This window comes from Crassostrea angulata, chromosome 5 (genome assembly GCF_025612915.1).
Source record: "Crassostrea angulata isolate pt1a10 chromosome 5, ASM2561291v2, whole genome shotgun sequence".
NCBI lineage: Eukaryota > Metazoa > Mollusca > Bivalvia > Ostreida > Ostreidae > Magallana > Magallana angulata.
Genome location: NC_069115.1, coordinates 61,848,806 through 61,920,894, shown reverse-complemented (window position 1 = coordinate 61,920,894; position 72,089 = coordinate 61,848,806). Strand labels below are relative to the sequence as shown.

Sequence of the window (72,089 nt, the reverse complement as noted above, 5' to 3'; positions counted from 1 at the left end):
TATATCTAGTTTTTATTAAGTATAATGTTAAAGAAAATAATCAAAATACTACTTTTTTATATTTAAGATAAAATTTGTATGGATCAGTTTTGATTATCTCCTTTTTCTTACGCGAAAGAGAATGGGCTTTTTTTCTTTCAAGTCTTTATTACATGCACAGATCTAGGATCAGAAACTTTTCCCAGGGGATGGGGTCCGAAGTATATCTATGTTGTCCAGATGGGGAGAGTCTAAAACCTATTTTCGATATTTAGACTTAAATAAATTTTAGCAATTTAATTATCCCGCCCGTTCTTTCTTAGATACGCTCATGTATTGAAAAAATCTAGGTCCAATTAGCATAAATATAATAACAGCTTATTTAATTAAAACAACATATATATATCGATTTTAAAATTGAATTTTAAGTGCATTTTTAGTTTTGAAGAATAAATTCAATTTAATCAATATATATGTGGTTGATTTTATTTTCAACAAAATGAAAATATTTCTCAACATAATGGTTATTCGAAATAGAGAAGGAGGATAGCAGGACAGGACATCAAAATGTCTTTTAAGTTTTACTTCACAAGAGGATCAGTGGGGCAGTATCTGTATATAGTAAACATACATCCGTGGATCAAATGGTGTGAATGTCGCATTAATTTTGTAAATTGTCCGTCTGACACCTTGCTCAAGTTGTTCACCGATGTCTTATTAGGGCTATGTATGATATAAGAAATATTTAATGAACTTGAAATATATATCAACAACAAGATATGCATGAATAAACAGAACAATTTTTATATTCATTATTTTAGGTGAGTTTTTAAAATTAAAATTATGTCGGATATCAAATATTGTATAACATAGTCATTTCTCCTCTCTTTCTCTCTATACTAATCACTGAAATCAAAATAGATATGATGTTAAAATAAATAACTTTTTAACATTTCTCTTTTATTTATATATATACATTTTGTATCTTCTATTACACAGCTTATTGTCATAATCAAGTTACATCTCCCTCTCTCTCTCTCTCTCTCTCTCTCTCTCTCAATCTCTGTCAATCTGTCTGTCTGTCTGTCTCTCTCTCTCTCTCTCTCTCTCTCTCTCTCTCTCTCTCACTCTCTCTCTAATTTACATATTATGATGAAAATGTCTCCTTCCTGTTTTTGGGAGAATATTAAAAATTGAAGTTAACAGTGAAATTGACACCGATCAACCTCCCCTCAAAGATTAGGATTTTTACTATTGGCGGGAGTTCGGAGGATTTCCTTTTTTAAGATTTTTTGGATGAGTCTGCTCCACCCTCCCGCATTCAAAAACGACGCTTTACGCCTGTCAATTAACGAAAAGACTTAGCTTTTTACAACCTTTCTTGATTTTTCATTTCTTTTTATTTATTGCAGGAGCTAGATCGTCATAGACGTTTGTAAATAAATGATAATATATAATATAGAGTGTTATCGAGGTATTGTCACTCAAGTTCATAACATTAAGTATTCATAGTACATTATTATTATAAAACAAGCAAACAATTGGTAGATGTCTAGTCAGTTAAAGAAATGTTTATGTAAGTTACACATTATATCAATTTTAGATTGTGCTTGTTACGCAGAAATCTAGTTTAAACAGTCAAGTTATATAATTTTTATTAATTAGTGTATATTGTTTGCATTTAAATTAATTAAAAAACTGCTATCTTATTGAAAAAAATTACCAAACTGTTTTGAACAAGGCCCCACACCAGCATCAACAACAACAACAGCAAAAACAACATAAAGACAACGATAACAACATCAGAGACAACGACAACAACAACGGAAACAACATTACAAAAACGGAAACAACATTACAGAACATTATGGAAACGAATACAACGACACAAAGACGACGATATCAATAACAACAAGGATATCGACAATATTAACGACAACAACGCCGCTGCGATGACAACAGCGACGCAGCACTGTTAAGGCGGCTCACTATAAAAAAATCAGCGGATTTAAACGTTCATAAAACGATGCATCTGTTATTACAAAATATTTATGTAAAGTTATTTTATAATGATGTAATTGCAATATAAAATGAAACAGTAAAGTAAATGCTACTTTGTATGACACTTAGTGTGGTCCCCTGAATTGACTGTCACGTGACATGTGTTGATAATTCTCCCGAATGGAGGTCATAAACAAATTTCAATATTACAAGGGCATGCCCTTATTTGAATTAGAAATTTAAATTATAATTAAATTCTACTTATCTGGTAGATTCTGAAAAGTGCTGCTGCTTTGTATAGATTTCATCTTTTATTAGAAATGAGCTCCGGTTGGAATTTATAATCTTGTCGGCACGACCACAAAGTAAAACCTTAACAGTCCTGCGGACACGTGATGCTTGACAATTTTTGATTCGTTTATGGAAGCCTTGTAATATTGATATGTAAGAATTCTTCGATATATCTAAGCACAAAACATATTGTGTTACTCGCTATTGTGTGTCTTTAAATTATTGGTGATTTTTTTCTTAAATTGGCCTGTAAAATGAAAAATTAGCTATAGATCGGCTATGTGAGTTCATAATGTTAAACATGATTAAACTGAGATCAGTCAAACAATGATCGGGTGGCGTCACGGACATCGCATTGATATGCCTTTTTAATACCTTATTTGTAGTGAAAGTTGGCATACATGTTGAACTAAACACAGACCAGAATTTACATTCTGTAACAATAAGGAAATTGTCATTAGACTAGGTGGAGTTTCATAACTTTGATTTCTTTTTCACAAGATGGCTGTTTTAAAAGGGTGTATAAGCGAAAGAGCGATGCTGTGAGAGGGCCGATGCAGTGACAGTGCAGATCATACGACATAAAGTTCAGTGGGTCTTTCCCATTTAGTATTGTAGTTGTATCTTTCTATTTCTAGTTTTAGACGTGACAGAATAAATCTTTCCTGGTTTTGCACATTTTAAAAAAAAACTATCAAACAATTGTAATACCCTGCCGATAAGGCCGGAGCATAAAAAGCCGCGCTTTAAGAGCCATAACTGTAAGAGCCACGTTGTAAGAACCGCGCTTGTAAGAGGCAAAGCCCTAAGAGCCGCGCTGTAAGAACCTCGTCTTTAAGAGGCGGGGCCCAAAGAGCCGCGCTGTAACGCTGTAAGATCCGGATGCATAGGAGCTGTAGAGTTCCGAGAGCTGCGCTGTAAGAGCCGGAGTCTATACTTATGAGTTCACGAGTGTCGCGCTTAATAAACGGGCCCGCAGATCCACTGCATCCGGTCATCCTGTACATAACTTGTTCTACGATAAGCAGTCCAGTTTTATTTATTAGTATATGTATATTTAGAACATTAAATTACTATTTCTCAGAGAGGGTTGGACAGTACTATGACTTCGGTTAACAATAATACATATTTTGTTCATAAAGACTTCAAGAAATGGAACGAATATGCTAATGTTGGTCTCCTAATTTGGGAAGAAAAGATATAAAATAATGAAGACCTAGGATATCGGCTGATGCCAAAAGTACGGAGGCCGCATATCGCATATATGCACGTTTCCATAAACAAAAGAACATGTTCTTCTACTCCATGCCGGTAGGAAGGAATTAAGCAATATTGCAGATAAAATAAAACACATAACCCACGTTAGGTTGTCTTATTTCTTTCTACAATATCGCCACCTTTATAGCCTGCATGATTCATAGAAATAGTATATTATTTTTTTATTTAAACCCGTTTTCTTAAATGTTGATTTTTTCATAAAAAGTAAATAAAACTAAATTATTATTATTGTACATCATTGCGTTAGAGAAAATAGCAAATTCCTCTCCTTTGAATTTGGCATCAAAATGGTTATTTCGTGCAGTCAATGATTTTGTTTCGGTACATTCACTTGACTGGTTAGAACTAGAACGTGAAGAGTTAAGACCCGTGTCTATACATCTTCGCTAGCCAAGGGTTTCTGACACACTACGCTTCTCATAAACCCAAGCGTAGTGTATCAAAACCCTTGGCTAGCGAAGATGTTTCTATAGAGCTATATGTCATGTTGTAAATTTTGAATTCACTGGGTGAGTGTAAATACATTTTTACATGTACACCAGTTTGCATAATTTACACTCACCCAGTAATTCAAAATTTACAACCTGACATATAAATCATAGTCCGTTTGCTTAACTTTCCAAAAGCAAACTGGAAAAGCATATACATTATATAAATTAAAAATATATATATGATTAGAACATATGTGAATTTAGATACAAATTACTCAATAATATATAATATATAATAATATATAAGCTGCAATTCATTTTAACGTCAGTGTAATTTAAGACCAAGCAAATGATCTGGCAAATGATCTGATTATTGTCAAGACACAACAGGGCATATCTAACATCTAATTTTTGAATGTGACAACGTCAAAGAAATATGGTCCAAACTGTGTACGGTTATGCAATTAGGTATCACGTGGAAACGTGTAATTATAGGTTATAGGTATATGAAATAATTGTAAAGTACATTTTTTAAATTATATTACATCTTACGTTGTTTATATAATCTACATATCTAGGATGTTTTGTAGGTTTGAGAAGAAAAATGAAACCTCTCAAAATCTGAGAGAATATGAATACAATTATTTAATAAGAGAAATGAATTGCGTTACAATGTACTTAAAATCATCGAAATATTAATCAAAAATTAAAACATTAATAAATATATTGTGATTACTGTTGTTTACCCTAGACACTTAGGGTCTGCATATGTGTACAGGTGCTACACCCGGGGACCATGTGATGGACTGTATGTAGATGTCTTTGTCCTCTGGGTTAGCCAGGATATTACATGTACATGAACATTTATATAATATATTTCTATCGATTACTAAGATAACTTATTTTGTATTTAAAGAAAGATATATACCAGTTTTCCTTAGTTTTATATATACACAAGTGTTTTTAATTTTTTGTATTTATATTACATGCAAATACTCTGGGTCCTATTTACATGTATGCATCTTTAGAGATTATCGACTATTCTTTATTTCATAAATAATAAGAAATTATCTACCAAAATCAAACATGTTATTTTTATGTATATGATAATATGTGTCTTTTAAGACAACCAATAAGTAAAATACTTTTTAAAAGTCATCTCAATGAGAGCATGTACATTTGTATACAGCATTAATAAAAAAAAAAGGAATTATACAAAATGTCTGTACGCTAATAACTGAAGTCATTCTATACTTTGTTTTTATAAATAAAAGATAAAAACAAATCTGTTTGCTTAAAAAAAAGACGACAAAATACTCAGTGAATGTTCAAATAGTATGGCACTGTTTTGTGACTGTCTCGATCTCTGTGAAATTAGTAAGAATAACAAAGATTCAAGTTGCAAACGGTTTTATCGATCTATTTTTTTTATCAGACATTACATTTAAATGAACATTCAACTTTTGTGAATTAAATTTAAAAAAACGAATTAAAGGAAAACTGGCATTTGGTGTTTCAAATCATTTAACTCATTCGTACACAAGGAAATTTCCAATCGACCCGATATAAGAATAAATAATCCGTGGAGGGTGTATGTTCTTACAATGTTGTAAGTTTGGCACAAATCTGGTTGTTGTTATATATTAAACAAAATATATTTTTATCCTTTTTCTCTCTCTCTCTCTCTCATTTTCAAACCAGGGTTTCAACCCCCGTATTCTCCTTCCCCCTGGATCAGAGGGTGAACTAAAATGCATTAGTAAATTATAACATCAGAAAAACATCTTAACCTCGCACTGATCATAAACGTATCAAAATATACATAGTCTCAATTTCATGTTTTACTTATAGTCATTGTGTATTTTTTTTGAAGAGCTCAATGCGGCTGTTTCAAGGACCTTCCTACACATTTACACAACATGTTCTCAAATGAAATTAATTAGGTGTAGTAATAAAAAGCATTCAAACTACCCTTTACGTTTACTGGAATATGATGCAAAGATATATTATAAATAAGTGAAAACCTTTTCGGTCTCAAAATGTTGTGTGAAATAAAGACTGACGGCCTGACTTTCATATTTATAACTTGTTTTGAAATCTGGGGTTATTATGCAAGTCATTACCAAAACTCGTACTTTTTTGCTGTATTTCTTCAATATTTCAATTATCATTATCAACATGATAACTACAATTATTGACATTTTCCAATATGACTATAACTTACAGAAAACACGTATCCTTGGGTATGCCTGTCGGGACCTCCTTTAATCCTTTGTTATAACAACTCACATACGTCCCCGTACACGAACTCCCCGGGCTGCACCCACAAGGAGCGGGACAGGCGACAGTCGTCATGTCAGAAAACACAGTGTTAAGTAAAACAGTCCACAGCATGAAATAAGTTCCATACACCAAATGATTCGTTAAATCGCACCCCATACTTTTACTTAAGAAATAATATCCGAACTTTTTGTGCGATTATATCCGTTTTACATGAGAATAGCGAAGTTCTATGAAGGAAAGAAATTGTTAAGATTTTCTCAACCACTGCGCATAACATCGCGCATGACCAGTAAACATTGATTTCTTTAACAAATCACAGTGGGGTTATCCACATATGTGATGCATAATTTGTCCGAATTCCATTTTATAACATGACTGCAAAATATTTCTTATCCAGGTTTATGTTTAGTTGTTTGGTATCAACATAAAAGATATTTTGTGAGATTGACTTTCTGAGATACAATGACTTTGACAGCGACTATAACAGTTGAGTGTATTGCGGGTCACGTTCGGACATTTCGTGTAGCTAAACTTGTAAAATAATGTAAAAAAAAAACTTCAAAAATAATGTTATGAAAATATTAGTTTGAATTCTAACGAAGGTTAAAAATTCATTATTTCAGTTATTTTAAATGATAACATCTATGCATTGCATGTACACGCTATCTGTAGAAACCGAGAGGAAAAATGCAAACATCAAAACGAATCAGTCATTTTATACAGTGTTTAATTTTGATATCCCTAGCATTATGATATCATTGCTTTGCATATATAAAGAGCAATTCAAAGAAAATACCAATACACATGTACAGTAAGTCGGCTGTGGACATTGTGTCCATACGTGATTACAGCTGAAAATACCCTCAAACTGAATTATATTGAAGACGCATCAAAATGAGTGTACAATATATAGGTTTTGAAAACTGGTTGTACCGTTTTTTAAAGCTTATGAGATTTCCGATTTATTGATATATTGTTTGTATACCTTGTATATTATTAATTCTACAGCAAATGAAAACTTTGATAAACCATGCAAATTTCCACCACAGGGAATAGCAAGAATATGTATTGATTTGCATATTAATTTGCTTATGTGTAATATTTTGCGTTAATTTTTGTATATAAACAACTCGTATTAATCTGATGATGACTGATTAGTAGTTCCCTTTGTTAATGTTTTGTTAATTGCATAGCGCTACTTCAAACTTTCCAAAACACGAAAAATTCTAAATATCCCATATGGCTATAGAAATATTCAATAAAGAAATAAATTGTTCTGATTTATTATACAAACAAATTGCATTTTATAAAACTGAATTAATTTTTTTTAAGAATACGTCATTCTAAAGTCGATTAAAGAAAAAATCACCAAAAATGTACAAGAATCAATAATCCTTCGGGCTAAATTTTACTTTCCTTATTAAGGTCTTTCGTTCCAACGAAAGACCTTACATTTACTGTGCTGGTTAAGATTATTAACGTATTCCGTTCCAACTAAAGACCTTACTATTGCTGCGCTGGTTAAGATGATTAGGGTCTTCCGTTTCCGACAATAGACCCTCTTGTTAGTCTATTGTTTCTTTTTTTTTTTATTAAGGTCTTACGATTTCCAACGGAAGACCTTATTGTTTTCGTTTGGTTTCTTTTTCCCTATTATTTTTTTTTTTCTTACAAAATTTGTGCAGGCGATTATTCGGAAATGGCTTAGCCGATTTCAATTACACTTTCAGATCTAATAAATATTAATCCGAATTTCATAAACCTTTTTTTAAGCTTTTAATGACCTTATATTTAATATCAAGAAAAAGGGGCTGGTCCCGCAAATTATGGGACCAAAGGGCTCTAAAGTCATTTATCTGTATCCCTTGACTGAGGGATATTTTGTAAATGGTTATAGAAGCAGATTTGTTTATCTTACAGTATATCAAGTGTTATGAAATAAGAAGTTTAAAGGGGTCAAGAGTCCCAAACTATGACCACCTATATCTCAAAAAAGAAAAATATTTTGAAAGCAGGATAGAAAAAAGATGCTCAAAACAATGTACTAAACAACATGCAACCTTCAAACTTTGGTTAGAGGTATTTAGGGGCCAAAAGTCCAGAATTTTGATCACCCTATTCTCAGAAAGGAAAAATATTTTGAAACGCAGTATAAAAGAAAAGATGCTCAAAATGATCTACTAAATAATATGCAATCTTCAAAATTTCATAGACTGCCCCTAAAAGGATAGAAGGGCCCCATAACGTTATTTCCCAAATATCTCAAGAACGGTAACAAATTTCTAAACACTTGTTGAACAGAATGTGTTAAGATTTAAATGACCTTTTATTTAATATCAAGAAAAAGGGGCTGGTCCCTCTAATTACGGACCAAAGAGCTCCAAAGTATTTTATCTGTAGCCCTTTACGGAGGGATATTTAATGAAAGGTTATAGAGGCAGATTTGTTTATCTTACAGTTATGTCTCCAAGCAATGTAATGAATATATAATTTATTTCGGTTGAACTCGGTGAATTAGAATAAAATTATTTTCTTTGGTGGAAACGCCAACAAGAATAAGGGCCAAGCTTAAGGTTTTGTCGGTAAGTCGTGTTCGATATGTATTCATTCTGGCGTTCAAACTGTGCACGGGAAAGTTTAATGGTTCTTATTGAGTATACCGGTATAATGGTAATGTGCTCTTGAGCAAATATGACAAATGCAAGCTGCTTGTCAAATGAAAGCTTCAGAAGATTTCAGATATGGATGATGTTGAATATTGCAGAATATTGTTGTTGAATATTGCAGATTGTGTGGGAGTAACTTTCTGAAATGCAAATGCAAAAAATAAATATTGTTTTTTGTTTTTTTTTTGTTTTTGCAGTTTATTGTTCTTGTTATGTGCAAGTACAAAAGAACATGTGTTATGTAATAAGGGGTTTTAAGGGGTCAATAGTCTTAAACTATGACCACCTATAACTCAAAAACGAAAAATATTTTGAAATGCAGTATAGAAGGAAAGATGCTCAAAACGATGTACTTTACAACATGTAACTCTCAAAATTTGGTTCAGCGGTCCTAATAAGAAGATAAGGATAAGGGACTATCCCCTAAAACTTTTTTTCTCAGAAATATCAAGAACGGTGACGATTTTCTAAAAAAAAATATCTGAAGACTTAAACGACCTTTCATTCGATAGCAAGAAGACGAGGCTGGTTTCTCTAATAAGAGACCAAGAGGGGTGTAAATGTTTTCAATCAAGCTTTTACAACTGACAAAAAATTCTAGTGATTTTTTTTTCTGACTTTTTTCGAACGCTATTTTTCGTGAACCACTCAAACGATTTGCATGAATTTACAGGACGTGTTGAGCACCAAGAGTACTTGACATTATAAAATTTCTGGCTCGTGACGTCACTTCCGGTTTTAGATTTTGATTTAGTGAATTTTTAAGGACCATTTTGTCTATGTAACTTCTCAAAAATAATTGCGATAAAAATGTTAAACTTTCAGGGATAGTAGATGAATGTCTGTAGATGATCCTATTTATTTGATATTTTGAAAAATGCGCAAGGCGGCGAAGCTCGCCCGAGCTTAAAAATTGGGACCATTTTTTTTTTTCACGAAAATTTTGCACATCTTCGGCCCTAGCTTTTAATGTGTAAATATTTTGTTAAGAAATGCTATGCAAAAGTTGTATAGATTAACTAGGAATTTTATTTTATTTCAAGAAAAAGGGGCTGGTCCCTCAAATTTGGGACAAAGAGGGCTCTAAAGAATTTTAGCAATACCTCTATTAACAATAACTTTTTATCAATTATAGAACCAAAAATGTTCATTGTACAGTTGTTTATCTATACGGTACCATACCAAAGTCATACATGTATGTTACGTGATTAGGGGTTTTAAGGGGCCAGATGTCCAAAAACTCTGATCATTAAGGGTGTCGTTTACTCGGGGTTTGAGTTCTCAAATTCCAAAAGTCATATGTTACGTAATTAGGGAATTTCAAGGGGCCAGATTTCCAAAACTTTGATCTTTAATATCTAGAAAAGGAGAAATATTTTGAAAAGAATTGTAGGAGAATAGTTGCTCAAAATAATGTTCTTAAAAATATGGGACCTAAATAATTTTTGTTAGTGGACCTAGTTAGGATTTTAGGGGTCGGCTCCTAAAACACATTTGTTTAGATATCTTTAGAAAGGTCAACAGCTTCTGAACACTTGTTGAACAAAATGTGTTTATATTTACAAGACCTTTTATTTGATATCAAGAAATAAGGGTTCGTCCCTCAAATAAGGGGCCAAGAGGGCTCTAAAGTCTTTTTATAATAACTCTTTACTGAAAATTTTTTTATAATTTATTATAGAACCAAAATGTTCATTGTAAACCTGTTTATCTATACGGTACCATACCAAAGTCATATGTTACGTAATTAGGGGTTTCAAGAGGCCAGATGTCCAAAACTCTGATCATTAAGGGTGTCGTTTACTCAGGGTTTGAGTTCTCAAATTCAAATTGTTATAAAGTTCAATTTAATGAGTAAAATTTGTTCTAAACACGAAAAGTATTTTATAAATTGAATTACTATTGACATAACATTCGATAAATACACTATTATTGAACTAGGCTCAAACAATAAAAGACTTTTTGCAAAACAGAGGAAATTCGGACTAAATTTGCAAATTTTGTTTTCCGCTAAAACATTTTTGCAGTACTCTAATATTGAAAGTTAGGATTTTATTTTTTAGTCTATATAATTGTGCATATTTTCTATTGGTTTTAACTCCCTTATTCATTAAAATAGATGTATGGCAAAAATTGCGAAAATATTAAAAAAATGCTTAACAAAGATAAAAGACACCATATTTCAAAATTTTTATCAGTGACCTCATTTAAATTTTATGCGAACAGAATGAAGTCAATATAAGTAGTTTGATAATGTAAACGGGTTTTTATTATCATCATTCAATTTTTTGTAAAAGCCACGGCTGCACTACCTAGTGTTATGCGGTTATCTAATACACAAGATTCGCACACTTACATGTATATGAACGTGTTAGAGTTTATATTGCCGTAAATACAAGAACTGTAATAATTTTATGCTATGAAAATTTGTCCACCTTGCATTTATTTAATAAAACATTTGAGTGTAAATAAAGAAGTCGTTCTGTATATTAATAAAAGCGATATTACCTGATTACTCCAAATCGGAAACATCGTCAGACATAAATCAATGGTAGGTTTGTAAATCTAAAATATTAAAATACTATACAAAATTTTTTCTAAAACAACAAAAAAAAAAAAAAATTTAAATGATCATCCCTCACACATGGCCGAGGAGATCCAGCGCAAGTGGACAAGTGATCCGCGGTAGGTTCGTGTTCTTCTACACGTACCTTATCACCTGTGCATGTTTCATATTTTGTACGGACACGACTATCTTTTATTATGTTTTCAACTATTATATTGTTTTAAGATGAAAAGATAAATTCTTTATCTTGTACAGTTGATTAAGCTTTGATTTTTACGATAGCGTACAAGGTAGCTTTAAACTCAAATCAAATTATAATCAAAGTTCCACGTTACAAGTTTGCGGTAGGTGCTGGCACGATAGAAGAATGTCCTGAATTGAGGTATTCGATGATTCTTTTAAAGAATATTCACAGTATTTTTAAACAAGTTAAGATTGGATTCTATCGGTCACATTTATTCACTTTTGTTGTTTTTCTACATGGTCGTTCGTCCCATTTGGAAACGAACTCATTGCTGCGTTGCCCCCCCCCCCACCCCACCCCACCCTACCCTCGTTAATTATCACGTTTGGTGTGGTACCCAAGTACGAGTAAATTTTTAATTCATATCTTAACATTTTCAAGAGCAAAAAATTTAATTTACTTACAAGGTTAGCTACAGCCAGTGAAATACTAATTTTAGATGAACAATAAACACCCAATCTATTAGAATACAAGATAAATAGTTTCCAGAACCATAATAATATGCATGTGTACATGAAGGTTGCACTCTCATTTTTATTGCTGTAAGTGAGGAGGTAAAGGTGTATGATGTACATACACTGTACAATGTATGACTGCACACACGGATTCTTGACCGTGGCTACAGATGATACCTATTGACAGTCTTTCAAAACATCTATGCACAGTTTGACTTAGAAACTGACCAGTTGCATAACTTCTCCGAATTTCTCTAACAAGGACTGTTTAATTCCTTGCCAGTATTCCAATTTACGCAAGCGCAATTGAAGTTTTATTCAACTTAATTAGTCAACTCACTGACATAAAGATAAGGACTTTTGAGTACTATTGCATCGTCACGAAATTTTATTCAATTTAATTAGTCAACCCACTGACAAAAAATAAGGATTTTACATATTATTGCATCGTCGAAAAAAGTAATATTCATTTCTGTAAATAATGTTATTTAATTTCACGTTACATAGCGGTGTCTCTATGATACAGCACCATCTTGTGTAAAATTTAGATGCTCACTTTTGCATAAATTCTCCCACTGATCAGTAAATTTTGACAGCACGCAAAAATTTCAAACTTGCACATAGAATTCAAAAATTTAGTAAGACTTTAATACAGAAGTTGTCTTCCAAGAAAGGTTACGTGTTTTGAAGGCGGGTTCGTTTTTCTTTAAAATAAAATTCCTGACATGAATCATGAGTACATGACATTTTCTTGCTGTCTTTTTCAAAACACGTTTTTTTATACAGGCTTTCAATCACAACATGTTTTTATATATTTTTATAACAAAAAGCAGAACTGAAAGTTTAGTCATTATAATAGTTTGCCACCAAATCATATATACTTTCAACTTGCAGCAACAACGAAATACCTACTCGTGGCTTTGGCACGAGCTCTGCTCTAGTTTATATTTATTATTGTTCATATAATTTTGAAATAATTAACATCAATGAGAACAAGAAAAACACGTTTTCATTTTCAAATTTATAAATTTGAAAGGCACAAAATGACCTGTTTATTAATTCTCTTGCTCTTTACGCAGTGAAATAGCCATTCAAAACCCTAAATTGTTCTTTCAGAGTTGAATTGGCAATTAGAGTAAAACGCTGAAGAGAAGAAATAAATATTCTTTTAACCATGTAATGGGTGAATAATTTATATCTAATAAAACCTTTGTTCAATTTTCTTGAACAAAGATTTATGCACACTTTTCTCTCTCTCTCTCTGTGTCTCTCTTCATGAAAAAATGACAATAACAAACTGTGAATCATCTCAAAAATCCATAAAACGAAATACAAGTGTAGAGCAACACGGACCTCCAAATAGATAGAGGTAGGATCTGGTGCCATGGAGGAGTGAGCATCCTCTGCTGACCAGTCACACCCACCGTGTGCTCTTTGTCGTATTGGGGGAAATCTCTCTCTCTCTCTCTCTCTCTCTCTCTCTCTCTCTCTCTCTCTCTCTCTCTCTTCCACCACACAAAATCTTCCTTGATGTGAAGATAGAATGTATTTTAAGGAGAACGGTCTAAATATATGAACACAAGAACGGATTTTCCATAAAAGACACTTGTCAAACACTTCAAACTTTCCCTGGTCGCTGGTTATTTTCCTGATATAAAGATTAACAATAGATCTACATTTGCATCAAAACTGTCTACACTCGATACCAAACCGTCCTAATCTCAAGAGCCTCATCTTGTGATTTGAAGAGCGTTTTCTTAGTAGAAAGTGGTTCTATTCCGGAGTCAAATGGCGTGATACAAAATGCATCCGTTCCACAAGAAAAATGAAAGTGTTGGTACTATTTATGTGCCTTGATTTTGATCCCACTTGTATGACCACTTAGTAATGTCGCTTCATTAACAACAACAGTTTAATACGTGTAGTCCACAAAGTCTGGTAGAGAATAATTGAAATAGTACACGACACAAAAAAAACTACAAGTGCAACAGCAATCTTGTATAAGTCATTAAATTTGAACCTGATAGTAAACATGAACATGAACCTGTAAATATTTTAAGCATGTTTTATTTATGAAATATTTACAAAAACTCTTTATATAGTTTTTAAATTACTTTTTTAAAACTTATTGACTTTTCACAAAGTACTCATGTAATGGTAATGTAATGCATTACTTCAAGGAAATTAAGTAATGGTAATTTAATGCCCTAATTCATGAAGTAATGGTAATGTAATGCATTATTTTACAATGTAATTCACCCCAAGCCTGATTCCAACTAAGCCGGAAAACATGAACATTAACATTTAACTTGGTTCTTCAATCGTTAAGATTTTATATATTATATGATGTATAAGTCTTCCAAAATGTATAATCTATTATAATTTGTAAAACATCTGTGTATAACCCGTCCCGATTTTAACTCCGGCTTGCGCATGAAGTTTGGTAGTACTAAGGTGAACGATTGTCCAAATAAATTTCACAACTTTTCAAAAATGGCACATTGCGTTTTGGAACTTTAATTTCGATTCCACCATCAACCTTTTGTATTGATTAATGAGCTCGTACATCAATTGAGTCGTCAACGGCGCTGGGCTTTCAGTTACGTAACTTATTCCACATTTGAACCCGAGCAAGAATATTTTGATCAATAAAACTATTTGTTTATTTTCTAAATAGAATTTTGTTTATACACAGACGACTTAAAAGGATTTAATGCGTGTTTTTATAATACATATTAACTGAAATGCATGAAAACTGTCTGCACTATTTTCTTTCTAAAAATGAATTAACAAATATGAGTTGATCGCGCCGTCTTAATCATCTATTCAAATATATGTTTTCCTTTTGTGCAGACTCTAACATTCGTTCATGTAGAGACTGGAGCCAATGTTACAACACAAACAGATCAGACAGTGACAAGGAATGTTAATATTTCATCTAAACTCTCAAAATCCTAAAATTGTACAAAGAAGATATAAATAAGATCATCAATGTACAAATGCCAAAGTAATGTAAGCAGCGCGTGGTGTAATACCAAATCATACAAAATTCTTTATTATCATTTTTGAATGTACCAAGCACTAATAGAAGAGGAGGAGCATGGAATAATTAGGTTCATGTAGTTTCCAAAATAAAGGATTTGGATTCCACTAATATATATGAACACTCCTTGACCCCCCTCTTTACGGAAATATGTCCTTAATCTGCGCCTCCTGTGTGATAACGGTTTATATATATATATATATATATATATATATATATATATATATATATATATATATATATATATATATATATATATATATATATATAAACATTCACATATACATATATAACATTCACACAATAAAACAGAATAGTATCCTCCACTAACACCATGAGATTTCATCATTCATCGGTCATTTAACTCTTTTTCACATTCCACACCACGCAATTTGTATACAACCTACTTATCCAATATATTATAATTCTACTGGGGAGGGGTCACACCATGCACGTTATTCATCTGCTAATAATTATCAATAATTAGCTACACATTTGGCCATGGAAGGAAACTTTTGCTTCACTTTAATGGCCTTATTATACTAATATTACATAAAACAACCCCCCCCCCCCAAAAAAAAAATATGTTTAAATTATTTACAGCCTATGTACAATTGAAAAATCGAAGTACTGACGGGAGTTGATTTTATCGATAATCATTTATTTAAGATCAACGATATGTGAATTTGCATGGCAAGTAGTATCAGTAATCGAAATATTTCTGAGAAATTGCATGGATCCAGGCTAGATTGAACTCTTGTCTTGTTCAACCAAACGCTCGGCTGTCTCCGTTTATTTCCGACAAGCAAGAGAGACTCTGTTTTGTCGGATATTAACGGAGACAGCCAAGCGTCTGGTTGAACGAGAGCGTAGGAATACATACGACGTTAAAAAATATCTAAACTGTTTGTACAATTTAATGCAGGTCATTAGCAATCTTTGTGTGAAGTAAGAACTTCCAATGTATCTCCATACGAAATATATGGACCGGACACGAATTTTGCAATTTTTTCTGCCAGTGACCTTGACCTTTCCCGAATGACCTTGAGTCGAGGTCATGACACACGTTTAGGTCATAGGTAATCTTTATGTGAAGTGAGAACTTCCAATGTCTCTCCATTAGAAAGATATGGACCGGGCACGAATTTTGCACAGACAGACGGACGGACGGACAGACAAGGTGAGAGGTGAGTCCTATATACCACCCCGTCCCCCCCCCCCAAAAAAGAAAAACTTCGTTTGCGGGGGTATTAATATCATATTTGAGAGACCATAGTATGATATAGTATAGGAATTCAACTATTTCCAAGTCCATTGTTGCGCATCTTCGCTAGCAACTTTGCGCCCCATAAGCCCTTGGCGGATTTCATTACGAAAACTCGGTGACAAGCTCTGTTTTATGATTGGCTGCAGCTGCGAGTAGCAGATCCAATCGCAGTGCTGGTAAATATAAACACAAGTGTGATCTTTGGTCAAACATTCGGTGCTTTTAACAAGCTGAGACACAAGTTCTCGAATACAGTGCCTCCACAAGGATGGTCTAACAAGATCGCTTTAAAAACAAGAGGCCCATGGGGCCACATCGCTCACCTTAGCAGCAATGGGCGTTCAAAAGATGTTATGCCATATAGCCCTCTGTAGAATAACAAACAAATAAATATTGTAAAGTATTCGAATTTTACACTTATTTTTGCATACACGTAATCTTTGACATTGTACCTTCATGAAATACTGTTTTTACACAGAATAAGAAAATCCTACGCCAGATATAGAACTAAATATTTGGTAGGGGTACACTGTTATATAACTTCTAATTCCCTGTATTTTCGCTCTGCCCCCTCCCTCACTTAATAAAGCGATCAAAATATATGAGAGCATTATATAGGTACATTTTCTTCCTCAACTACTTACTAGTTATTGTATCTTTTTTTAAAATATAATACCTATTGTATTTTATCAAAGATATCCTACATGTATATATGTATGGAAGAAAATTGCACCTCAATGCGCTCAATTTGTCAAATTAAAAATATTCAACAATTTAATTTGTCTTCTCCATTATAATAAAATGACTGTTGTTTACCTCGCGTAAACCTGTGACTTTTATAACTTTACTTACACTTGATTGATGAATACAATGGAAAGAAAAATGTTGTCAGGTAACATGTTTAAGACCTATAAAAATCAATGTTATCGTATTGACAGGCACATCACTCTAATCTACTGTGGCCCACCCATTATTTTCATTTTTACTCAAAAATAACAAATGGCTACAAACCAGGATAATTTTCCGCTGTAATATTTTCTTAGGAATAGCGATAATTCTTTTATCCCCGCAAAAGAAATGTGTCAGAACTATGGAAACTGTTTTAACGATGTCGTTTTTATTTACTCACATTTCACATTACTCATTGTATAGCTGCAGAACTGTAGCTCTCCGGGAAAAAAAATATTGACAGACCGGAGAGCTACAGGGCCACCCATTGAAAAAAATGTATATTTAATGCGAAGAAAAACGTGCGCTAGTTTTGGACTGATTTACCTTATTTATACGCAAATTCTGTAAAAACAATTAGTACCATTAAATTCTTCATGCAATTTACTACTGATATCGCCTCTTTATTTGCCTCAGACGTTCTCCGAAACACGCTACCGACCTCGGAAAATCAAGTATGTTGAGATCGAGATCGAGAGTCGCCATTTTTACATGTAAACAAAGTGCACCACATGAATTTACGGTACTGGTGATGGTGTTTAAAAGACTAGCCCATAATTTTTGCAATTTATATTTTCCTTCTGAAAAGGATTATTCATGCTAAATCACGTTGAATTTGCCTCAGTAGTTCTTGAGAAAAAGATTTTTTAAAATGCACCCCCCCTTTTTTTTCTCCGCTTTCAATGAACATTTTTCTTTCATTTCTGCAATTTATATTCATCTTTCCATAAGAATGCTTTGAGCAAAGTTTGGTTGAATTTGGTTAAGTGGTTTTAGAGAAGAAATTTAAAATGTGAAAAGTTTACAGACGGACAGACACACAGACAGACAGACGGACGACGGACAAAATGTGAACAGAATAGCTCAGCTCAGGTGAGCTAAAAACCTGAATGAACATAGTTATACAAACTTGTTAAGGCTCACGTTATAGTATGGGAAGTAAATATGGCGAATGTAGAAGTTGTCTATCTCGTTAGTACAGTGTATATACGTTCCTGCTAATGGACATTGCTTTTGAGGGTTCAATGAGCTGTGTTTTATTTAATTGAATAAAATGTGTTGGTCATGGTGGAAATGCGCGTGTGTGTCCGGGGGGGGGGGGGGGGGGGGGGGGTCGCTACTACGCTTGTTAATTGTCCCAACAGCAGAAACAAAAATATGTTATATTGCAAAGACGAAGACAAAGTTTAAAATCAATATACGTTTGGATTTTATATTTGACAATTATCCAAATTTTAGAAAAAAGACTATAATCACTTGGTTCGATTTTTTGTGAATAGAACCCCCGGAATAATTCTTGAGTAAACAGATCCTTTATTAAAAGATTTTCATAATTATCTACAGAGGTTCGTCCGTTGTAACTAGAAGAGTTCATAGTTATATCACTGCCCGATCTTCTACAGTATATATTTTGCGCATGTGCGATAATATATCAGTACGACACTGCATTGAAAACGTTCTTCAATCACCGTGGATTTTTTAAATATGTGTGCCTGTATTTCAGTCTTTCATTGGATGTTCCTTACAAGTGTGGCTGTCATATAATTTTATTTTTCAAAACGTTTCTTCAAAGTTTTCTTTATCTTATAAAAGTTTATAATTTCAAAATTCACTTTCATAAATTCAGGGTCGTTTTGTAGATTTGATGCTTAATTTGTTAACCACCCAGCCTCCTTTAGAACTGATCCAAAAGAACATGGCGACCAAGTGCTGTGTTTATTTCATGTTGGCTTTAGCGGCTGGAAAAAGGGCGACAATTGAAGAAAGTGGAGATGCAGCATGAGTTTATTGTGTCTAGAGGAACTACTACATCTGGTCAACAGAAACAGTTTCCTACCAAAAGACTGGAAACACAGTCACAGATTGTATATAATGTACTCCACACGGCTGACATGTTATCACATAGATTTATGGCATGATCAGTCATTCAATATTGGCTGATTGTCATCAGAGATTCCACACAGCAACATGGCTTAAATTCTGTCTTTTTTTTCAAATTGAAACTTATAAAGCTGAAGTGCTATTTTTGATTTCAAGAATGTGAAACAAAAATACTGTAAAATCGTCAATTTTGACTCTTATCAATTTCTCCTTGTCTATATATACTACGAGAATATACCAACTTTCCCCCTGAATAACCAATTCATGAATTGTTACATGTAAGCTTTTGCAACTTTCTGCTTTGCTAGCAGACATTTTCCCATTTGTTTTTACAATTGCTTCTAATAAATGTAACTTCAAAATGCCTTAAGTATTCCACATGAACAAAAATCTGTTTTTTTGTTCTGAGAAGTCATTAACACTTGTGCATCAGTAATACTTTGATAAAGTTTTCTGTGCCGTCAGAGCGGGGCAATTTATACAGTTGTATTATCACATAGACAGAAGCTGGGTTTGGAATGTGTCATGTTTCAACCACAATTTGGAAACAAGTGATGCTGGCAACTTCCATGCCAAGGACTAAAAACTGCCCCTATACACTGTGTGTATCCCGTCATCTGTGAAAATCAGCCCATACAGTTCTATAATGGTCCTTACAACACTGAATAATACATGGATATATACTATATGTGTGTATTAATGATTTTAAATGTTTTCTTGGCATTATTAGGCCAGGAAACTTCAACAAATAAGAATACTTCCCATTGACTTTACAATAACACATACGATACACATGTAACAAATAAACATAACAGTGAAATTTGCACTCATACAGTAATTCTTACAAGGGTGTACAAAGGAACAGCCATCTACCATTCAATACATTGTGTGCTTAATTCCAAATAAATACAACTATCTAATAAACACACTGCCAATATATATCTTCTGAAGGTCCTCATAGTGTCTGTAAAATCATGATAAGCCTGCACATTTCAGAAAGAAACAACCTAAATGAATACATCTAAGAAGTCATCATGTCAGATAATCACCATAACAAAATCATGGCAACACAGTTACCATGCCAACAGAAAATAAACACAACCATTCTTTCAATATCATTCACTTCCCTCATGATTATTTACAATCTAGATTTTCTAGAACAAATTTGAAATTCAACTTGTTGATAACAAGAAGATTTTATAAACATTGATTAAAACTGAGTGGTACCATTTCCAATAAGATAAAAGGTAGTGCTTCAGTCGCTTACTTCACAATCACCACAGTTACTTAAGATTGCACCACTGAATGACTAGGCTTATAATTTCATGAGTGGAGTTTGTCATTCTACAACTGGTGGGGTCAAAGGTCAAGTGTTTTTATTTTTGACCTCTTATTGTCACTGTGATGTAATTGATATTGTTCTGTCCCTGTCAGATTCAATCAAATTTTGTAGTGTATTTTTTTTCACATGCATAGATCAGATATGGATTGAATAGGAATGTTGAAGTTGATGGTTGCCATGGTGATGACACACATTCTTGATCCCTGCTTATTTCTGGTTCACAAACACTCATTTGACTACGACTCCCTGAAATCAGGAACAATCTGTTTTATAAAAGTCATTAAATGCTATACAAAGAAATATTTGTCAACAAAATAGGACATTATGTTCATTGTAACATCCAACACAACTGTCGCTTGCACCAATATATTACAAGCACATACTTTGTTTCGGCAATATTTTTCCCCCAGGGACTTCTATAGTAGACTAAGAGACTCAAAGATCTATATATTTTCTTGTATTTACCTGAATTATGATTACTAATGGAATCTCATAACGCTCCGAATGGATCCTGATTGGTTTGTGCGGGTGGGCGCGGCTGTGACATCATGTTTCCCATGGCAGGTTGCATGCCAAACACCATGGGTTGCTGCATACCCATAGCAGGTTGCATTCCTATTGGCTGCTGCATTCCCATGGCAGGCTGCATTCCCATTGGCCTCACTCCCATCATGCCTGGTTGCTGTACATAAAAGATATTTTTAGTAAAAATGTTCAAAGGTGATATATGTCTTTTTCAATTTGGGGAATACATAGGACCAACACATGTTCAAAAGATTTTTATTTTATATGAGGTATACCTAAATTCAACAGATTTCCCAAACGGAACTTATTTTTAATTGAAAAATGCCTAAGATCCTAATATTTCCAAAAAGGGAAACAAAAGATTAACACATCTTTTAATTTGGAAAGGATAAACATAATAACATTTACAAAATATACAAGGATCTGAGATATAAAGTTGGTTTTCTTTGAAACAAATGATTATATAGTAAGAATTTATTATAACTCCTTTTGACAAATCCATGGTTACACAAAAGATTGAACCACAGTATGACTACTAACGTATGTTTTATGGTCAGTATTTAAAAGATGTCTAGCTTTATTGATACAAAGGTTTCAGCATTTATGTTAAGTATATATTCTGGTCAATATTTTTAAGTTGTCTGGCTTTACCGATACAAAGATGTCAGCATTTATATTCTTTACCTGCATCATTGGTTGAACATTGTATCCCATCACTGGTGCCATCATCTGCAAATAAAGTTCAAAAGGAAAATGAACATGATGCTTACCTCCTTTTATGTAAAAAAAGCTTACCAAATATTACGTAAGGTAACTGTTAAATAAGGCACATTTAGAAGACAGAATGTAAATATCAGCAAACATTTTTCGCATTGTTGCATAACTTCAGAGACATTTGAATGATTTCTATATCAGTTTTGTTTTATCCTCTTTGTCTTACACACCAACAAATTGACAGAAGCAACACAAAGTGTAACCGAACTGTGCAACTAAAGAACAAGCTTTATATGTACCCAACAACAGCAAGAAAAATAAAGAGTCAAATCTAGATATAAAAAAAAACAACAACAACAAATGACAAACTAAAAACTAATCCAACCCAAATTAAACTTAAACCTTCTCCGTTGCCCTCTGGTCTGATAGAAATTAATTGAAAATTTATAGAACTGGACACGACTTGAATCTGCATGTAATTATGTAATTGAACAAGACTTATTACTTCATGTATTTGTACAATACTAAATGCATCATGTATTTGTACAAGACCTAATACTGCATGGAATTGGACAGGACTTAATAATTCATGTATTTGTACAAGACTTAATACTGCATGTATTTGTACAAGACTTAATACATCATGTATTTGTACAAGACATAATATATCATGTATTTGTACAAGACTTCATACTGCATGGAATTGGACAAGACTTAATAAATCATGTATTTGTACAAGACTTAATACATCATGTATTTGTACAAGACTTAATACTGCATGGAATTGGACAAGACCTAATACATCATGTATTTGTACAAGACTTAATACTGCATGTATTTGTACAAGACTTAATACATCATGTATTTGTACAAGACTTAATACATCATGTATTTGTACAAGACTTAATACTGCATGGAATTGGACAAGACCTAATACATCATGTATTTGTACAAAACATAATATGTAGGCTGTAGAAAAACTTGAAAAAAAAGTCTTGAAACTACTGCATATGGAATTGAACAAGAAAGACACCACACTGTAAAAAAGGACAAAATTTTGTACTCCGTGGAATTAGACAAGAATTAATACAAAGTGAAATTGTACAAGCCTTCATACAATATGAAATTTGACAAAGTGTGTAGTTCTAAATACTTTTGTGTTTGAGTTTATTCCTGTTCCATAAATAATTAATAGCTCGCTGTCCAAACCAACCTATTAAGCTTTGCTATTTTGAGTAAATCTGAAACATCATATAATCTTGATTTCTGTATTAGATAATGTTGTACAGTTTTTAATCAAGAATTTCCCCTAATGTAGCATTTGCTAATCTCTGAGAAGACATATTTATTAACGATCCTTTTAAAGCTTATTAAACTCAATAAATGATACAATGCATAAACTTTATTCATTACTAGCATTTTTTAAAATTAATGTTAGAGATCGTTCAATGTTGTACTTGTATAGAAAAAAAACTGGCAGCCACTATAAAACAAGAGGCCCATGGGCCACATCGCTCACCTGAACAACAGATCCTTGTAACATTCTATTTCCTAGCATATGTTATTTTTATTTTAAACTTTGAACCCCTTTCTGGGGCCCCAGTATTGGTCCAGGGTTTATGGTTGGCTTTAACAACTAGTTGAGGACCCTTGCATTGTAATCTCACAAACTGTAGCATTGTAGTTCTCAAGAAGAAAATTTTGAAACATTTTTGATATATATTTCTATGTTAAACTTTGAACCCCCTGGTCTTGGGGTCTTGGGGCCCCAGTATTAGTTCGGGGGTCACGGTTTTACCAATTTAGAATCTACAATAGCCAATGATGCTTGCATCTCACAAACTGTTGCAATGTAGTTCTTGAGAAGAAGATTTTTAAACATGTTCCCTATATATTTCTATGTTAATGTTGAACCCCTTCTTGGGCCCCAATATTAGTCTGGGGGTCACGGCTTCCACAATTTAGAAACTTTACAATTTGAGAATGCTTGCATAGTAATCTAACAAATTGAAGCATTGTAGTTCTCCTCCATTAGATTTTTAAACATGTTCCCTCCTATCTTTTTATGTGAAACATTGAACCCCTTCTCCTGGAGCCCCAGTATTAGATCGCTTCTATAATTTAAATTTTTCATTATTTGAGGATCCAAGTAAAGTAATCTCACAAAAAATGACATTGTAGTTCGCGAGAAGATTTTTTAAAACATGTTTCCTATTTATTTCTATGTTAAACTTTGAACCCCTCTTGATGCCCCAGTATTAGTCCGGGGGTCATGATTTTAACACTTTAGAATCTACAATTGCCAAGGATGTATGCATAGTAATATCCCAAACTGTTGCAATGTAGTTCTTGAGAAGAAGATTTTTAAACATTTTTCTTATATATGTTAAACTTTGAACCCCGCCTCGGGGCCCAGTTTTTGCCAGGGGGTCACTATTTTAACAATTTAGAATCTTCACTATACATACAAGCTTATGTATAAATATTGGCATTTCTGGTGCAGTGGTTCCTGAGAAGAAGATTTTTAAACATTTATCATATTTATTTCTAAGTTAATCTTTGAACCCCGTTTGGAGCCCCAGATTTAGTACAGGGGTCATGATTTTTACAATTTAGAATCTTCACTATATATACAAGCTTTTGTGTAAATATTGGCATTTCAGGTGCAGTGGTTCTTGAGAAGAAGATTTTTAAACATTTTTCTTATATATGTTAAACTTTGAACCCCGCCTCGGGGCCCAGTTTTTGCCAGGGGGTCACTTTTTTAACAATTTAGAATCTTCACTATACATACAAGCTTATGTATAAATATTGGCATTTCTGGTGCAGTGGTTCTTGAAAAGAAGATTTTTAAACATTTATCATATTTATTTCTAAGTTAATCTTTGAACCCCGTTTGGAGCCCCAGATTTAGTACAGGGGTCATGATTTTTACAATTTAGAATCTTCACTATATATACAAGCTTTTGTGTAAATATTGGCATTTCTGGAGCAGTGGTTCTTGAGAAGAAGATTTTTAAACATTTTTCCAATGTATTTCCATGTTAAATTTTGAACCCCGCCTAGGGCCCCAGTTTTGGTCCGGGGGTCACGATTTTTACAATTTAGAATTTTCACTATATATACAAGCCTTTGTGTAAATATTGGCATTTCTGGTGCAGTTGTTCTTGAGAAGAAGATTTTTAAACATTTTTCCAATGTATTTCCATGTTAAATTTTGAACCCCGCATGGGGCCCCAGTTTTGGTCCGGGGGTTACGATTTTTTAAATTTAGAATCTTAACTATATATACATGCTTTTTTGTAAAAATTGGCATTTCTGGTGCAGTGGTTCTTGAGAAGAAGATTTTTAAAGACATGCACCCTATTTTCACTGTTTCGTAATTATCTCCCCTTTAAAAAGGGTTGAACCCTTTATTTTAACAATTTAGAATCCCCTTTTCATAAGGATGCTTTGTACCAAGTTTGGTTAAATTTGGCCCAGAGGTTTTTGAGAAGAAGTCAAAAATGTGAAAAGTTTACAGACGGACGGACAACGGGTGATCAGAAAAGCTCACTTGAACCTTCGGTTCAGGTGAGCTAAAAAAGCAAAACTATTTTTTTTCCCTTGTCACCAAATTGCTCATCCTGAATTTACTGACTGTAGAAAAAGATTTGGGGTAACAGAATCCCTACTCTTGCTATACCTATGTGACGGTGTTTTCAGGATTTTAGCATGAGTGCAGCACATCGTGACACCCCACACAACCCAGGTAAACTAACCATGGAACCAGCAGACCAGCGGGTTAGCAGAGGCGGTAGAAGGTGGGGATGTGGAGACAACATTGAACAAGACAACAGGGGGTCTATATTTACCGGAGGCTGCTGAGAGTTTATCATTGTAGACTGTGTTGTCATATTGGACTGACTATTTACCATGGGCTGTCCGTAGCTGGGTGAGGTCCAGGTGGAGGAAGAGATGTTGGGGGGTAGCCCCTGCCAGCTCTGACCACCCGTCTTCTTCTGTTCACCCTTCGGTTGCCAGTCATGTTGTTGTCTGAAAATAAACACAGCATACTTGGACTGTAACTGAAGAATGTTTCAGTGATAAAAAATTGAATTGTAGACATAAACCCAATATGGCATAAAATAAACACAGCATACTTTGACTTATACCGGCTTCTCTTTCCGTGATAGAAATTGAACAATATTGAAAACGTATCCAAACATTTTTTTTGCTTTTGAATCTGATTTTTATTAAAGCTGTCATATACCATGTGTTTATTATATAAACCTTTGCCTGATTACTGATTTATGTATACTTAAAAAACCGTCTAGAGCACATATGACAATTTTTACAATCTCCATTCCTGGCGATGTGAAAGTTCTACCAGGTGTATAAAAATTGGCAAACAAAATTAACCAAATTTTCAGTTTAATTTATAGCATGCCTCTGATAGTTGAAAGTTTGACATACTTAGTTGACCTACTTTTGTGACCAGTAACCTCGGCAACATTGACTCACTTTTTGACCTGTGACGCTGACCCTTTGATGTTGAGGTTTCCAGCTAGCTGTGACAGACTGGAATCCAGATCTTTGTTGATGAGTTTTTCTTGTGTGGCGCTGTTCATCCCAACATTGGAGGTTGGTTTTAGGACCTCCCCAAAGGCATCAAATCCTGCAACATGATAAGCAGACAATAAAAATGTTTGTACAACTTTCTATATTTTGAAAACCAGAGAATCATTATCTGTTAAAAGTAAGGGGACAAGTCAACTAAGTCATACAGCAAAAAAAAAATTTGTTATACCTGTCTCATACAAATAAGGCTGTTATGACATTGTTTCAGTCTCTACACAATGTGAGGTAATTTGGTTCATAATTGAACCTGTAATGTACTAGACATGATCATGAAATGAAGAAATGAATTGTTTGGAAAAAGCAAGCATTTTACTGAGTTTGAAGTTTCTATGTACAACCATTGTGTCTCTCATCCTTATCAGCTAACACCCTTTCCAGTGGAGGTGTATTAAATAAGATTATTTTTTGTCATTTAAATTATCCATTAAAACCCGAGAATATATAAGATGATGTGTCATTAAAGTATCCATTAGTATCAAGAAATATACTAAAAACAATGTCAAATATACAAGAAGATGTGTCATTTAAGCATCCATTAATATCAAGAAATTGATTTGAGACATAATAGGAAACGTGTTTAACAATAACAAGATGCAAGACATCATACTAGTTATCTGAAAATGTGTGTAAGTCCTGATAATATATAACTATTCATAAAACTGAAATGTTTATGAAGCATGGCAATATATAAGTATCCATTGTCCTCAATGTACATGAAAATGAGGCATGATATTCAGTATCCATAATTACAGTAAGAACTGTGTGGGGGCCATAGTTTACATTTTCATCAAATATCAAGAAATGCAAAAGGGTCCCCAGGCTACGTAATTGTCCGCTATCCAGACACACGTGAGGCAAGATTCCTTTGAAGTACATACTATCCAGAAAAGTGAATTGATATTCTAGCCATTTATAGCTATCACATGTGTAGCAAAATATCACATAATATATGTACATTATACAATGTGAATATCTATGAGATAATTATCTTGTATGTGAACTTAGAAAATCATAATAACTTTAAAAAATTAAAAGGTTCACAGAACACAACTCAATATTGATAATGTAATCAAACACAACTGTGTAACAGAAGAACAAAAACCAACTCTGGAGAACTGAGAAAGGAACGTAGTTCTACGACTGTCACCTGATTGGTCAGAAGAGATGAGGGCGGGACTTAGGCGGCCCGGTGCTGCAGAAAGTAAACAGTTCAGAGTTCTCAGTACAGAATAAATCACATTACACAATGTAGTTTGTCTTTGTTTATTTCTTATCTCAAATCAACCAATTACTTTAATATGCAGAGCACAAAGACTTGTAGAATGTATTGGTGGATACCTGACTCATTCATGGTTGGAGTTAAACTCCTCTGATGGAGAGCTTGCAAAGCAGAAAATGTTCAGTCTTCATATAGCAAGTAAATGTTTTCAAATTTTCAACACAAAACGTAAATGGCACTAAATGTGTTTTTATTATTTTTTTGCAACATCAATATAGAATAATATATATTAATTCACTCGGATTAATAGAAGCAAAGTTAAGATGTTAGCTCCACTGCAGAACATCCCTATAGCCACACTGTGTACCAAAGAACACAAAACTGAAACTTGAACTAACCTGGACTAGTCGGCATGGGAGGTCCAGGAAAAGCTGAAAAATAGGTCTTATTGTTTACAGTTGAAGATATTATCTCACTAAAAAATGTACAGCTTTAAATGCTGTAAAATTGGTCTACTTGTTTACATTTGATATTATCTGCTGTAAAATAGGTCTACTTGTTTACAGTTGAAAATATTATCTGCTGTAAAATTGGTCTATTTGTTTACATTTGATATTATCTGCTGTAAAATAGGTCTACTTGTATCATTGTGTACAGCTATAAGTACATGAGATTAGAGATAATTTTATTTTAAAAGGCTGTATATCTGTATAAATCTGTATTCTGTCAGATATTGTACCATCCTTGGCGCTGACATTGCTCGGCCTGTACAATATCTGTCAGAATGGGCAGTTTTTGGCCTACAATCATTACTTACATGAACCTTAGTGTTGTTTATAGCTGTGAATCTGTGTTTATGTTGTATATCTAACTGTTCTGAATTTCTTTTTACAGAGGATTTTAGTGTTAACAGGTGTAAATCTGTGTATGCATTGTTTATCTAGCTGTTCTGTTTTTATTTATACAGGAGATCTTAATGCTTGGATGTCTATGTACAGGTTTATATAATTTAATACAGATATATATAAACATTTGTTTTCATTATATTTGGTTACAATACTTTAACTACAACTTTAACCACAGCTTCAGAACAAATCTTACAAAATTACTAACAGCTTTTCACAGAAACAAAACTACTGCAATGAAAACTACATATCTGTAAGACAAGAATAACGAATAATCGATATGCATCACAGATTTTCTGTTTAATTCTAGATACCGGTATATATATTTGTAGAACAGAATCAGCCTATACAAACTTGTCTTTAAACAAATCAACAGATAGCTAGAAACTGAAAGACACTAATCTATCAATACCTTATATCAATAACACAAAGAATTCTAATTGCTAAATCAAAGTTCTGAGGTCTAGGTTAAAGAAATTCTCTAAAGTTACAAAAAAATGAAACTCAAACTGAGACAAATAAACTGGACTTGAGAGAGTGCAGTAATAGACTGAGTTACGGAGTGATCTCACGACAACAAAGGATCCTAGACATTCACTGATCTACTTCTACCAGAGGACGGTCAATAAACCTGCAGTGTTTCCTCTCACGGAGCCCCTACCCTGGGGCAGACCAGGGGTGCCCTGGTCACTTATCAGGGAACCACCTGCTCCAAAGATGCTGGTTCCCGTTCCCCAAGAAGAAAGAGTGGCCAGGTTGGAGGTCTCCAATAGACCGGAGCCGTGGACATCAGAACTTGTCATAGCAGAGAGGGAGGACAGATCTGTGTCGACTTCGGCATCATCCACACTAAAGATACTACCCGAGGCGAGTCCACTGTAGGTAGTAACAGTGGGGGAACGAGTGGTTGTCATAGGCAGAATGGGATCTAGAGATTCTAAGGTAGGATCTAGAGATCCTGCAGCATCCTCATCATGTGACAGCAGGTCTGATAGCGTGAACAAACAAAACAATACAGTTATCTCCCTCCGATAAAAAAAAGACTTGTCCCACTTCATTTCTGCATTCGATCGTTAAGATGATAAATAAACCTGTATGCATGAAAAATGCTCTATGTGATATATGTGACACGTGAGGCCAAAAAGTGATACTGTGGAATCAATTAAATTCTTGGGGGCCAATTTTCGTTGATTGTTGGTTTTTTGCTTATTTGTGGGGATGTAATTTCGTGGATGTGTTAGTTTTCAGTTTTAGTAACGCTTTCAAAACTTGTTTTGTGGAGGACGTAAATTCGTGGGGGAGGGCTAACCACGAAAACCACGAAAATTCGGCCACCATGAATTCTAATGATTCCACAGTAGTTACATCATTAATTATAGAAGAAATTGTATGAAAAGATATTTATGTCTTCTGTAACATGCTGCTCCTGATGAAGTCTATGGTGAACAAAGCCTTTTTTCTTGATTTGGATATTACATATCTATCATAGAGGTAAGAAGTGATCAGTGAGGCAAGAGGTGGTAGTGACATCATTAACTTTAGAAAAATAGTTTTAAAAAAACATTTACATTTTGTCACCTGTAAGATCCTTATGAAAGTTAATATATTGTAAACAGATACTTTATGATTTGTATATTACAATTAATTATTATTATCCTGATAATAAATTTTATACAGAGGGTAAGATTAAAGTGATCTTGTGTTTAAATCAATCTTAAAATATTATTGTAATTATGAATGAGCTTCATAGAAAATCAACTAGGGATTAATGTGAATACTTATGAAATACACAACATATGATTCACACAGTTTATTTCTAAGTTACAGTACCTGGTTTTTTCTGTTGTGGATAGTTCTACACTCATTTTTAAGTGGCAGTACCTAGTTTTTCTATTGAGAATAGTTCTTAATAGTTTAACAGAATCTGGTTTTTTTCTGTTGTCACAGTGTAATCTTCTACTTATTTCTACAACAATACCTTGGGTTTTTTCCTGCGAGTATAGATCTACTTATTTCTACAACTGTACCTGGTTTTTCCGAGGTCTGAGGAACTAAGAGACCTGTAGCATCGGTTAGTAGTCCTACAGCCAAAGAGAGAAGTACCACATGCAGTTAGTGCAGTCACTGTACAACAGTTATAGTATTAGACCAATCATTATGCCATTGCTATAATTTCATTTTATGTAACAGTTGCACTTATGCTTAAGGAGACTGCGGGTGGTCAACAAACTAACTATCAGATCTGCCTTTAACTTTGTTTTAAGCTAGAAACTTATATTTTGTAAAGAAAAATTACATATAAATTAGCTTTAAAATTTCCATGTTTTCCTCTATCTTTAAAACAGAACTCTTCTTCTTAGGAGATAAATAAAGTCTTATAATGACCATGACCATCTAGCCCTTTAAATTTTGGAGAATGAATTATGTAGATCCTATTAATATACTTCAGTTTCTTCTAATTGCATTGTTTATTACTTCTTTTATTGGAGAATCATTCCAAACAGACTGCATAGCTTCCCTTTTAGTATAAATTTGCATATCTTCAGTAAACCATAGCATGTTACTTCAAATTGTTCCTGACTTTTGTATGATGTAGATCGAGCTGCTAATTTTCAAGTTTAAATATCCCTATTTACTTCAGGGTAACTTGTAACATTTATCTTAGTATAAAAATCATGATATATCAAAACCAACAACCCTACTCCTGTTTTAATTGCCTATGTGTCTCTATTTTCTTTATATTTTCTTTTTCTGTTTTGAAGCAATTAGAGCAATGGCATACTAATTTGGATATTGGACATGCATGCAGTCAATCTTTGTTAAAAGGTGAGCAAATGAACTGTAAAACAAAGAAAATAATAGTTGAGATGATTAGTTAAAGCTGTCAAAAAACAGAGGAAGTGGGGGTCTGCTAAAATTACTTCTCTCAGCAACAGTTAGTCTGGACGCATGCATGAGGGTTAGAGAAACTGTACAAGTCGAACAAAAGGCTTGCAAGACTTTCCAAAACTCCTATGGAAAGCAAGCCTGAGACTCAACAATTTAAACAGAAAAGTGATCTCATATGGCCTATAATTCTACTAATATATGGTAAAGGTGTAATCAAATCTAATAATTAGAAACCCCTTTCCGTCAAAATCTAAAAGCAGTAATGTATTAGTAAAAAAAGCACACAAAAATGTTAAGAAAATGTGTCATGTTGACAAGCCCGAGCATGCTCAAAAGTCTGTCCTACCAGCGGAGGTGTTGGATGACTGGTTGGGAAACACTTTCTCAAAGTCAACGTCAGATGTAAACATACTGCTCGATGCTGGGGAGGAACAATATTCAAAGTTTCAAAAAAAGTTTATCTTTACATGCCCACCCTAGTTTAAGAAATTTTAAAACAACAGAAAAAATATCCTGATTACATTTATGGGGAAATATTCAATTTTCATGCCGTTGATCTCAAAGAACGAGGGTTGTCCCAAAAAAGCGTAGACAAGTGACGTTATTCAGTTAATTGAAGAAACAGGAAGATGAAATTTGTGCCACAAACGGTTCAAGTTGTATTCAAATAATGTTTTAAAATCAAATATTGTTTGAGATTAAATTAGTGAAATGAAAGCATGCTATATCAGAAACTTGAGATGCGGCACAATGTCAAAAACAAAAAGTTAAAATCAACATAATATCAAAATGAAAATTGCAAGGAAAAGTACTTTTCGAATGAAAAAAATTCAAATAAAACATACATTAATATTTGATAATAATTCTTTTATTTACTTAAAAAATATTTTGGCTAAAAAAGAACTTCTGAATATTTTATAATGCGTTTTGTGACAAGTTGTAGAGTTTACTCGTAATAAAATGGCGACATCAGTGTTTAAGGTGGCGCAGCAGTAACCGATAAAATTTTGTAAAGACCTTGAAACAAATCCTAAGTGGCTTTGGAAGTAAATGAAATTAACAATATTGAAAATATTTGGACAAAATTGATAACAATAAGTGGTAAAAAGAAACCTCGACTGATATCAATGGATGTCAAAATGCTGAACGTTACATTTCGGTAAGATGGACATTAGACAACAAGTACTACAGGGCAGGTTTGGAGTCGTCCGATCGTTTATACTTATGAAATATTTAAAAAAACAAAACTAGAAATATATGTTGAATGTGCACTCAGATGATCAAAGAAAGTTTTTTTTCTAAGACATTTTTGGAAATAAAACCTAAATGTTATCGTAACGATTTTTAGGGTTTAGCAACAACATAAAGACTGGAAATTTTCGACGTCGCACATTGTGCCACCTGAATAATTATTCATTTGCTAAAGAAATGAATAAAATACAGATTTGATTTTTTCAGTATTATTGCCCAAAGGGTAATTGAAGAAACCATAGAAGTCTAATGCAATTGCAGTGAACAGATTTTACGTTATTTGTCCTGTCTACGTTTTTTTGTACAACCCTAGTACAAGGGTTGAAAGGCTCATATCATGTTATTTACAAGGAGAACTTAGAGCAGGATAAACATGAGGGGGAGGGGGGTAATTACACACAGAACTGGTTAACATAAATATCAATAAAATCAATAAACAACTTTCCCAACAATATAAACAAGTTTTGGGGTTTTATCCTCCATCTCTTGTGACCTTACCGGGAACGCTGGTAGCTGGGGCGCTATTCCACTGAGCGAACGAGTTGGGCTGACTCATCGCTTGTGTGGCATTCTGCATCGCCATGACGTTTTGAACGTTCTGTACGAAGGGGTTTCCTGACAAACTAAGAAGGTCGTCGCTAGCCTTCTGGGGTGCTGCCGACTTTGTGGGTGACCCGAACAAATCGCTTGTCCCGTTTGGTGTTTGCGTTGCGAACGGATTTGTTGCTGGGTTGTTTGGCTGAGGTGACTGCCCGAGTTCTTTCATTCTCTGCTCCTGTCCATGAAAGGAGAATCAGTAAGTACATGTATTAAGTGAAAGCAGTGAACAGTCTCTATTTATCAATTCAGACAAGACTTTAGGAAAATGTGGCACCATTTTATCAAACAAAACTAGTCCAAGTAAAATTGAGTCGTTAGTAGCAAGGTGACAAGATCATCAACAAAAGCATGCACAGTTAACTAAAGAGTCAGCTACCACCTAATTCACACCCAGTCTGTTTCTTGGATTTCATCCTCAGAAATGCTGCATTAACATAATCTAATGCAGAGATAGGTAGAATAAGAAGAAATTTATTTATATTTTTTTTTTTTTTTTTTTTTTTTTTTACAAGGAACATTAACATATATAATATTATATTATATAATTAATTCATCTTATCAATTATAGTTCATCTGGTAATTACTACTCATTTCAAACATAACTCCATGACTAAATCTAGACACATTACAATACAACACATAACGAGTAATGTTAAGAAGCATGTTAACTTATAAAGTGTTACAAAAAGTTCACAAAGATACCGACACAAGTCACATTCAAGCTCTATATTAATGGACCAATCAAAAATGGTGCTCTGAAGAAATAGACCAATCCTAATGGAGAACAAGCAAAACCTAAACCAATCAGAGTCAAGCTTTAAAACAGTTGTGTGACCAATCAGAGACAAGGTTTAACACAGTTGTATGCATATACCCACCTGTCAGTGCTAAATTCTACCACCTGCACTACACACAGCATTACAAACAGATCTATTCACATACTCTATAGGTTTCTCTAGGCTCTACAAGCTTATTTATCTACTGTCTATCGGTTACGGTTACAACTAGTCTGAACATGTTTGATTTAAAAAGTACAGCAATAATAAGGTTGAAATCGCATTTATGGAAACCCAGAAAAATCTAAAATTATGTCCTTGCTCATGTTTTCTTTTTTTGAGTTTGCTTGTTTTTTAATGCTGCAAGAGATGGTAATTGCTTTAGAAATTAGAAATGGTAAAGGGAGCTTATCCAAACAAATAAAAGCCATTAGCTAGTTAAGATCCAGATGTTTGAAAGTTTTTGGGGTTTTGTTGTTTTTTTTTTGGGGGGGGGGGGGGGGTGGGTTGTAATTTTCAGTTTAAGGTGGAATAATACACCTGGAAATAGTCGCTCAAATTAACAGAAAATGAGTTGATTATGAAAGATATAATGATAAATAAACTGTACATGTCAAATAAGCCAAAAAATTGCAGTTTTTGGATAAAAATGAATATCTAAAAAATTCAATACGCATCAGTAAATAACAACAAAAGCCCCTGCAGGATTTAAACTCAGGATGTACGGATCACAACCCTGACACTTTATCGACTCGGCTATGAAGAAAGTTACATGTTGACGTCAATTAATCCTTTTAAAAAAACGAAATGTCGTTTCGATAAGAGGTCAGCCATTTTGTGATGATGTGTTATTCCACCTTAAATAAATTTAACAAACTAGTAAATGTTTGTTTGTTACATTTCTTCAAACTGAAATTTATTAAAAGAGCACCAACATAGTGATCATTGTCATATGTTTCAAATAATCAAGGACGTATATACTAACGCGTTAAGCAACTACAGAATGTCTCACCAAAATCATGCGGAACGTGATTTCATAAGTCAACTCTAACTTCTTATTTCTATAATGTTATCTAATATATCGATATTAAACCTTCAAAAACTATCTTAAAATTATCCTAGAATTGTTATTTGTACTTTATATCCCTGATCGAATCAAACTTACGATGGAGTTTTTAGAACCCACGCACCTGTTTTTGCCCCATTTTCGAGATTACATAAAAATTGGCATTTGTTTTCTTTCTAACTAAATTAATACAGAATATGATTAAAAACTCCAAAAGCAATCCCCATTAACAACAGGAAAAAAAAATTTAAAAAATCATACAATTTTATGGGACTCAACTGAGTCTTAAGAACTTGTCAAGGCTTGCGGGATTGTTGGGAAGTAAACATGGCATATGTAGAAGTTGCCTATCTCATTATTGAAAACATCCATGTGCAAAGTTTTTATTATATTGTGTCATAGGAAAAGTTTTCCATTCCAGCATACTTAGTACACAAAAATGAGCAAGAAAAGAATTCACGTCCTGCAGGTTTCTGACTCCTGATGTCACATTTTGTATGTTAGGCCTCTGAAAAAATGTGTTTAGGGTGACACTGATGAAAAAATTGGGTTAGGTAGGTAGCAGTTTTTTTTTTTATTTTATCATTTTTTTTTTCTGCACGAATTCTAAGAATCTTTGTTTGTGTCATATTTAAAAATAGATTCTTTAATATAAATAATATATAATTTACAATCGGATAAAAACAGACATCTAAAAATGGTAGGATCGGGGCATTTTTGTAGGTTTGGTGGGGTTACCCTAAACACACAACTTTTTTTGGGCCTTATTTCAATCTGCTGAAGCCTGCATTGATACCTTGACCAATGTGATCAGATGCTGAGATGACCCCCCAGTAATCCCCATGTCCTACACAGGAAGTAGTTACCTGATTTGGAGAGTCAGCAGTGCTCTTGCCAAGCTGTTCCTTCTGAAGGAGTGGATAAGAAAGAGAAGAGTCAGACATCAGCATAACAACATGCAAACTACAGCAATCAGTCAGGGTCAATGCTGACCAATCAAATGCAACAAGGGTCGTCACTATCCAATCAAATGCAACAAGGGTCGACACTGTCCAATCAAATGCAATCAAAGGCCTGCCAGTAACCAATCAATCCACAATGCACAATGTGCAGAGCAGTCAGTTTGATTGGTCAACTGAGTCAACCATTCCTAGCTGCTTTAGGAAGAAGTTATACATGTAGCCAATACAATTCACGAGAAATCCAAAGCAGGCCCTGCAAATTGTACAAGCTTATTCAATATGTCGAAATTTGAAAAATTTTCTTCTTGTGTGTGTGACTAAGCCTGCTTCAGATTTCTTTTGCTAGCTGAAAGCAATTATGTCCAAACATTATTATCTCATCTGATCAACAATTTAAAAAAATACATGCATAAAAATATCTCATTTAATACACATATATATTTTTTTTTCTATAAATATTTCTGGTTTGTTCTTATAAATGAACAATACTCAATAACAAAATTGTGTCTCAAAACATAATTAGAAAAAATGTGCTGGTTAAATACACAGATTGTTCTGTTCATGAAAAAAAGTAATTTAAAAAGTAAAGAGTGAACAGTGTGCTTATTTAAGATTTCGTTAATCAGTAAACCTTAACACAAGTTGTATTAAAAACAAGAAAAAATTTGTGTGACAGTGAAAAAAAAAGTGAAGATAATGAACAAGGCACATTCACAAAATCTGGCCACTAGCAAACCATCAAGCAACATATGGAGAGGAATTGACGACAGAGTTCTCTACCTTTAACTGCTGAAGGCGAGCATTTTCCTCGTCTAAAATCCGCTGTCGCTCTTCCTCCGACACATTGATTGTGGGTGTGTTACTAGAAATGGTGTTAATGGCCGCAGCAAACCCCACGGGTCTAACAAAAAACATCCACATGTTCAATTGATACTTTCCTATTACAGAAAAAACATAGAAATCATAATGTTCTTCAGATAAACAATGAAGGCATTGAAATGGGTCAGAGATGGATGCTAAACCCGCGGGGGTTTTTAACCCCTATGTCTTTGAGTGATCACTGTTGCACACACTCCAAACAAACTGTGTTACTACAGAAAAAAAACAACAATCAAAGGGAGATAACAGTTAAATTATATAGCGGTCATGTGGATTACTTTATATAATAGAAGAAGCTCTTTGATATGATGTATTAGCACATATAAAATATTTAGAATTTCATTCATAACAACTAATTTTTTTTCCCATTCATATGCTTCTGAAAGTCAAAATGTATACCGGTAACTAACTGCATATAAGGCTTGTATAGTGAAAATAAAAAGATTTTTTTTTTTTGTATTTTCAAGAAAAATTTACAAACTTTACTACATGTTACAAGGCTTAAATTCATTCACATGTAGTTTATAAAGAAATGTCTAGATATTGATCAATCTCATCTATTACTATAACTATACAATAATTATAATGATTTATAAATCAGTGATAAGAGGCAGTACTTTACAGGAGTGAAATCAGCAGAGGTCATTAATAGAAAACCAAGACCATACAGTCAGAGTGAGAGAGATCAGGGAGGAGTTACTCCCCTTACACACCCACTCCGGTCTCCAGACACAATATACTTACGCAGGTATATACAAACTGTAACAAACAATAATAAAACCACCCATCTGAATGCAGCTCCGTTTGCCCTCTCCTCTTTTTCTGAATCATTATTTTGCTAATGATTTGCTAATTTGCATATGATTTAATCTAAAATGATTTAAATCACTCATTCAATGATTTAAAATTATTTTTTTTTCTTTTCAGCAGCATTTCATTCACACTCAAAACTACCTTGTACAGAAAAGCTGAAACATAATTATGGTCGTTCTCGTGATTTTACTGATCTTTTATTCATTCATTTATAATCAAACTTTAACCTTTAAAGGATTTAATGTTGAAAATGAGTTCCATATTTTCATACAAAGAAAACTTACAACATATTTCAAATATAAACCTTGAAGAAAAACATGAACTCATTAAAATCATTCAACAAAAACCATGGAAACTACAGCCAGTGTGCCAGTCACTGATTTTTATAGGAAATACTACTAAGATGGATGACTGATTAAATAAAAAATCTCTTTTTTTCATCCACGGGTATGTCATACTTACTTTGAGCCACTGACAGGAGTTGTCACCCCTTTCTTCCCTTCCAGGGACTGGTAATGCTGTTCTAAGGCATCAAGGAGACTAGAAGGGGCCTGCAAAAAACGGAGAAAAAATCCAAAAATATATATATAAAACAGAACAGTACAGATACTGTCTAATTTTAGGCAATTACTTAATACAGCAAATTTACAGTTTTGTGCCAGAATATGAGAATATAAAATTGCGAACACCAAACTTCAATTTCAATTTCTTATAGTTCACAACTCTCAAAAATGAAAAAAAATGAGATCTTAAAATCTGCAAGAAGTGTTTTTCTCAATTTTACACAGATATTATTTTCTCTTGTTTAATTAGGAATCTGTATTCTAAAGAAGAATAGATGAATGCCAAGTATCCTTAAGTTACATATCAACAAAAGACCATCAGTAACACATTGTACATCATGTTGGTTCACAAGTAATCATTATCACAACCATTGCTGATCTAAATATTATTAATAAATATTTACCATAGCTTTAGAGATTTATAGAGAAATATTGTTGGTTTACAAGCTTAACTTCATGCCATATGTCATGATCAAAATGCCATTTAATCTAAGCCATGATAGAGAAGAGGAGAAAATATATATTCAAGAATTTCAAGTATTGGTCATTTAATTCAGCATTAATTTAAACGATGGAGAAAAAGGACATTTTAGCATTCAGGTTGGTTCTCCTTTTTGTTGTAAGGATATTTTTGGTGAATTCCGTTATTTAAAGAAAAACATTTTTCGAATAATAAATTAAAGCTTTACACTTTGGCCAATTTCCCATTTAATTTAAGCAAAATAATTTTGAAATCAAGCTTAGAGGTAATGCTGGAGATTTAATTTTAGCTTTATCTTTAATCTGCCAAAAAGCAAACATATCTAGCACACCAAATTTAGCAAATATTTGGTATAAAATGAGGAAGGGTAAAATAGTCATCTAGGATGCTTATCTAAAATTAGATAAATGTCAATGGGATAGGTACAGATTTAAAAAACTTCATAGTTGTAGAATACCTGAAAATAAACATACCCTGCACCAATACCCTTTTCTAGCATTAATCTAAGGGTATCAAAAATTAAAAGCAACTGTTCTATAGATTAGGCTCAATTATCTATTACTTAAGAGACCAAGTAAATAGTTCTTTATTTCAGGATTGAGAATGTGCCGCAGTGAAAGAAAAACACTATTATCATGTCACAGATCATTCCTACTGAATAGAATTGTTGGCACCATTTTCTCCACTAAAAGATTAAATACCAGCCATCTTCATGTGATCAGTCATTAATAAGACATAAAACTGATGATTTAAGCTTCAGATATCCTTACTTGTAATATAAGTAACAGTACAACTGTTTTTTTTTATGAAAAGTGCATGTATCTTCCTATCTTCAATTGTAATGGGATTATTCATAATCATTGAATCTATGAACAGAGTTTTGGTTTACTTTTTTCAGTGGTTACAATATATCTGTAATAGTGTGTATACAAAGGCTCAGTACTACCACGCTCCTACTAGCACTAGTGGGTTAACCCTTTAGCTCAGTTGGTAGAGCGTTGGTTTTTATACAGAAGGGTCCCGAGTTTGAGCCTTGTTGTGGACTTCCTCTTCTTTTATTACATATTAAATCAGCGATGACCTTATAACCATCTTCCCATCATCCTTCCCCGCCCCTCCCCTGCCCCTTCCCTGCCCTTCAGCCATTAGAAAAAAAAAAGAAATTGTGAAAAGGTATGTTAATGAACTCAAAAGCTATGAATTTCACTGAAATATAATCTGGCTCAAGGGCCATAAAAGTTAGACAACCTCACTTTTGATCATTCTGATTAACACCCCCCCCCCCCCCCCCCCCCCTTCTCCTTACACTCGCCAGGGTCTGACAGATATCGATAGGAGGTCATCTTCACACGATCTTTACTTCTGACCAATCAGGGAAGAGCTTCCATGCTTAAGAAAATCTATTGGAACTCTTCAAAAGGAGATAGAAAAATTAATTCATGCTTCTTTTCTATGTAACCTCCAGTATTAAAGAGTTACACATCTGATAAAACAGATGAAAGCATGTCTGTGATTGGTTGGGGTGTATTAAAATTGTATGCAAATGTAGAGGTTGTGTAAAGATGACCTCTTATCAATATCTGTCAGACCCTGACAAGTGTAAGGAGAAGGGGGGGTGGACTTTTGATCTCAGTCTCACTTTTAATACTTAGACGAAAAGGGAGACAAGGATCAAAAGTGAGCTTGTCTAACTTTTATGGCCCTGGGTCGATAACAATGACAGTTATATTTACATCTACCGAGTATGATTCCTTCTATTTCTTACGGAAATTTAGTATGAATTTAACTGAGTTATATTGGGGTCAATAACAATAAACAGTCATGAATATCATTATACAGCATTAACAGTGCTGATAAATAAGGTAACTTTTTATAATCCAACACAAAGATATGCTCCTTGTATCGTAATTCTTAAATCAATCTTTACAAATTTGATATGACTGTAAATTACCAACTAAAGTAAAAACCCTGACCAGTCAAAAAATCTAAACTTTTTTATTTTAACTTTCAGGCCTCAACTGTTAAATTAATTGTCTACAAAATAATTTCATTACGCAATGAAAATGAAAGTGCCTGTTTCATTGATACATGCTAGCTAGCCAAGAAGAGTATAGCAAACATGTTGATGACAATGATTAAGATACAAGCATCAAAGTCTTTAGAAGTTTGTAATGGCTAACCTTGGTGTCCTGAAATACACAAAAAAGTGAGTTATTGTAGTTTTATCGATATAACCAAAGCATCAAATCTTCTGATTAAAATTCACAGTAAACTTGTGGTCAAGGTTCGCTTCTGTATAATATGATATCAGATAGATTTCATACTTCAATGAACATTTGACTTCATAGATCGACTGAACATCTAAATTCTTGAAAATTGGTGGGTGAAATGATAGGCGTGTTCACCAGAGCAGGTGCTCCCGAGTGCTTCCCTATACCTGAAACACAAATGTTGGTGAGCGCTCATGACCACACGCTTTGCTGAACACACTGTGGATAACTTTCATCATCACAGTTACATAGACTTACAATCATCACGGTTCTTATAAATCCACTTATTTGTAAGCACACTGCTTAAAAAACTTAAGGATCATGATACTCTGTCACCATTTTTATGACGGAATGTCACAACATGGCCATTTTAACTCATTTATGCATTGAAACAGTTTACATCGCCCAAATTTGTTGTCTATCTCTATTTTTTTTTTCAATTGTTGAATTTGCTGTTATTGAAAACTGCCAACAGCTGGTGAGAGAGCCATTGACAGCTGACAACAACTTTGTGTGTTTTTTCTTGAATTAACCACAATATTACCAGTTTACTGAATGTACCAAAGAAATACCCAGTTAGTGTGTATATTGGTAAAGGTTATGTGCTGGGTGATTAGTTAGTATAGGGGAAAGCAACACAGAAACAGGTTAGAGGTTAGAAACTGGGACAACTGGTTAGTTAGCCGGGCTTTGTATGAATACGACATCAAAACAAGGGAAAGACATGACACAGAGTGGAACAAAACTAAACAGAGGGTGACCTGAGAGTTCAAGGGTCAAGGTCATGGTGAGGGGCAGCCCCTCTATACAGCCCCCAGAAGCTGGTCCCAGGGTACACACTGTTTTTCCGTCAAAATTCATACATGCCTGGCCTACACTCACAAGCATGAATGAATATGATGAGCAATCAGGTCTACATAGAATGGACTTACTGAATTAGCATTGTTCTTCAGGCCCTATCGACAAGAGAAACAAAACCAGAGAGAGAGATTAGCAAGAACAGCGAGGAATAGACCTGCTTATGGACTCGGACAACACCAGACAAAACCCAGGCATGTTTGGCAGAGTGGGCGATCGCAAGCACTCTCCAGCAATTGCTGAATTTCTTATCCCTATCACCAAAGTGTTTTGGAGGGCTAAATTATCCCTGCGAGGGCCAGCTCTGCTCAACAAGCCTCAGTTTTCACTGTGTCCCTGTCTCGGTCTTGGGGTTGAACCCAATATCTACAGCTCTATTCACTGTCTGTGCTGGACATCTACCAGACTCTTATCACATTGTTCATGTTTTTTTTTTTTGAAATTCCTGTTTTTCAGTGTTTATGCATTTACTCTATTTATCCCAGTATTCAAGATTCTTTTGTTTTTAGGAGGGGTACTAAATTCTTATCCTTCATTCAAAATTAGATTGTTCTTTTTGCTTACAAAATCAATTAAAAACGAGTCTCATTGAGGACTTCTGTAAACACACTTTGGACTATCTATGGCATTTTGATCACACAGAAGCAAGGTTGAGGGGGGAATGTAGTGGGTGGGGGAGAGGGTCCGAGTCTCTTACCTTGGCTAGGTCAGGAATATCACTCTTGTCAATACCAACACTCTGCAAAGAAACAAAAATAAACAATCAAAAACAAACAGTATCTTTGAAATCTTCATACTTCTGAATTAGTACAGACTTCAGGAATTATCAAACATAAGGCTCAAGTTCCACAAACAAGTTTGAAATGACATGCATCATGGGTGGAAGCAGCTTAATCGGCTATCTATCAAGTTCAAAGAAATAAACGCGACATACAGACTCCAGAATAAATGAAAGTTACATGCTCCAAATGGGTAGCAAGTTAAGGATGAAAAATTCAAAAAGGTATATAATAAACAGGTGTAAATGGATGAAATCAACAGTAGCAGTGGGCCTGATTAGTTCCTGGAGTAGAAACCATGTCTATAGTACATCTGTATGTGGTCCGATCTTCCCCTGGTACCAATATAGACAAGTGCACAGTGTACTGACAGTGTGTTGACAACAGAGTTAACTCCCCTCTCCTAGCTTTGCTTCACCTTAATGATGAAGACCTTGCTGCTACAATCAAACAACTCCTGAAACAGCTGGAGTCTGTTCTTTGTTACCTTTTCTTCTTGGTTCATGAATTAGTGTGTTAAAACTGACTAAAACTTTCTGATGTTATTCTTGTAATGAAACTTTCTCTTGTACCCTTTGACTTAAGACCAAGTTAATAAAAGCTAACTTTTAATAATTCAATTTGACTCAATACAAGAGAAAAATACTTAAAATGAAGATTCAAATGGTTTCAAGTAAATTTTGTGCATCGAGAATCATTTCATTCGATTTTTATATGTTATCAGTTTGTTGGAGCACCCAGTCCGAATCTGTATTATCTATATCTGTATGAACATCTAGATGTTCTTTATTCTTTATATTCGGCTTTCCCTGAAAGTGTTACAGAGTCTGTAACCTTCTGAATGTCTGATGCATGCTGTTAAATCGCATTACCATTGCTAAATGATGGAGACAAATTAAACTATACAGAAAATCTGATTATATGGATATCACTGATCACATGTATACAATACAACCAATGACAGAAAGCAGAAAGGATGTTGCTATGGCAACTGAAATATACCTGCTGGGGGTTTTTGGAGGCATTCTGTGAAATAAACAAATCTCATCACAAATTAAAACTTAAAAGTAAAAAGCATACGGAGAGAAGCTTAGCAGTGATGCTTGTTAGCAGAGCGTCAAAAAAACGACTACACAGTGTGTCTACTACAGTATACAACCTTCCCATATTTAGACTCCGCAGTCTAAACCGGCGTGAAACAAAATTAGAGTGAGATTTATTAAAATGATAAAACACAAAAATCAAAAATTTTGTACAGAAATTTTAAAAAACAAAATCAGAGACAGCAAATAAGCTAGACTGGCATCAACTGCAAACTTTCAGTCGTTATCTTCTAAAAGTTTTCTTTGGATTGGCTTATAAGGAGATGAATTATACGAACAGTGCTTCAACCTGATATGTCAAACCCAGGATATCCTGATAATCAAGAATGCACGTTTTAATCACAGAAACATCTTTCCCCTTATTCTTTAACATTTACTTGTGCATGACAAGCAAAATAATATAAAATATTCTACCCCATCCCTGCCCTACCCTAAAAAAGACATTGGGGTAATTGGCTACTTTCTACAAGAATTAAGACACAGGGAGCTGACTTCATTCACACATCACACTCTCCACTACCATCCAACTCAACTTAAGACTAAAAATAGGCAAACAGACGTACACAGATTGAAATCAACCGTCACACAACCTCCACTTGTAAAATAGAAACTGATATCTGTGTGAAGCCTGTAGAACAGAACAGAGAGACTGCAGACACAGCAATACACACTTTCTACCCCTACCTCTACCCCCAGATGTGAGACAGGTGGTGCAGGTATTAGACAGTCTCACCTGTACATACCTCAGACAGGTATAGAAATACACACAGAAATACACACACAATATCCATCCCCTCCCCCTCCCCCAGAGGAGACACACTGCCTACTGAATGGTGGTTATGAACATTCAACTTATACGTACCTACGAGAGAGACAGACACAACAATACACAAAGAGGTACACACAATACCACCCCCACCCCACCAAACCCAGCCACCCCTATAAGAGGTGATACGGTCACGCACTGCCTACTGGATGATGTAACAGACAATCTCACCAATACCTACCTCAGCTGTCTTCAGGAATTCGGAGACCTTGTCCATCCTGACCAGAAACCTCTTGTAAATTTCTAATGCATCCTTACATTGCTTTTTATTCATATCAAAGTATTTCTCTGCAAAGATAAAAAGAGTCAATCATACACACTTTGCAAAATTAGAATATTCAATTAAAGTTGGAGAAAAATCTAAACTTTAAAGCTTTAATTAAATAGAATCTCAGATTATCATTGCTAGAAAATGCGATACTGTGCTGTCCTGATGATGACGTACCTAGTAGGTTAATAATTCCGTCATTGTAACAGGCAAAGAGACGAATCAGATCCTTGAACATCAGGAGGAAGCAGGCGTTGATGACCCCGTTGGTGAGCTCATTGGGAGCACACTGAAACACACAGAGGTCGTTAGTGTCTACATACTGAATATACCAGGGGTTTTTTTTTCATGCATTGCAAATTTTTGTATAAATCTATTAACCAAATTTTATTTATAATTGTGGTAGTTTTTTTTGTTTTTTTTTTTTGGGGGGGGGGGGGGGTTTGGGGGGGATGGGGGCAGGTGGGATTTGTGGACCAGTTTCACCTGCCCCTTGAACAATTCAAAATTCAAAATGAATAAAGCTGAACACAGCTCGTACATAGGCAATGTCTGCCATATTTCACAGCTCGTACATAGGCACTGTCCGCCATATTTCTCTTTCATCACTGCTGTCCCTACGACCCCTATATAAGGCACAGGCCTCTAAACAGTTCAAAGTACTTTGTCACCTGTGTGGATGAACATCTTGTCTTGTCGTTACTCGGTTGCAATGAAATTATCAAACTTGAAGCAATTTTTAAGCCAAAAGAATACCAACATCAAATAAATTGGTCGATGCATTATTTACAAACAGAATATGCACATAGAAAAAGAAATAAATGCATAAAATCTGAAGACTACCAAAGGAACACTACACATCGGACACAAGTTTCAGGTGTGCAATAGTGTGTAAAGAAATCAAAGGGTTTATATACCTATATACCAGGTACCTGTGTGATGGTGCCTATATATACCAGGTACCTGTGTGACGGTGCCTATATATACCAGGTACCTGTGTGACGGTGCCTATATATACCAGGTACCTGTGTGACGGTGCCTATATATACCAGGTACCTGTGTGACGGTGCCTATTTAAATACCAGGTACCTGTGTGACGGTGCATATATATACCAGGTACCTGTGTGACGGTGCCTATATATACCAGGTACCTGTGTGACGGTGCCTATATATACCAGGTACCTGTGTGACGGTGCCTATATATACCAGGTACCTGTGTATTATATACCAGGTACCTGTGTGACGGTGCCTATATATATAATAGGTACCTGTGACGGTGCATATATATACCAGGTACCTGTGTGACGGTGCCTATTTACAAGCGGTGTTCAGCTTTACAGAAAAAGTGCACTTAAGCTATAGAGAATGTGTCTTTTTTCAGTGCCGTTTTTATGTAGAAAAATATCAACAAATTCCTTTTTTTTTTGTGATACTTTTGATATAAATGCACGTTAACTTCACCAAAATTAGCATACTTTTAAAATAATTGAAGATTTTTTTAAGCAATAGCCTAATGTTGAACAAACTTCTATATTTACAGGAGTTTTATAAATGTATAACGTGTAATTTATCATTTCCACAAGTTTGTACAAGGTTAGGACGAGAGTAAACAGGGACTGTAAAATTAATGCTTTTCCTCAATTTACTTTATAAAATCACAAAAGCTGGCTGACCCTAACTATGTTGTAAAGATTAATGCTTTTTGATATACACTAAATTCGGCGTTAAAACTTGTTGTTTCTTATGGTTTAAATATCAATAGATATTGTGAGATAAAAAATTATGCTTAATTTGAATCTTCCTTTTTATTACTTTTTATCGGGGCCCATATATAAGTGCACTCATTATTTACATAGTAAAATTACCGCAAATAGGCCTTGGACCTCGCTTGCAAACAAAATTGCTCATTTGGACCCCCCTCTCTGGAAAAAATTTCTGAATCCTAACAAAAATGCAAAAGAATCTACAAAAAGACAGTGTAAGGAAACAAATTTGATGAAATCTGACAGCCAATGTTGATAGAAAGATAGAAGGATAGACAGATATATGGATAGACAGACAGATGGATATCATCAGGGGGCCCAACGTTCTTGGTTTCTGATTATTGTGATTGTGAGATGTGTAGTTGGCTCAAGGTGAACTGTATGTTAAGTTGCACGGTTTTGACAAGTTTTAGTATTTGTTTTCAGGATTGCAATTCAAATTTTGTATCATACAGATATAGGCCTCTAACTTCCTACATCAAGATGACATCACTGTCTTCCTTCCTTATACTAGTTAACTCAGGGACTCTATCGAGTCATCAAAATAAGTATTTTACAAACCAACACTAAATGTGTCCTGATACTGTAAAAACTAACACTGATCATATTCAGGATATAGGCTCAGCTTGCAAATTCATAAAATGGATGTATGGTATATTTCTATAACTTTTCTTGGTACAGTGGGTCCTCAGATATCCGGACGCCAGATAACCGGACGCTTCAGTTTACGGACGATTTTATTTGGGAACAGATTTTTTATACGTTATTTTGTCTCATTTATCCAGAATTTTGCGTTCCGGATCCAAAGTCTGTTTTTACCACAAAACACTGTTTAACTATCAATTTTGCTTCATATAACCGGACAGTAAAATTTGATGATACCCCGTTCAATTGCCTGTTGAGTTTCACACCTTTTTTACCTTCTAGACCCTCATGAGTAGCTTGTATAAACATTGACTTCCCAGATCTCTTTCAAAATTACCGAAAGTGCTGGCCAGACAGGATTAGTCACGTCACTCAAAACGTGGCTTGGATATCTTAACCTGTGCACCTGTCAAGTGCCATCGCTTTTTTAAACATCCCTGTATTTTAAAAAAAATGTGCTTAGTAAATCAAGAAAATTGGAAAGTTTTACATAGCTACGTGTTTTATCAACCTATTCAAACGTTATTTTAAAACGAATTGTCTCATGAATGCCTTGTTAGATTAAGTCAAAACTGGAAGTACAGGAAGAAAACAAAATGAAAGCGTGTCAACTCATCAGGAGTGCATTGGTGGATCTTGCTATTTTCCAACTAGTACACATTAATTTTATCAATAAAATTGACTTTCTTTTAAGAATGGTAAATAAATTTTAAAAGTAAATCTATTATTTTGGAAATTGGTATGTCTAGAAATAGATAGTTGAAAACATTAATACATGTAAATAGGCACATTCACACATGGTCACTAAGAATTCAGCTAAATTCAGTTTTTATTATTATATTCCGGTTAATGGTTCCTGACAAAATAAAGAAAAAGTGGGGTTTAATATTTAAACATGTTCATTTCAACGGAAAACTCTATAATGTGTTGCCTTTTAGTAAGAAAGGCCAAAAAAACAGTATCAACAATGGCTCCCATTGTATACAAATACATTATCATTCTGACAACAATAAGCACCTGTCAGATATCCGGATGCTTCACCTATCCGAACGATTGGACTTTGGAACGAATGCATCCGGATAACTGAGGCTCCACTGTATTACACTTCACATCTAGAGTGATGACCATATCCAATTACATCCGGATAACTAAGGCTCCACTGTATTACACTTCACATCTAGAGTGATGACCATATCCAATTACAAAAACTTGATCTTTATATATTTCAATGACCCTGACCTTATATTAACATTGACCTCTGAACTTCATTTTTTCAAAAGATAAGACAGGGTCAAAGTAATGGGAAAAAGCAACTAAATACAATGAAACTGTTCACAAAGAAATATACTTCAGTGTCAAATGACCCAAACTGAACAAAGAGCAATGTATGGATACACAAATGTATGGATACACAAATGTATGGATACACAAATGTATGGATACACAGCAATGTATGGATACACAGCAATGTATGGATACACAGCAATGTATGGATACACAAATTTATGGATACACAAATGTATGGATACACAAATGGGCCACCATCACAGGAACAAAGAGCAATGTATGGATACACAAATGGGCCACCATCACAGGAACAAAGAGCAATGTATGGATACACAGCAATGTATGGATACACAGCAATGTATGGATACACAGCAATGTATGGATACACAAATGGGCCACCATCACAGGAACAAAGAGCAATGTATGGATACACAAATGGGCCACCATCACAGAAATCAACAGTTGTAACAAAGAGCAATGTATGGATACACAAATGACCCAAACTAAACAAAGAGCAATGTATGGATACACAAATGTATGGATACACAAATGTATGGATACACAAATGTATGGATACACAAATGGGCCACCATCACAGAAATCAACAGTTGTAACAAAGAGCAATGTATGGATACACAAATGGGCCACCATCACAGAAATCAACAGTTGTAACAAAGAGCAATGTATGGATACACAAATAGGCCACCATCACAGAAATCAACAGTTGTAACAAAGAGCAATGTATGGATACACAAATGGGCCACCATCACAGAAATCAACAGTTGTAACAAAGAGCAATGTATGGATACACAAATGGGCCACCATCACAGAAATCAACAGTTGTAACAAAGAGCAATGTATGGATACACAAATGGGCCACCATCACAGAAATCAACAGTTGAACTTTGATATCTCTAATACAAGTGAAATGTCGAAGTGATTTGTACATCCCTCGATATCTCGAATGCTCGGATATCTCTTGGTTTTTAAACGGTCCCATCTAGTTCGAGATAACTAAGTTTGACTGTACAAATGTTGACAGTCTGTGTCTGATTGCTACTCACATCAAACTCTAGCAGTGAGTCCAGCTGTTTCTGTAGGGCTGGCAGGGTCTTCAAAAGCTACAGAAAATAATGTAGTGATTTAGTGTATTATTACAGTCTGACTTTACTATTTCATAATGTTCATACATAAACACATTCTCATAGATTTCACTTTATCTCAATGTTAATACATTATGTCAAGTCTCTTAGATTTCTTGGTGTCATTATATTTAAATAGAACATTTCACAATACACTGAATCTCTTCGTTTATATCTAATATGTCTCTTCAATTTCACTATGCATTTGTTTTTATACATATAATTTCTCTTTGTTTTCACAGTGCCTTTATATCTATACATAAACATATATATTCTCTTTCAGTTTACTATGCCCTTCAGTTGATACTATATAATTTCTCTCTGATTTCCCTTTGTCACCACAGATTCCTTATTCTGTACCTTGTCTGCATTCATTGTTCTCAGCAATCCATCATCTTTGCTGCAAAAAGAAAAAAATCAAATAAATGTTGTGAACATGAAACTGTGTACTAATTGAGTAAGTCAGCAGTGAGACTGTTTGCTGAGTACATGTACGTCAGCAATGAGATAGTGTACTGAGTAATCCGGAAATGAGACCATGTGTTAAGTAAGTTGTCAGGGAGATTGGGAACTAGGTTGGCAGTAAGACTGTGTACTAATTGAATAAGTCAGCAGTGAGACTGTGTACTGATTGAGTAAGTCAGCAGTGAGACTATGTACTGATTGAGGAAGTCAGCAGTGAGACTGTGTACTGATTGAGTAAGTCAGCAGTGAGACTGTGTACTGATTGAGTAAGTCACTGCTGAGACTGTGTACTGATTGAGTAAGTCAGCAGTGAGACTGTGTACTGATTGAGTAAGTCAGCAGTGAGACTGTTTGCTGAGTATATATAAGTTGGCAATGAGATTGTGTACCAAATAAGTTGGCAGTGAGACTTGTGCTCAGTAAGTCCGCAGTGAGATAGTGTACTGATTGAGAATGTAGGCAGTGAGACTGTGCTCTGAGGAATTCAGCTCAGCAGTGAGATAGTGTACTGATTGAGAATGTAGGCAGTGAGACTGTGCTCTGAGGAATTCAGCTCAGCAGTGAGATAGTGTACTGATTGAGAATGTAGGCAGTGAGACTGTGCTCTGAGTAAGTCAGCAGTGAGACTTTGTACTCAGTAAGTCAGCAGTGAGACTTTGTACTCAGTAAGTCAGCAGTTAGACTTTGTACTCAGTAAGTCAGCAGTGAGACTTTGTACTCAGTAAGTCAGCAGTAAACTAAAACAACAGGTTAAACAAACAGTACCCAGACTCTCAATCGGCTTTGGTCTATACAGCTAGATATAGATTATGGGGGAATACTGTAGTAGTAGGGTTACAGGAGGGGGATTGATTTTCCACACGTTCCATTCTGGTCTAGATCAGTGGCCAGCCTTCAGTTGGCTGAGGTTTGACTGACATGTGAGGTATTGATCCGACCGGCATCCAGAACGGGACGTGTTAGTTCAGCTGAGGCTCTAACTCTCTGCCTCCTTCATCATACAATTGCTACATCAGTTGATTATGATGTTCTTTAATATTGAACTTAATGTATTGCACAATCAATACAACTTTGAGTTAACCTTGAACAATGCTGCATTCCTCTGCAGGGAATTCAAGTTTCTTTCTATTTTTCCAATCACATTTAAGGATTATCCACATAGTGTTTATTTATACTTGATGAAAATTCAGTTTCCTTACGAACCACAAACGTTTTGTTCATACGTACCCTCTTTTGACTTTGCAAAAATCAAATGCCATTTGTCTGTAGGAAACAGCCTTTTCATTTAAATATTTGGAATATCGTCGTATGAATGTTGACATGTCATAACCTACAATCACACAAAAAAAAACAATTCACACAGAATCCATCCAATAATTGAGGTATTTCTTGAATTCAACTTGCATACTGAGGGTTTATTGCTATTTCTTTGTGCACCAATTTTTGTGGTTCACCAATTTTCAACAGGTTTCTGAGTGCTAAAATATTTCAGCATTAAAAAAAAAATTCTGGGTTTTTCGGGGGCCTTTAACTCACTGGACTTTGCAGACAAATGGAATAGTGACATTACCTTTACCTTCATATATAATTTTTTTTTTTTTTAATCTTAATCCATTATTTATATATCAGCTTCTTAAAACAAATTATTGGCTTTTTTATGGGTTTGAATAATTAGAAATATATATACAATTGCCTAAATTATCCTGTAATTGATAACTGATAAAGAATATCAAAAATGATATAAAGATGTATTGGTAGTCGATTGAGTCGAACAAATGATCACCGATATAATCAATGGTTATAAATAGCTGATAAAACAAATACAGAACACAAGTACTCCAAACATGTAATCAATGAATCCTTCATCAATAATCTGACCCATGCTAGTTTTATGCAAAATAACGGTCCACCACAAGACAATGAGGAATTGCACACTTTACCAAAAATTGTTAAATAAACATTGACCATTCAGTAAGTGCTATTTCCATTAATTTTCACAGAGTAGTAAACAAGTCGCCAAATGTCTAATAACATAGGGAAAATCTAGCTAAATTTTAAACCCAGGTTTACTTGATAAATATTCAGTAAATTTGTTTCTACTTTTCATTTTCGTATATATATATATATATATATATATATATATATATATATATATATATATATATATATATATATATATATATATATATATAAACATTAAAATGCATCAACAGTTTTCATAGAAAAAAAAAACCTGTCAGTGAAAATCGCCTCATTATTCTTCTTCAACATTTATTAAACTATCTACTGTAGATTTAGAGGTTCATGGAAATTTGATTTGTAGGTACCTACAATACAGGAATTCTCATTCTCTCTCTCTCTCTCTCTCTCTCTCTCTCTCTCTCTCTCTCTCTCCTCTCTCTCTCTCTCTCTATCTCTCTCTCCTTACCTTGAACTCCCTGTTTATCAATAAACTGACCAAGGTTAAAGGAACAATTATTAGAGGCCAGATACTGGGTGAATCTCTGAAACAAAACAGTAAGAGTGCTAAATGATGTGGACCGACTTCATTTTATTTCTCTTTTAAAAGATGTAATGTCTTGACTAAGCTCATTGCCGTACCTCATGTAATTATGCGATAAAGGCTTACCAAACCCCAATATCTGATGTGTAAATTTGCTTCATTTTCTTAATTTGTGAAATGATATGCAATAGGCCTACTTAATGTATATGGTTCATGGTATAATAAGATCTAGACTTACCTAAATTTAGACGTATACAGTATTGCGACATGATGAAGACTTACCACATTACCATAGCTCATGAGCGAGTTGTGCCGAGATTGTGAGATCAAGACCTTAGTACCTGATTTCAATAGTTCATGGGATTGTTTGTTCTGACGGGCATTGACCGTAAGACCTTTAATACATCATTTCTATCATGTCCACACTTCATGATATTCTAAGTTGAGTGAGATCCTGAGATTGTCTTACCTCATTTCTATAGTTTTGAGATTAGGAGCTTTGAAAATATATCTAGATTAAGACTTATCTCATTTGCCATAGTTCATGAGATTAGAAGCTGTGTTGAGATATTGAGATTAAAACTTACCTCATATCCACAGTTTATGAGATAATGAGCTGTGATGAGATATTGAGATTAAAACTTACCTCATTTCCATAGTTCATGAGATTGTGAGTTGTGATGAGGGCTTTGAAGACGATGACCCAGCTCTGTTGCTGAGTGCGCTCAATGAGTAAGTCTGCGAGTTGTGGGATTGAGACATTGGGTTCATTGGTACACTGTATTAAGTCTGTAACAGAAAGAATATCAAATCTTAATATAACAATATGCAGCCCAATTAGACTAAAGCATATCTCTTTTTGTACTGTACATTCATATTTTGTTAAATAATTCTAAAGCAAAATAAAACAGAGTTATAGTAAAGCACCATGTTTGAGCAATTGGACTTGTTATAACCATAATTTGTTTTATCCAATAAGTTTAAAATACAATTTTGAGATAAAGGGAATGAAACTGAGGTCACTGTAAGAATGAATTCTTCCTATGTGAGACTGCTGTAATCCTGTTTTACTGTATGTACATTTTATCTGTGATCTTTGTCTTTACCTATTGAGAGCACACACTTCTATTGTAGAGTGTGCACTGCTCACATTTGTGACTCCACTCTTACCTAAACATGTATCACCTCAACTTTGTTTTTTATATTATATGCATATCACTCTCTCTATGATTTACAACGTCAGGATAGAAGTAGGGGATAGAGGGTTGGAGGGGGGGGGGGGGGGGGGGTGTTGGGTGTTGGAGGGGGGGGGGGGGGGATGCAAGGGTTTCCACATCTGGAGGGGAAAACCAGTGAGGCTAAAAAGTGCATGTTTTTGCAAGGAGGGGGATGTTTTCTACTGAATCATGCAAATAACCTCAATATTATTAAATAAAAACCTCTCCCAAACCCACCTAACACTGAATTTATAAATGTTGTATCTTGTTACACTCACACAGACCAGCGATCTATCACAAACAATAGTTACTGCTTTATCATTGCTGTAATCTAAGTTTGCCCATCCGTCCACTGATGTTACATCATTTTAGAGTTCTCTGGTAAGTACCTCGTACACAATGACTGAATTATTGATGCTGAGATTACACACCAGACTGGAAATATGGACGCTGAACTTCAACAGGAACACAGACCACTCTGCTGAACACAGTCTCCAAAGAATCTTCTTAGTTCCGACAAACAGTGAAAGCAAGTCTCAAAAATGGCAACTTGTCAAAAGGGAATAGTGACAGAAAGTAATGGAGGGGGCAAGTTGTCACAATGAAATGGTGATAGCAAGTCTCAAAGAGGGCGAAAGTACACGGTGACAGCAAACTTGTCTCAGAGGGGGAACGTAGTCACAATGTTTGAGAATTTCTGTGCAAGAATTTCAACATCTGCCATGGAATTTCTCATTTCAGTTGAACATTTCACTAATATCTACAGATTGAGATTTCCCTGAACTCCCAAGTCAGGAAGGTCAGATCACATCTCGCCCGGAGAAAAAGATTTGCATTTTGCCAATAGATCCCAACACTGATGTTAACCTATCATGAACCATGTAGGAAGGAACTCTGTGATAACAGTTTTAAAGCTGAACATTGATCCCTCTGATTAATTCAAGACTTAGAGACGTTTTAAATATTTATAAAGTCTATATCATTAATTAATAAGAGGCCATTTTGAAACACTGTGTACATGTGCATTTTGGTATTCATTATCAAAATCAATCATTTGGCTAAATGTTCTTCACTAACAAAATGGTAACAATTTTGACCTCTGACCCCAAACATTTGCATCTCAAGCTAGCACATCGAAAACTGGACTGTTGTATGTTAGATATAGATGACCTATCCACAGCTACACAGATTAACACTGACATTGTGAAACACAGGGCAATGACCTCTGCTACCAATGTCAAGGTCATTGGTGTCCTTGGTCTGACATAACAGCAGTTGGGGGTGGGAGGAGGAGGAGAAAGGTCTGTAGTGTTTCTGAACTTTCCCATAGTTCCAGAGAATAGGGACCACACCAAAGATCAATACTGCCGCTTTATTGGTAGCTACACACAAAACTAGGCACAAGGCTCCAGTATTTTATATCTCCCATGTTGGCCGGTGAATGGGATAGATTTCAGGCCTATGTCACAGTGTTACCAGAACCAGATCCAGGCTTCGTTGTCAGATGGACTGTCGTATAACCTATTGATAAGGACTTCTCAGGCCTATGTCACAGTGTTACCAGAACCAGATCCAGGCTTTGTTGTCAGATGGACTGTCGTATAACCTATTGATAAGGACTTCTCCAGTAAGTGGGCGCTCTTTTTCCAATGCTGTGGACCTGAGTCATAACAAGCATGCACAAAGCTGGTCTACCTTTGGTAGATATTGTGTAAAATATATATGGAAGTAGGTCAATATCATTTTCACTTTAGAATCAACATTACACTGTATACCGTGACCTTCAAACGCCTAAACCTAACCAAACAAATCATCAATCAAAACTATACTGCGGATTTATTATTTTATTAGGTCTTGTCCCAATGAACAGATTATAATATTCAAATATCAAGTAATCTGACTTTGCATTTGTCTCATTAGAATATTCAAATTACAACTTTATTTATATTTGACTTTTATGGGGCTGGAGCTAGGTTACTCTATCTTACACTTAGTAACAGAACGCTCTATGGGAGAAGTCAGGTCCCCAGGCCATAGAGCTACTGTTTCCTATATATGCCATTTAAAGCACACATCTAACGCATCCTGTGGAAATATTTAATACCAAAAAAGGTTGAATCCATTTGACTATGTTCAAACACCATCTGCACATGAATTTTAACACGCTACAATTTCTTAGGTCAGAAGGGCATTTCAAACATGTTTTGAGGCAGAAAAAAAAATACATTGTCTTTGTAAAATTTAATTCCACAGGCTATAAGATATAGGGAAATAATTCCAAAAATTAGGGAAATAAGTCCAAAATAACAGCATGTTTTTGCGTGCACTAAAATAACAATTATTTTGCACATGTATATGTAACTGTAGCACTAAGATCTGTCAAGCCATTTTATTCTCCATGTAGGTACAGTCAAGCAGCTAGATATGCCATAAACTCGGATGGGTGGGGGGGGGGGGGGTATGTGGTCAAGACAAGAATGGTTAGGGTAAGGAATCCCCTGTTTCAATCTGATTAAAATCAGATCCTCGATCTGCTCCTCATTTTTTATTGTCGCTACACGAGGCAATAGAAAATAAGGACTGGATCAAGGATCTGATTTTAATCGGAATGTGAGAATCTTATAATATTTCGGTGGTCAATAACTGATTATTGGAGAAATTGTTAATAATAGTATTTATACATATTTAGCAAATAGATTTCTTTCAACTCTTTTATAGTAAACCATTACTGTCGCTTTCTAATTAATTTTTGATGAATTTTAACGAAAATTACCATAACTGTCACAGAGGGACAGTTAAAATCAATATAGGGGAAAAAATCCAAGATTTCTTCATTCAATTTGACACATATGTCTACTCTTTTTATCCAAAGAAATTGACAAGAATCAAAACAGACAATTCTTTCTGAGATTAATGGCTGTAAATCTGATATTGGTTTTCCATTTGGAAGTTCTTGCAAGACTTTATACAATTTTTCGACAATATCATCAGGGTTTTCTCATGTCATTTGCATTGCAAAATCTCAGTAGTTTTTATGTTGTGTTATTTAATCTCACAAGAGTCATAAAGCGCTTTAGAGTAATTTTTTATTCTCTTTAGCACTATATAAATTTTATAATAATAATAGTAAGATAGAGGAAGCATTACAAAGAAATGTTGGGAATTTTTTCACAGCATTGAATATACATGTCACTTGTACCCTAGGGTATTTATGAATATTAAGTAATTAAAAAATATGTTATACATAATTAACATTTTGGGACCAAGTATAGTAAATAGTCACTTACTACATTCACACACCTTACAAATAACCCTTGTTTATTATATAGATTATATCAATATATAGAATGCCAACAACAAAATCCTTTACTTTTATTATGAACCAATCAGGAATTGTTACCTACAACTATATGGCACCCGCATAAATAAAACAGTTACGTTAGGTTTCAATTTCAATATTTTAAAAAATAAATAAAATCACAAATTTTTTAAGATAAGTAAATTTTCAAATTAATGGAAAGAGGCTGCAATACATGTTACTAAAGAGGAAATGTAATGATTGTCATGAGTAAGCAAAAATGCATCAAAACATTATAATCTATTGAAGCTACACAACAAAACAAAAGACGTGTACTGACAAAACATTAAAGAAAGTTCTTCATCAACATCTTTATTCTTTCTTTTGGGTATGAAATAGATACCAGTTATGATTAAATGGCTTATTTACAGTTATTGGGAAATTGCTGTACCCTTTACCATATGTTTGCTAAACTCCCAAAAATTCAATGAAATGTCAATCCATTCATCTTGTGTCTTGGGTAAATAAAAATAAAACGAGATTCTACTCATCAAACATGTCCTTTCTGATAAAAAAGATTGAGAGGAACATTGGGTACAGACAGACAGACACCAATTGGTGTAAAATTTTATGGAATTTAATTAACTCTGTGCCATAGTTTTTGCCAATGTTAAAATCAGACCTTCCAGTCAATCAATAAGGAAACTCTAGAATGAAGCCTCCATATCATAGGCTCTGAAACAATCATTTACCCCTTCCCCATTTCCCTATCAAAATAAAGGCCATTGAGACTCACAGCTCCTCCGTACCTTTATTTAATTAAGATCTTGGCTGAAACAGCAATTTTTAAAACCAAATTATTAGGTCCCCTTTTAAGAGATGTTATTTATTTTAACTTTTGGTTGGAAGGTAGCCTACACTGCATTAAAAACATACAATGACTAGAAAAAAGATTGGCAAGCAAAGATTTTTTTAAAGAATAATTAATAAGATACAAGTCTGTTGCTAATTCATCAGTTGGTGGGGAGGGTAAACGGCCTAATTAAAACGTACATAATTACGGCACACTTTACCAATAAATGCCCGACAGAAATCACCCCAGGGAGGGTTATCTCTCTTTTCTGAGGGTCCTTGTACATTTATGTAGCATTAAATATGTATATATTTCTACCAAACATCATACATACATACTGGCAATTAAGAGACTTGTATGTTAAAAAAGATTCAAATCTTGCGAAAATTGACATTTTGTAATAGCTTTCATTCAATAGGTGGAAGACTGGGAGGGTTTAGTGTGCATTGCAGGTTAATTCATGTAAATTCATAGTAACTATATGATTGTGTACTGTACATAGAGAAATTAGTAATGACAACATGAAAATCTACAACACATTATATCCACTGGGAAAAGAAATCATTTTCTTTTCTGGTTTAGGAATACAAAGGTATTACGTAAAGGAATACATAACTTATGCCAATTACCATTAACATGGCACGGACTTAAACATCAATATCTCAGAGTCGTGATCAATACTTTCCTCTTGTAACGCGGCACTGGAAAGTATTCTATAATAGGTACGTATGCAACAGAACACTATTTCTGATTACCAAAAGCATTGGACAAAATATACACAGGACCTTAATTTTAGATCCATTCATTTATAATCTGTTATCAAATAGAAAGTAATCAGTTATGATTAAATTTCTGGTAACATCAACTCCTGACGCAGCTTTCATCCTGTAATTGCCTGCTACGTTATCTAATACCCCTTGACAAGTATTACGCCGGACCCAGACAGCTGACGGAGGGGCGTGTACACCCAGACCCGATGTCAACGTGTCCGCCACTGCCGCGGCGTTGAAATATGCCGCCAAAGTTCACGCGCCGCATTTACACACATCACATTGTCGTACGCCCCAGCAGATTGTGTATTGTAATAATGAACTATATAGATTCACCAAACACACGGGTACTTACAGTCTAAATGTTTCTTCTTAGGGCCCATCACCTCTTCTGTCGTAGCTTTACATACAACCTTGGCCAATCCTTGCCCTGCCAGGCTGTGTTTCGCCGCTGTTACGCGGTCCATTATGCTTTGTTTTGACATGGCTGCAAATTCAGCGTGCCTTTCGCCACTGAAACTGAATGTGAGGGCCGGGCGACCCTTTTTACGGCCTTGAAACCCTCTCCGTGCAAATTGAAAAGGGGAGGATGTGCCGTACGAATAGCAAGATGGCGGTTCTGAATAACATAAGAAACAGTCACGTGATCGGGGATCATTCATTATCGGCATAGTTAACATTACATATACTGCACTTGATGACCACATAGGCCAATGCATCAAAAGCGTTAATCACGTTAAAAGAAAACCTTTTTTCGCATTTAAAAAATAACATGTTTATTTATATAAACACTGATCATTAAAGGGTTTTTGTACAATAGAGTACTTTTATTGTGATGTTCTTTTGTAAGTAATCGTCGCACTGAAGTATAGGCCTGCATGGATAATTTCCCTTTCTTTACTAGTGGTGAAATATTATTATATACCCCCTTCCTTGAACTACCCCCACCCCAACAAAAAAAATAATAACTGTGGTATTAGAATCGATAAATGAATTAATATATTTCTTATAAAAAAAAAATAACCCTAATTTGAACAATTCATGACATCTCCAATTCTTTTATGAAAGTTTTGGGTTCGATATTCAATGATCTCAACTGTGGTATTCGAATCGATAAGTTACGTGAATATGATTATAATATATCTTGGTTTATTACTTAATTTTTTTTATTTTTTGCAGTTGGTTAGGAGTAAGAATAATCAATGAATTTAATGATATTTTATAAATTAAAAAAACAAAGTTAATTTTAAATGCGGTGTGACTTGTTTTGATCTGAATCCCTATATGTACGCGTAATCGTGATAATCAGATAATTGATTCCTAGTAGCATTGATAGTGGGGGTTTTTGGTAAAATTAAGACCAGATGCGAGCAGCTATGGGGACGTAGCAACGGAGAGGTGTTCTACAGGAAGACAGTAAGACAATTATATAGAGGCGATTATCGGCCGTAAACCTCCTAAATCTATTGATCAATTTATCATGGGTACGAGAACACGTATCCAGATATTTTGATCATATAATTATAGCCAGAGCTATTTGTTAAGGTCTTCCGTTTCCAACGGAAGACCTTTCTATTATTGTGCGGGTTAAGATTATTCTTATTTTTCTTTTTTTTTTTTTTCTTCCTAGACGCGAACTTTGAGGCTTCATATCTTGCTCATTTCTGAACGGATTTTGCTCAAATTTTCAGGGCTAATGGAATTTACAAAACACTATCTTCACCAATTCATAAAAGTTAGAATTCCTTTTCCGTTAACGAGTTATTTTCCTTTTAAAATTTTTTAGGGCCTTTGGTTTCCAGACAAAGGCTCCGAGACTATGATAGCAGGGAATGGGAATTCAACGAATTTGAATAACAAAGACATTGAAGTTGTATACATCGGTTTTTGTTTTTGGATTACGTTCCTTATTTAGGAAAAGGTAGGGGGTCAAAAACAGGATTCCAAAAAGTGCAAAAATTTAGACATATTTTCCTTTATATCTTTTTAACGAAAAATATTTTGTTAAAACATGTAGAATAAAAGTTGTGCAGAATATCAAGGGCTTTCATTTGACACCAATAAAAAAGGGCTGGCCCCTTAAATTAAGGGCCAATAGCCCCTAAAAGTTTTTGCTTAATAACTCAAAAACGGTTTGGATTTTGATATAGATGTCGCTGGAAAAGTTGTTTGTTGGGATCTCATAAAGGTCGTAAAAATATTTTTTTGTAAGTGATTTGTGAAGTATGAGTGTAAAAAGCTTTACATGTTGACATGTACCTGTTTTCATTTGACAAGTTAACGAAAGTCTTTGTGCGTACAACTGGCATAAAGTTGCCGCAGAAAGTATGCTGGTTTATACAGGAGGCATTAATTTATAAGAATTTTTTTTTTGTTGGAGTACATGCTTTTTTTTTTAGGAGTTTAAGTCATTGTTGTTAAGTTCTTAGTGCACAATCATTAAAAACGGCAATTGGAAAACAAAACATTCTTTTTATTTTCTTTTTAACCACAAAATATGGAATTAAAAAACTCTATGCATTACATTTTATTTATTAACTCCATGCATTTAAAATCTACCTTGAATCAGAGCTGTGTGTGTGTGTACCATTACGTAAGCTCTCCCTCGCCCGCGGCCGAGAAAATCGGTCACCATGCTCGCGGCTGGACTACCTAGCGGTCAGCGGTTATCTAATACACGAGAGTTGCGTCTCTCATATATGAGTTTATTTAGCCGCGAACTCAAGAATTGTTTTAGTTTTGATTACACAAAATCTTTTGTGGATTAAACGATTGGATGTCAAGTAAGAAATAGTTCATTTAATTAATAAAAGCAATGTCATTCTCTATAGCAATAATAGACTAAGATCAATTGTGGGGTTTAAGTTTAAAATATATAACTTCTATTTGATAGAGTAAGGTCATTATATTGCAAACTTTTCAAATCTTCCTTGGTTGTGAGCTGTGCGTTTCTGTGCGTTGTACCTTTACGAAATATATTCTTTGCCCACGGCCGAGGAGATCAGCGACGGCTGCATTACCTAGCGGTAAGCGGGTATTTAATACACAAGATTCGCACACCGCGACTTACACTTACATGCATATGAACGTGTTTGAGTTAATATAGCCGTTAGGCGTATATACAAGAACTGTTTTAATTTTATGTTATAAAAGTTTGTCCTACTTGTATATATTTAATTAAATATTTGAGTGTAAATGAATATTAATGAACGATATTACTCCAAATCGGAAAAATCGTTAGACATAAACTAATGGTTGGTTTGTTTATGTAAACTACTTTAAAAACTGTACAATTAATGTTTTAAATCAACACCCCCCCCCCCTCAAATATTAAACATTTAAATGATGATAATCCCTCGCACATGGCTGAAGAGATCCGGCGAGAGTGGATAAGTGATCCGCGGTCGGTTCGTGTTCTTCTACATGTACCTTATGACGCGTTTATGTTTCATATTTTGCACGGACACAACTATATTTTATTATGTTTTCAACTATTATATTGGTTTAAGATGAAAAGATAAATTTACTTTACTTGTACAGTTGATTAAGCATTGATTTATACGATAGCGTATAAGGTAGTTTAAAAATCAAATCAAATTATAATCAAAGTTCCATGTTACATGTTTGCGGTAGGTGCTAGCACGATAAAGGAATGCCCTGAATTGAGGCATTCGATGATTATTTTAAAAAATATTCACATGAGTTTAAACAACTTTAGATTAGATTCTATCGGTCACATATTAATCACTACTGTAGTTTCATCGTGGAAGCGAACTCATTGCTGCCCCCCCCCCTCCTCCCGCCCCGCTGACTGGTGCTCGCGCTGGATTTTTTTTTTAATTGGAGAAAAGATAGCAAGATCTGTCGAAAATCATTTTTGGTGGTTTCTTATGTGTAACATTTTGTTTCACTTTCCCATCCCTTTGTTTATTCGGCCAGTCTGTGTTAATTCAATTGCCGCATGCGACCGATAATCTTGTGTCGCTTCAGCGTACACAGCTCAGAACATTTATAGCCCCAGGTCATCAATTGTTATGTAATTGAGTAACAGTTGGAAGGGTGATTTTACTACATAAAATAATAAAATCATAATATAATCTATTTGAATTGAGTATCATGCGTATAGATTCCCATAATAATTAATTTTTTTATTACCTTTCTATGTTTAAATTTAATTTTGTTCAAATAATTAATAAATTTTCTATCATTTAAATTGTGTGCTTCATCAAATACGTATTCCGATTACCTTGAAGTCATTAATTTTCCATTGGCTTTTGACAAAAGAGAGACGCCTGACCATCCAATGAAAACAAATACACAGAGTTTGATTGACAGGTTTAGCCAGGTGCAGGTCTCACCCGATGTCCGAGGTTATGTGTGCTGCTTGTACACAGCCGAATGGTCTCAGTAAGAGTTATCGATGTAAATAAATAATAAAAATACATGCTTATCAAAACATGATCGTGCAAGTTAAAGTTGATTTAGGTTTGTTCCAATAGAAATCATGTTTCACTAACTGTATTTAATATTTTTTATGTATAGCGAATTTTAATATTGTTTCAGTACTGAAACATCGCATGAAAACGTTAAATATACATGTAATTATCTGTTACTAGTCGTCTTTTAATATATATACCTTTCTTTTGTTTGTTAAAAATTCGCTCAATTTTGTTAAAGTAATGTAAAACACGGGCGCCATTTTGAAACAATTAACTTGTCAGAGAGTTCCGAATGAAATCTGATGAACGTTTCACACGGTTCTCGCACGCTTTGCTCGAAACGATTTACACGCTTTGCCCGAAACGCTAAACGGTTTACATGAAACTCTAAAAGGTTTACACGAAACGTTTCTCGCACGTAGGCCGCACGCTTTTTTTGGTGTAGTAGTACGTTTTAGGGTCTGTAAATTTTGTCAGCACGCAATTCTAAACGTGCACATAGTCTTCAAAAATTTAGAAATATTTTAATATAGAAGTTATCTTTGAGAAAGGTTTACGTGTTTTGTAGGCGGGTTCAGTTTAAAAAAGAAATACAATTCCTGACATGAATCATGAGTACATACTGTTTATAACAATGCTTGCTACCCTTGAAAATTTAACTCGCCATTAAACATCTCACTTTTTAAAGAATGTTTGAAACGATTACATAAACTCTGCTCGACAAATAGTTTTCCTAAAATATTTTCTTCCTTTCTTTGTTTCAAAACACGTTTTATATACAGGCTTTCAATCACAACACGTTTTTATAACAAAAGCAGAACTGAAAGTATAGTAATTATAATCGTTTGACACCATATAACATATATTTTCAACTCGCAGCAACAACGGAAGACCTACTCGGGGCTTTGCCACGAGCTCTGCTCTAGTTACTATTTATATCTACAACATGAAGAACAAGTATTCATAACAAGCACGAGTTTCACACGCATTCTAAGGCTTTTCTTTGCAGCATTTATAGTATCCACGCCCGGGCCACCCCACTCAAGTGTTGTGCCAAGTGTATACAAAACATCACAAAAGGGCTGTCATAACATCGAATATCTGTATAGATTTGTCATAAATGGGTATATCCTTCTAACTATTTTTAGAATCGGTAAGACAACAAAGTAGTGCCTTTCAGCAAAATAGTTCCTATACTTTCAGAGTGTATATACATTTATTGGGACATTCTAAATCAGAATGCTTGACACATGTCAGAAAAGAGGATTTTTCATTTTAAAAACAAGTGTCAAAATTGAATTATCATTTGAAGAAAAGAATTGAAATTGTTTGATGTTCACCCTTTCCTAAACTGAGAAATTCCCTACTTTTACTTTCATTTTCAGAGTTTTTCAATACAGACGCATTTTGCCGGAAAACGAATCTGACTTCAAACCACGAAATTTTAACAGGAAAGAGACAATTTGATGAGCTTTCATTCAAGAGGTCCCTCGTTGCTGAACGAAAATTAGGGCCGGAGCTATGAACCCTAACGTTAACATTTACCGTTGGAAAATGCATAAGTGGACTATACCTAAATGAAGGCTTCTTTCACAAAATCACGTGTTCGTTATTATTGTTAATAATTTACATAGAGTGCAACGAGTTAGAACATATATATATAAAGTGTGTAGTACAACTACACGTACAATATACATGTACATATGTTATGAATATAACTCCGTAACTTCACATACTACTAGAAATACGCATCACAGAAAGATACATTCTTACTCCTAGAAAGGATATTGTACAAGGTGGTACACTCCTATTACATGATAAAACAGGAGGAAACACTCCTACTTTTAGAAAAGATATTGTACAAAGTGGTGCACTCCTACTACACGAAGAAACATTCCTAATCCGAAAACGGATATTGTACAAAGTGGTACACTCCTACTACATTGTACATGACAAACAAGGGGAAACATTCCTAATCCTAGAAAGGGTATTGTACAAAGTTGTACACTCCTACTACATGACAAATCAGGACGAAACATTCATACTACTTTATATAGGGTATTGTACAAGGTGATACACTCCTATTCCATGACATACAAGGAGGAACCATTCCTATTTCTAGAAAAGATATTGTACAAAGTGGTACACTCCTACTACATGAGGAAACATTCCTACTTCTAGAAAATATATTGTACAAAGTGGTACACTCCTACTACATGAGGTAACATTCCTACTTCTAGAAAAGATATTGTACAAAGTGGTACACTCCTACTACACGAAAAAACATACCTACTTCTAGAAAATATATTGTACAAAGTGGTACACTCCTACTACATGAGGAAACATTCCTAATCCTAAAAAGGGTATTGTACAAAGTGGTACACTCCTACTACATGAGGAAACATTCCTAATCCTAAAAAGGGTATTGTACAAAGTGGTACACTCCTACTACATGAGGAAACATTCCTAATCCTAAAAAGGATTTTGTCAAAGTGGTACACTCCTACTACATTGTACATGACAAAACAGGGGAAAACATTCTTACTCCGAGAAAGAATACTGAACAAAGTTGTATATACACTCCTACTACAATATGCATGACAAAACATAAGGAAACATCTCTAATCCTAGAAAGGATATTGTACAAAGGGATACATTCCTACCATACGACGAAACAGGAGGAGCATTCCTACGACAAAAGAGGGTGTTTTGAAGGACCGATGGACTACAGTTAGTGTCTGACAATTATATCGTATTCATAGATTTAATATATATATATATATATATATATATATATATATATATATATATATATATATATATATATATATATATATATATATATATATATATATATAAGAAGCACTAGCAAACCAACAACACTCGTTATCTAAAGTGTCGGATCAAAAGATACACGGTTATAATTATTTAGTTTAGTTTAGTGCTAGTTTTGTAGATGTTTTTCTTCTTTCTTATGTAGTTTTTATTTTGTTGTCCTGAAGAAGAGACGGGTTGTCCCGAAAATTTGACAATATTTTACTTTATTGTTCGTGTCGTTGGTTATTTTTAGTGCTTTTATATATATATATATATATATATATATATATATATATATATATATATATATATATATATATATATATATATATATATATATATATATATATATATATATATAAAGATTCTCCATTTCTCCATTTTAATATATATTTTATAATGATATAATAAAAGAAATAAAAAAATTAAAAAGTTTTAATTAGTCTTGGATTGTTTAGTCTTTTTTTAGTCTTGGACATACAATTTGCAATTAACGGTGCACAAAGACATGCGCTAATTTTGGACATATTAACCTCATTTCCTTAAATGTTTTGTTTAAATATTCAATACCAAACAAATCCCTACCGACCGATCTCTTTCAAATTTGGATACTTTCCCTATAATTTTATATAGAGCTCTTTCTATTTCTAATGACAGTCTAAAAATCTCTTAAAACAAAGTAGAAAATTATACTGAAGATAACGATTATGCAATTAGATAAATAATAGAGCAGATGGATTCACTTCCACAATTTAAGAAGATGCTGTAAAGGAGAATATATACTCCTACGATTAGAGAGATGATAGCACACTTGATGGATACACTTCTACAATAGAGGAATTTGATAGTAAAAAAAAGCCACTCCTACAACTAGAGAGAATGCTGTGTAGGAGAATATACTCTGTTGACTTGAGAGGATAACATACAATAGAAGGATACACTCGATCCTACAATAAAGGAAATAATAAAGAGGGACACACTCCTACAAATAGAGAGGATGCTGTATAGCATATACTCCTATGACTTGAGAGGGTAAAGTGCACTATATACATAGCTAGAAGGATACACTCGATCCTAAATAGAGGAAATAGTAAAAAGGGATACAATCCTACACGACGTAGAAGGATACACTCGATCCTACAATAAAGGAAATAGTAAAGAGGGATATAATCCTAAACTTAGAAGGATGCACTTGATCCTACAATAAAGGAAATAGTAAAGACCGATATACTCCTTAAATTAGCGAAGATGCTCTATAGGAGAATATATTCTCCTACATCTTGAGAGGTTAAAGAACAATAGAAAGTACACTCGATCATATAATAGAGGAAATAGCATAGAGGTTTATGCTTCGGAAGTTATCCTGGATGATACACTCATACAACGAGTGAAAATGTAGCACTAGAGAATAGACATTTACAATTTTAAAAAAGATGTATGCTAGAACGCTAGAACATTTTACTACCATTGATTTAATTAATGTTTAGTATATTAGTATATGATAATTGTTTCAACTAATTTATTGGTGTTTTGTATATATATATCATAATGATATATTGCAACATATTTATCATAATAAATGTAAGCGTCATGCAAGAAATTAGACTAAGCTAGATGCCAAGTGATGATTTTTTTTTATTCAGAGAACAAACCTACAACTGTGAGGAAATCGAGAGTATGACAACATTCAATGTTTACAGACACAGTTTACTGACAATAATTTAGGTTTATTGACAGTGTTTACTGACATTGTTTACAGTTTACTGACACTCTTTACTGACATTGTTTACGATTCACTGACACTGTTTAATAACATTGTTTACAGTTTACTGACACTGTAAACTGACAATGTTTACGGTTTACTGACATTTTTTACGGTTTACTGATCTTATTTACTGATATTGTTAACAGTTTACTAACAATGTTTACTTACAGTTTACTGTTTACTGACACTGTATACTGACATTGTTTATAGTTTATTGACACTGTATCCTGACAATGTTTACAGTTAATTGACATTGTTAATGGCTTACTGACACTGTATACAGCTTACTAACATTGTTTATAGCTTACTGACACTGTTAACTGACATTGTTTACGATTTACTGACATTGTTTACAGACACTTTTTACAGTTTACTGACACTCTTTTACTGACGTTGTTTACGATTAACTGACACTGTTTACTATCATAGTTTACAGTTTACTGACACTGTTTATTGTCATTGCTAACGGTTTCTTAACAGTTAACTTACAGTGTTAATGGTTGTCTGACACTTATACTAACATTTTTTACTGTTTTTGGCACTGTTACCTGGCAATGTTTATAGTTTACTGACATTGTTAATGGTTTACTGACACTGTATACAGCTTACTGACACTGTTAACTGATATTGTTAATGGTTTACTGACACTCTTTACACGGTTCATTGACATCATTTACCGACACTGTACAATTACAATGTTAAAGGTTTACTGACACTGAATACAGCTTACTGACACTGATTACTATCAATGTTGACAGTGTTTTCTGACATTGGTTACGGTTTACTGACATTGTTAACTGATATTGTTTATAGCTTACTGACACTGCTAAATGACTTTGTAAACGGTTTACTGACACTGTACACACAGTTTACTGACATCATTTACCGACACTGTTTACTGACAATGTTTTAGTTTTATTGACACTCTTTACTGACATTGTTAACTGATATTGTTTATAGCTTACTGACACTGCTAAATGACATTGTTAACGGTTTTTTGACACTGTATACACAGTTTACTGACATCATTTACTGACACTGTTGACTGACAATGTTTTAGTTTTATTGACACTCTTTACTGACATTGTTAACTGATATTGTTTATAGCTTACTGACACTGCTAAATGACATTGTTAACGGTTTTTTGACACTGTATACACAGTTTACTGACATCATTTACTGACACTGTTTACTGACAATGTTTTAGTTTTATTGACACTCTTTACTGACATTGTTAACTGATATTGTTTATAGCTTACTGACACTGCTAAATGACATTGTTAACGGTTTTTTGACACTGTATACACAGTTTACTGACATCATTTACTGACACTGTTGACTGACAATGTTTTAGTTTTATTGACACTCTTTACTGACTTTGTTTACTAATATTGTTTACGTTATAGTGACACTGTATATCAACATTGTTTACGGTTTTTGGGAGTTGATTTTAATCAGCTTTCCTATGCAGTTACTCTGGCAAACCGAAAGTGAAACAGTGTTTGGACCTACGCACGAATCATTACCGCGGACAAGACTTAAGTCTTGAAAAAATAAGCGATAAATTCGCTGAGCCATTGTTTTTTCGAAGAAACGTATTACGAATACATTGAAAACAGTCAGATTTTAAATAGTACGAACAATTCGGATATTTTTTGTAGTCGAATGTATTCCTACGCCATAGTATTCATCCAGACGCTCGGCTGTCTCCGTAAATCTCCGACAGGAAGATAGTCTCTCTTGCTTGTCGGAGATTAACGGAGACAGCCGATCATATGGTTTAACGAGACAAGAGTTTGATAATGCTTGGATCCATACAATTTTCAGAAATATTTCGATTACTGATACATAATTTGATGGAATTAATTCTATCTTTAAATATTACACAACATGATTTGTATGTGTTTTCTCGATTTTTTTGTCGGAAGTCCGAGAATTTATATTATAAAAATGTGCGTAATTCAAACACAGATTAAAAACTACTTGCCATGCAAAATAACATATCATTGATTTTATAGTTAATTATAAAAGATAAAATAAACTCCCGTTAGTACTACAGTACTTTGATTTGACACTGTTAACACTGTTTACTGACAATGTCCACAGCCTACTAACAATGTTTACGGTTAACTTAAACAGTTCACAGCTCACTGACAATGATTACGGTTTACTGACACTGTTAACTAACACTATTTACTCCTTAGTGACAATGTAAGTCAACCATTAACTTTGTAAGTAAAATATAAACAATATCAGTAAACATTGTCAGTAAGCAATGATCTGTGTCAACAGAGTAAATAAGCCATAAACATTATCAGTAAACAAGGTAGTAAACCATGAATATTTTCAATAAGCCATAAACGGGGTTAATGAACCGTAAATATTGTCAGTAAGCATTGTCAGTATACAGTAACATTGTCAGTAAGCCGTGAAAATTGTCAGTTAATAGGGTCCGTAACCAGTCGTCAGTAAACCTTAAACATTGTCAGTACGCTGTGAACTGTGTTAATTTACCATAAAACAGTGCCAGTAAACCGTAAACATTGTCAGTAAGCCTTAAACAGTGTCAGTTAAAAGGGCCAGTAACCAGTGTCAGTAAACTGTGTCAGCAAACCGTTAACATTGTCAGTAAACAGTGTCAGTAAACCATAAACAGTGTCAGTTGTGATGTTGTTTATTGTATATTGACACTGAACACGGTTTACTGACACAGTTTACGTTTTACTGATTCTGTTTACTGACGCTGTTTATTGTTTACTATATTACTGTTTACTGACAATGTTTATAGGTTTCTGACAATCTGTACGGTTAAACGTACAGCACACGGCTTAATGACAATGCTTACGGTTTACTGACACTGTGCACCGTTTACTTACACAATTCACAGCTTACTGGCAATGTTTACGGTTTACTGACACTGTTTATCACTTACTGACACAAGTCACGGTTTACTGACAATTATTACGATGTATAGACTCTGTTAACGGCTTAGTGTCACTGTTTACTGACAATGCTAATGGTTTACTGACACTGTTTAAGTCTTTCTGACAATGTTTACTGACAATTGTTTTGGCTTATTAATAAATACTTTCTAATCGACGCTGTTTATGACTATCACCAACTTTATGCTGATATTTTTGACATTGTTTAGTCGTTGCTTAAATTCTAACAGTTTTATCAACTGTGCCACGACACTGTTTACATCTAACTGACACTGTTTTCTGACACTCTCTACAATATGCTGCCAACTGCTTACTGCGGGCATTTATCGGTATACTGACAAATGTTTACTGACACTGTTTACAGCTTACGTGTTCTGAATACTGACATTGTCTCGGCCAGTTCTCTACTGACAGTTCAAGACTGTCAACTGCTCACTGACTCTTTTCATGGCTAACTTTAAATTTTTTACACGCACTTTTTACGATTTATTGACAACTGTTTACTGACATATTTTACGGTTAACTGACAGCTATCTGTTGGCTTTTACGACTTGCTGGTAGCTAACTACTTACTGACACTGTTTACAACTGTTTGCTTACATTGTTTACAGTTCACTGCTTACATTGTTTACAGTTCACTGCTTACATTGTTTACAGTTTACTGCTTACATTGTTTACAGTTCACTGCTTACATTGTTTACAGTTTACGGCTTACTGCTGACATTGTTTACAGTTCACTGCTGACATTGTTTACAGTTCACTGCTGACATTGTTTACAGTTCACTGCTGACATTGTTTACAGTTCACTACTTACATTGTTTACAGTTCACTGCTTACATTGTTTACAGTTTACTGCTTACGTTGTTTACAGTTAACTGCTTACGTTGTTTACAGTTAACTGCTTACATTGTTTACAGTTCACTGCTTACAATGTATGCAGTTCACTGCTAACATTGTTTACAGTTTACTGCTTACATTGTTTACAGTTTACTGCTTACATTGTTTATATTGCTAACAGCTGCTAACTGCTTACTTTAGTTACATTGTTGAAAACCAACCACCAACTTTATAACGATTTCTTAATTCTGGTAGAATTAGTGTAACAAGAAAAGTACTGAAGATCGCGACTATTCATGGTACC

The 72,089-nt window shown here is 34.2% G+C and overlaps 1 protein-coding gene across 23 annotated transcripts; it reads right to left on the bottom strand.

The window, feature by feature from the left end:
* Positions 1 to 19,219: 19,219 nt before the first annotated feature.
* Positions 19,220 to 59,610, bottom strand: LOC128183482 (phosphatidylinositol-binding clathrin assembly protein LAP-like). 23 transcript variants are annotated; one of them, XM_052852467.1, is made up of 25 exons: positions 59,341 to 59,610; positions 53,494 to 53,636; positions 52,773 to 52,848; positions 51,572 to 51,674; positions 50,240 to 50,279; positions 49,802 to 49,858; positions 45,220 to 45,331; positions 44,956 to 45,062; positions 43,848 to 43,871; positions 42,764 to 42,805; positions 42,141 to 42,164; positions 38,357 to 38,445; positions 37,826 to 37,840; positions 36,983 to 37,103; positions 36,107 to 36,148; positions 33,297 to 33,573; positions 31,894 to 31,968; positions 28,152 to 28,184; positions 27,873 to 27,914; positions 27,682 to 27,726; positions 26,418 to 26,571; positions 25,769 to 25,949; positions 21,885 to 21,929; positions 21,141 to 21,357; positions 19,220 to 20,921 (listed from the first exon to the last, which is right to left on the bottom strand). In XM_052852467.1, exons 1-24 carry the CDS (start codon positions 59,468 to 59,470, stop codon positions 21,166 to 21,168), a joined length of 2,169 nt encoding a protein of 722 aa, XP_052708427.1. In that variant the 5' UTR covers positions 59,471 to 59,610; the 3' UTR covers positions 19,220 to 20,921; positions 21,141 to 21,165. The 23 variants fall into 23 exon arrangements, with proteins under 23 accessions (XP_052708427.1, XP_052708438.1, XP_052708429.1 ...); XM_052852478.1 differs by having other exon boundaries at positions 25,829 to 25,949; XM_052852469.1 differs by lacking the exon at positions 31,894 to 31,968 and adding an exon at positions 30,686 to 30,739.
* Positions 59,611 to 72,089: the final 12,479 nt, after the last annotated feature.

Coding starts and splice junctions, on each gene's coding strand:
- LOC128183482 (XM_052852467.1), bottom strand. CDS start 59,470: ATGTCAAAACAAAGCATAATGGACCGCGTAACAGCGGCGAAACACAGC. Junction 53,637..59,340: donor TAAGAAGAAACATTTAGACT/GTAAGTACCCGT, acceptor TTTCTGTTACAG/ACTTAATACAGTGTACCAAT. Junction 27,915..28,151: donor TCCCATGCCGACTAGTCCAG/GTTAGTTCAAGT, acceptor CTGCTTTGCAAG/CTCTCCATCAGAGGAGTTTA.